The sequence below is a fragment of the Saccoglossus kowalevskii genome, chromosome 6 (genome assembly GCF_978046115.1).
Source record: "Saccoglossus kowalevskii chromosome 6, keSacKowa6.1, whole genome shotgun sequence".
Lineage (NCBI taxonomy): Eukaryota > Metazoa > Hemichordata > Enteropneusta > Harrimaniidae > Saccoglossus > Saccoglossus kowalevskii.
Genome location: NC_140646.1, coordinates 3,826,336 through 3,898,424, shown reverse-complemented (window position 1 = coordinate 3,898,424; position 72,089 = coordinate 3,826,336). Strand labels below are relative to the sequence as shown.

At 39.6% G+C, this 72,089-nt stretch overlaps 1 protein-coding gene across 7 annotated transcripts; it reads right to left on the bottom strand.

Moving 5' to 3' along the window:
* Positions 1–37,546: 37,546 nt before the first annotated feature.
* LOC100368283 (calbindin-32) lies at positions 37,547–64,929 on the bottom strand. 7 transcript variants are annotated; one of them, XM_085499969.1, is made up of 13 exons: positions 64,631–64,929; positions 64,366–64,439; positions 46,809–46,898; positions 46,229–46,315; positions 45,763–45,819; positions 45,411–45,488; positions 45,194–45,249; positions 45,041–45,080; positions 44,630–44,647; positions 44,045–44,068; positions 43,617–43,673; positions 40,940–41,011; positions 38,732–39,458 (listed from the first exon to the last, which is right to left on the bottom strand). In XM_085499969.1, the coding sequence occupies exons 1-13, from the start codon at positions 64,737–64,739 to the stop codon at positions 39,321–39,323; spliced, it is 900 nt and encodes a 299-aa protein (XP_085356095.1). In that variant the 5' UTR covers positions 64,740–64,929; the 3' UTR covers positions 38,732–39,320. The 7 variants fall into 7 exon arrangements, with proteins under 7 accessions (XP_002735965.1, XP_085356095.1, XP_085356092.1 ...); XM_085499966.1 differs by having other exon boundaries at positions 44,630–44,651; positions 45,042–45,080; XM_085499967.1 differs by lacking the exon at positions 38,732–39,458 and adding an exon at positions 39,590–39,899 and having other exon boundaries at positions 44,630–44,651; positions 45,042–45,080.
* Positions 64,930–72,089: the final 7,160 nt, after the last annotated feature.

Here is a 72,089-nt window from a genome sequence, read left to right as displayed (position 1 = left end):
CATTATGGAGGTAGACACCACATAACTTGTCGGAATGTTGAACGGATCAAAATCTGCTCACACTGGCACTCATTATGGAGGTAGACACCCACATAGCTTGTCGGAATGTTGAACGGATCAAAATCTGCTCACACTGGCACTCATTATGGAGGTAGACACCACATAGTTTGTCGGAATGTTGAACGGATCAAAATCTGCTCACACTGGCATTCATTATAGAGGTAGACACCACTTAGCTTGTCGGAATGTTGAACGGATCAAAATCGGCTCACACTGGCACTCATTATGGAGGTAGACACCACATAGCTTGTCGGAATGTTGAACGGATCAAAATCTGCTCACACTGGCATTCATTATAGAGGTAGACACCACATAGCTTGTCGGAATGTTGAATGGATCAAAATCTGCTCACACTGGCACTCGTTTTGGAGGTAGACACCACATAGCTTGTCGGAATGTTGAACGGATCAAAATCTGGTAACACTGGCACTCCTTATGGAGGTAGACACCACATAGCTTGTCGGAATGTTGAACGGATTAAAATCTGCTCAAACTGGCACTCATTATGGAGGTAGACACCACATAGCTTGTCGGAATATTGAACGGATCAAAATCTGCTCACACTGGCACTCATTATGGAGGTATACACCACATAGCTTGTCGGAATGTTGAACGGATCAAAATCTGCTCACACTGGCACTCATTATGGAGGTAGACACCACATAGCTTGTCGGAATGTTGAACGGATCAAAATCTGCTCACACTGGCACTCATTATGGAGGTAGACACCACATAGCTTGTCGGAATGTTGAACGGATCAAAATCTGCTCACACTGGCACTCATTATAGAGGTAGACACCACATACCTTGTCGGAATGTTGAATGGATCAAAATCTGCTCACACTGGCACTCGTTTTGGAGGTAGACACCACATAGCTTGTCGGAATGTTGAACGGATCAAAATCTGCTCACATTGGCACTCATTATGGAGGTAGACACCACATAGCTTGTCGGAATGTTGAACGGATCAAAATCTGCTCACACTGGCACTCACTATGGAGGTAGACACCACATCGCTTGTCGGAATGTTGAACGGATCAAAATCTGCTCACACTGGCACTCATTATGGAGGTAGACACCACATAGCTTGTCGGAATGTTGAACGGATCAAAATCTGCTCACACTGGCACTCATTATGGAGGTAGACACCACATAGCATGTCGGAATGTTGAACGTATCAAAATCTGCTCACACTGGCACTCATTATGGAGGTAGACACCACATAGCTTGTCGGAATGTTGAACGGATCAAAATCTGCTCACACTGGCACTCATCATGGAGGTAGACACCACATAGCATGTCGGAATGTTGAACGTATCAAAATCTGCTCACACTGGCACTCATTATGGAGGTAGACACCACATAGCTTGTCGGAATGTTGAACGGATCAAAATCTGCTCACACTGGCACTCCTTATGGAGGTAGACACCACATAGCTTGTCGGAATGTTGAACGGATCAAAATCTGCTCACACTGGCACTCATCATGGAGGTAGACACCACATAGCTTGTCGGAATGTTGAATGGATCAAAATCTGCTCACACTGGCACTCATCATGGAGGTAGACACCACATAGCTTGTCGGAATGTTGAACGGATCAAAATCTGCTCACACTGGCACACATTATGGAGGTAGACACCACATAGCTTGTCGGAATGTTGAACGGAACAAAATCTGCTCACACTGGCACTCATTATCGAGGTAGACACCACATAGCTTGTCGAAATGTTGAACGGATCAAAATCTGCTCACACTGGCACTCATTATGAAGGTAGACACCACATAGCATGTTGGAATGTTGAATGGATCAAAATCTGCTCACACTGGCACTCGTTTTGGAGGTAGACACCACATAGCTTGTCGGAATGTTGAACGGATCAAAATCTGCTAACACTGGCACTCCTTATGGAGGTAGACACCACATAGCTTGTCGGAATGTTGAACGGATCAAAATCTGCTCATACTGGCACTCATTATGGAGGTAGACACCACATAGCTTGTCGGAATATTGAACGGATCAAAATCTTCTCACACTGGCACTCATTATGGAGGTAGATACCACATAACTTGTCGGAATGTTGAATGGATCAAAATCTGCTCACACTGGCACTCATTATGGAGGTAGACACCACATAGCTTGTCGGAATGTTTAACGGATCAAAATCTGCTCACACTGGCACTCATTATGGAGGTAGACACCACATAGCTTGTCGGAATGTTGAACGGATCAAAATCTGCTCACACTGGCATTCATTATAGAGGTAGACACCACTTAGCTTGTCGGAATGTTGAACGGATCAAAATCGGCTCACACTGGCACTCATTATGGAGGTAGACACCACATAGCTTGTCAGAATGTTGAACGGATCAAAATCTGCTCACACTGGCATTCATTATAGAGGTAGACACCACATAGCTTGTCGGAATGTTGAATGGATCAAAATCTGCTCACATTGGCACTCGTTTTGGAGGTAGACACCACATAGTTTGTCGGAATGTTGAACGGATCAAAATCTGGTAACACTGGCACTCCTTATGGAGGTAGACACCACATAGCTTGTCGGAATGTTGAACGGATCAAAATCTGCTCAAACTGGCACTCATTATGGAGGTAGACACCACATAGCTTGTCGGAATATTGAACGGATCAAAATCTGCTCACACTGGCACTCATTATGGAGGTATACACCACATAGCTTGTCGGAATGTTGAACGGATCAAAATCTGCTCACACTGGCACTCATTATGGAGGTAGACACCACATAGCTTGTCGAAATGTTGAACGGATCAAAATCTGCTCACACTGGCACTCATTATGGAGGTAGACACCACATAGCTTGTCGGAATGTTGAACGGATCAAAATCTGCTCACACTGGCACTCATTATAGAGGTAGACACCACATACCTTGTCGGAATGTTGAATGGATCAAAATCTGCTCACACTGGCACTCGTTTTGGAGGTAGACACCACATAGCTTGTCGGAATATTGAACGGATCAAAATCTGCTCACACTGGCACTCCTTATGGAGCTAGACACCACATAGCTTATCTGAATGTTGAACGGATCAAAATCTGCTCACACTGGCACTCATCATGGAGGTAGACACCGCATAGCTTGTCGGAATGTTGAACGGATCAAAATCTGCTCACACTGGCACTCATTATGGAGGTAGACACCACAAAGCTTGTCGGAATGTTGAACGGATCAAAATCTGCTCACACTGGCACTCATTATGGAGGAAGACACCACATAGCATGTCGGAATGTTGAACGGATCAAAATCTGCTCACACTGGCACTCATCATGGAGGTAGACACCGCATAGCTTGTCGGAATGTTGAACGGATCAAAATCTGCTCACACTGGCACTCATTATGGAGGTAGACACCACAAAGCTTGTCGGAATGTTGAACGGATCAAAATCTGCTCACACTGGCACTCATTATGGAGGAAGACACCACATAGCATGTCGGAATGTTGAACGGATCAAAATCTGCTCACACTGGCACTCATTATGGAGGTAGACACCACATAGCTTGTCGGAATGTTGAACGGATCAAAATCTGCTCACACTGGCACTCATCATGGAGGTAGACACCACATAGCTTGTCGGAATGTTGAACGGATCAAAATCTGCTCACATTGGCACTCATTATGGAGGTAGACACCACATAGCTTGTCGGAATGTTGAACGGATCAAAATCTGCTCACACTGGCACTCACTATGGAGGTAGACACCACATAGCTTGTCGGAATGTTGAACGGATCAAAATCTGCACACACTTTCACTCATTATGGAGGTAGACACCACATAGCTTGTCGGAATGTTGAACGGATCAAAATCTGCTCACACTGGCACTCATCATGGAGGTAGACACCACATAGCTTGTCGGAATGTTGAACGGATCAAAATCTGCTCACACTGGCACTCATTATGGAGGTAGACACCACATAGCATGTCGGAATGTTGAACGGATCAAAATCTGCTCACACTGGCACTCATTATGGAGGTAGACACCACATAGCTTGTCGGAATGTTGAACGGATCAAAATCTGCTCACACTGGCACTCATCATGGAGGTAGACACCACATAGATTGTCGGAATGTTGAACGGATCAAAATCTGCTCACATCGGCACTCATTATGGAGGTAGACACCACATAGCTTGTCGGAATGTTGAACGGATCAAAATCTGCTCACACTGGCACTCATTATGGAGGTGGACACCACATAGATTGTCGGAATGTTGAACGGATCAAAATCTGCTCACACTGGCACTCCTTATGGAGGTAGACACCACATAGCTTGTCGGAATGTTGAACGGATCAAAATCTGCTCACACTGGCACTCATCATGGAGGTAGACACCACATAGCTTGTCGGAATGTTGAATGGATCAAAATCTGCTCACACTGGCACTCATCATGGAGGTAGACACCACATAGCTTGTCGGAATGTTGAACGGATCAAAATCTGCTCACACTGGCACACATTATGGAGGTAGACACCACATAGCTTGTCGGAATGTTGAACGGAACAAAATCTGCTCACACTGGCACTCATTATCGAGGTAGACACCACATAGCTTGTCGAAATGTTGAACGGATCAAAATCTGCTCACACTGGCACTCATTATGAAGGTAGACACCACATAGCATGTTGGAATGTTGAATGGATCAAAATCTGCTCACACTGGCACTCGATTTGGAGGTAGACACCACATAGCTTGTCGGAATGTTGAACGGATCAAAATCTGCTCACACTGGCACTCATTATGGAGGTAGACACCACATAGCTTGTCGGAATGTTGAACGGATCAAAATCTGCTCACACTGGCACTCATCATGGAGGTAGACACCACATAGCTTGTCGGAATGTTGAATGGATCAAAATCTGCTCACACTGGCACTCATCATGGAGGTAGACACCACATAGCTTGTCGGAATGTTGAACGGATCAAAATCTGCTCACACTGGCACACATTATGGAGGTAGACACCACATAGCTTGTCGGAATGTTGAACGGAACAAAATCTGCTCACACTGGCACTCATTATCGAGGTAGACACCACATAGCTTGTCGAAATATTGAACGGATCAAAATCTGCTCACACTGGCACTCATTATGAAGGTAGACACCACATAGCATGTTGGAATGTTGAATGGATCAAAATCTGCTCACACTGGCACTCGTTTTGGAGGTACACACCACATAGCTTGTCGGAATGTTGAACGGATCAAAATCTGATAACACTGGCACTCCTTATGGAGGTAGACACCACATAGCTTGTCGGAATGTTGAACGGATCAAAATCTGCTCACATTGGCACTCATTATGGAGGTAGACACCACATAGCTTGTCGGAATGTTGAACGGATCAAAATCTGCTCACACTGGCACTCATTATGGAGGTAGACACCACATAGCTTGTCGGAATGTTGAACGGATCAAAATCTGCTCACACTGGCACTCATTATGGAGGTAGACACCACATAGCTTGTTGGAATGTTGAACGGATCAAAATCTGCTCACACTGGCACTCATTATGGAGGTAGACACCATATAGCTTGTCGGAATGTTGAACGGATCAAAATCCGCTCACACTGGCACTCTTTATGGAGGTAGACACCACATAGCTTGTCGAAATGTTGAACGGACAAAATCTGCTCACACTCGCATTCATTATAGAGGTAGACACCACATAGCTTGTCGGAATGTTGAACGGATCAAAATCGGCTCACACTGGCACTCATTATAGAGGTAGACACCACATACCTTGTCGGAATGTTGAATGGATCAAAATCTGCTTACACTGGCACTCATTATGGAGGTAGACACCACATAGCTTGTCGGAATGTTGAACGGATCAAAATCTGCTCACACTGGCACTCATTATAGAGGTAGACACCACATAACTTGTCGGAATGTTGAACGGATCAAAATCTGCTCACACTGGCACTCTTTATGGAGGTAGACACCACATAGATTGTCGGAATGTTGAACGGATCAAAATCTGCTCACACTGGCACTCATTATGGAGGTAGACACCACATAGCTTGTCGGAATGTTGAACGGATCAAAATCTGCTCACACTGGCACACATTATGGAGGTAGACACCACATAGCTTGTCGGAAAGTTGAACGGAACAAAATCTGCTCACACTGGCACTCATTATCGAGGTAGACACCACATAGCTTGTCGAAATGTTGAACGGATCAAAATCTGCTCACACTGGCACTCATTATGAAGGTAGACACCACATAGCATGTTGGAATGTTGAATGGATCAAAATCTGCTCACACTGGCACTCGTTTTGGAGGTAGACACCACATAGCTTGTCGGAATGTTGAACGGATCAAAATCGGCTCACACTGGCACTCATTATAGAGGTAGACACCACATACCTTGTCGGAATGTTGAATGGATCAAAATCTGCTCACACTGGCACTCGTTTTGGAGGTAGACACCACATAGCTTGTCGGAATGTTGAACGGATCAAAATCTGCTCACACTGGCACTCCTTATGGAGGTAGACACCACATAGCTTGTCTGAATGTTGAACGGATCAAAATCTGCTCACACTGGCACTCATTATGGAGGTAGACACCACATAGCATGTCGGAATGTTGAACGGATCAAAATCTGCTCACACTGGCACTCATTATGGAGGTAGACACCACATAGCTTGTCCGAATGTTGAACGGATCAAAATCTGCTCACACTGGCACTCATTATGGAGGTAGACACCACATAGCTTGTCGGAATGTTGAATGGATCAAAATCTGCTCACACTGGCACTCATTATGGAGGTAGACACCACATAGCTTGTCGGAATGTTGAACGGATCAAAATCTGCTCACACTGGCACTCATTATGGAGGTAGACACCACAAAGATTGTTGGAATGTTGAACGGATCAACATCTGCTCACACTGGCACTCATTATGGAGGTAGACACCACATAGAATGTCGGAATGATGAACGGATCAAAATCTGCTCACACTGGCACTCATTATGGAGGTAGACACCACATAGCTTGTCGGAATGCTGAACGGATCAAAATCTGCTCACACTGGCACTCATCATGGAGGTAGACACCACATAGCTTGTCGGAATGTTGAACGGATCAAAATCTGCTCACATTGGCACTCATTATGGAGGTAGACACCACATAGCTTGTCGGAATGTTGAACGGATCAAAATCTGCTCACACTGGCACTCATTATGGAGGTAGACACCACATAGCTTGTCGGAATGTTGAACGGATCAAAATCTGCTCACACTGGCACTCATTATGGAGGTAGACACCATATAGCTTGTCGGAATGTTGAACGGATCAAAATCTGCTCACACTGGCACTCATTATGGAGGTAGACACCACATAGCTTGTCGGAATGTTGAACGGATCAAAATCTGCTCACACTGGCACTCATTATGGAGGTAGACACCATATAGCTTATCGGAATGTTGAACGGATCAAAATCCGCTCACACTGGCACTCATTATGGAGGCAGACACCACATAGCTTGTCGAAATGTTGAACGGACAAAATCTGCTCACACTGGCACTCATTATGGAGGTAGACACCACATAGCTTGTCGGAATGTTGAACGGATCAAAATCTGCTCACACTGGCACTCATTATGGAGGTAGACACCATATAGCTTGTCGGAATGTTGAACGGATCAAAATCTGCTCACACTGGCACTCATTATGGAGGTAGACACCACATAGCTTGTCGGAATGTTGAACGGATCAAAATCTGCTCACACTGGCACTCATTATGGAGGTAGACACCATATAGCTTGTCGGAATGTTGAACGGATCAAAATCCGCTCACACTGGCACTCATTATGGAGGTAGACACCACATAGCTTGTCGAAATGTTGAACGGACAAAATCTGCTCACACTGGCATTCATTATAGAGGTAGACACCACATAGCTTGTCGGAATGTTGAACGGATCAAAATCTGGTCACACTGGCACTCATTATAGAGGTAGACACCACATACCTTGTCGGAATGTTGAATGGATCAAAATCTGCTTACACTGGCACTCATTATGGAGGTAGACACCACATAGCTTGTCCGAATGTTGAACGGATCAAAATCTTCTCACACTGGCACTCATTATAGAGGTAGACACCACATAACTTGTCGGAATGTTGAACGGATCAAAATCTGCTCACACTGGCACTCTTTATGGAGGTAGACACCACATAGATTGTCGGAATGTTGAACGGATCAAAATCTGCTCACACTGGCACTCATTATGGAGGTAGACACCACATAGCTTGTCGGAATGTTGAACGGATCAAAATCTGCTCACACTGGCACTCATTATGGAGGTAGACACCACATAGCTTGTCGGAATGTTGAACGGATCAAAATCTGCTCACACTGGCACTCATCATAGAGGTAGACACCACATAGATTGTCGGAATGTTGAACGGATCAACATTTGCTCACATCGGCACTCATTATGGAGGTAGACACCACATAGCTTGTCGGAATGTTGAACGGATCAAAATCTGCTCACACTGGCACTCATTATGGAGGTAGACACCACTTAGCTTCTCGGAATGTTGAACGGATCAAAATCTGCTCACACTGGCACTCCTTATGGAGGTAGACACCACATAGCTTGTCGGAATGTTGAACGGATCAAAATCTGCTCACACTGGCACTCATCATGGAGGTAGACACCACATAGCTTGTCGGAATGTTGAATGGATCAAAATCTGCTCACACTGGCACTCATCATGGAGGTATACACCACATAGCTTGTCGGAATGTTGAACGGATCAAAATCTGCTCACACTGGCACACATTATGGAGGTAGACACCACATAGCTTGTCGGAATGTTGAACGGAACAAAATCTGCTCACACTGGCACTCATTATCGAGGTAGACACCACATAGCTTGTCGAAATGTTGAACGGATCAAAATCTGCTCACACTGGCACTCATTATGAAGGTAGACACCACATAGCATGTTGGAATGTTGAATGGATCAAAATCTGCTCACACTGGCACTCATCATGGAGGTAGACACCACATAGCTTGTCGGAATGTTGAACGGATCAAAATCTGCTCACACTGGCACACATTATGGAGGTAGACACCACATAGCTTGTCGGAATGTTGAACGGAACAAAATCTGCTAACACTGGCACTCCTTATGGAGGTAGACACCACATAGCTTGTGGGAATGTTGAACGGATCAAAATCTGCTCACACTGGCACTCATTATGGAGGTAGACACCACATAGCTTGTCGGAATATTGAACGGATCAAAATCTGCTCACACTGGCACTCATTATGGAGGTAGACACCACATAGCTTGTCGGAATGTTGAACGGATCAAAATCTGCTCACACTGGCACTCATTATGGAGGAAGACACCATATAGCTTGTCGGAATGTTGAACGGATCAAAATCCGCTCACACTGGCACTCATTATGGAGGTAGACACCACATAGCTTGTCGGAATGTTGAACGTATCAAAATCTGCTCACACTGGCACTCTTTATGGAGGTAGACACCACATAGCTTGTCGAAATGTTGAACGGATCAAAATCTGCTCACACTGGCATTCATTATAGAGGTAGACACCACATAGCTTGTCGGAATGTTGAACGGATCAAAATCGGCTCACACTGGCACTCATTATAGAGGTAGACACCACATACCTTGTCGGAATGTTGAATGGATCAAAATCTGCTTACACTGGCACTCATCATGGAGGTAGACACCACATAGCTTGTCCGAATGTTGAACGAATCAAAATCTTCTCACACTGGCACTCATTATAGAGGTAGACACCACATAACTTGTCGGAATGTTGAACGGATCAAAATCTGCTCACACTGGCACTCATTATGGAGGTAGACACCACATAGATTGTCGGAATGTTGAACGGATCAAAATCTGCTCACACTGGCACTCATTATGGAGGTAGACACCACATAGCTTGTCGGAATGTTGAACGGATCAAAATCTGCTCACACTGGCACTCCTTATGGAGGTAGACACCACATAGCTTGTCGGAATGTTGAACGGATCAAAATCTGCTCACACTGGCACTCATTATGAAGGTAGACACCACATAGCATGTTGGAATGTTGAATGGATCAAAATCTGCTCACACTGGCACTCGTTTTGGAGGTAGACACCACATAGCTTGTCGGAATGTTGAACGGATCAAAATCTGCTCACACTGGCACTCATTATGGAGGTAGACACCACATAGCTTGTCGGAATGTTGAACGGATCAAAATCTGCTCACACTGGCACTCATTATGGAGGTAGACACCATATAGCTTGTCGGAATGTTGAATGGATCAAAATCCGCTCACACTGGCACTCATTATGGAGGTAGACACCACATAGCTTGTCGAAATGTTGAACGGACAAAATCTGCTCACACTGGCATTCATTATAGAGGTAGACACCACATAGCTTGTCGGAATGTTGAACGGATCAAAATCTGGTCACACTGGCACTCATTATAGAGGTAGACACCACATACCTTGTCGGAATGTTGAATGGATCAAAATCTGCTTACACTGGCACTCATTATGGAGGTAGACACCACATAGCTTGTCCGAATGTTGAACGGATCAAAATCTTCTCACACTGGCACTCATTATAGAGGTAGACACCACATAACTTGTCGGAATGTTGAACGGATCAAAATCTGCTCACACTGGCACTCTTTATGGAGGTAGACACCACATAGATTGTCGGAATGTTGAACGGATCAAAATCTGCTCACACTGGCACTCATTATGGAGGTAGACACCACATAGCTTGTCGGAATGTTGAACGGATCAAAATCTGCTCACACTGGCACTCATTATGGAGGTAGACACCACATAGCTTGTCGGAATGTTGAACGGATCAAAATCTGCTCACACTGGCACTCATCATGGAGGTAGACACCACATAGATTGTCGGAATGTTGAACGGATCAACATCTGCTCACATCGGCACTCATTATGGAGGTAGACACCACATAGCTTGTCGGAATGTTGAATGGATCAAAATCTGCTCACACTGGCACTCATCATGGAGGTAGACACCACATAGCTTGTCGGAATGTTGAACGGATCAAAATCTGCTCACACTGGCACACATTATGGAGGTAGACACCACATAGCTTGTCGGAATGTTGAACGGAAAAAAATCTGCTCACACTGGCACTCATTATCGAGGTAGACACCACATAGCTTGTCGAAATGTTGAACGGATCAAAATCTGCTCACACTGGCACTCATTATGAAGGTAGACACCACATAGCATGTTGGAATGTTGAATGGATCAAAATCTGCTCACACTGGCACTCATCATGGAGGTAGACACCACATAGCTTGTCGGAATGTTGAACGGATCAAAATCTGCTCACACTGGCACACATTATGGAGGTAGACACCACATAGCTTGTCGGAATGTTGAACGGAACAAAATCTGCTAACACTGGCACTCCTTATGGAGGTAGACACCACATAGCTTGTGGGAATGTTGAACGGATCAAAATCTGCTCACACTGGCACTCATTATGGAGGTAGACACCACATAGCTTGTCGGAATATTGAACGGATCAAAATCTGCTCACACTGGCACTCATTATGGAGGTAGACACCACATAGCTTGTCGGAATGTTGAACGGATCAAAATCTGCTCACACTGGCACTCATTATGGAGGAAGACACCATATAGCTTGTCGGAATGTTGAACGGATCAAAATCCGCTCACACTGGCACTCATTATGGAGGTAGACACCACATAGCTTGTCGGAATGTTGAACGTATCAAAATCTGCTCACACTGGCACTCTTTATGGAGGTAGACACCACATAGCTTGTCGAAATGTTGAACGGATCAAAATCTGCTCACACTGGCATTCATTATAGAGGTAGACACCACATAGCTTGTCGGAATGTTGAACGGATCAAAATCGGCTCACACTGGCACTCATTATAGAGGTAGACACCACATACCTTGTCGGAATGTTGAATGGATCAAAATCTGCTTACACTGGCACTCATCATGGAGGTAGACACCACATAGCTTGTCCGAATGTTGAACGAATCAAAATCTTCTCACACTGGCACTCATTATAGAGGTAGACACCACATAACTTGTCGGAATGTTGAACGGATCAAAATCTGCTCACACTGGCACTCATTATGGAGGTAGACACCACATAGATTGTCGGAATGTTGAACGGATCAAAATCTGCTCACACTGGCACTCCTTATGGAGGTAGACACCACATAGCTTGTCGGAATGTTGAACGGATCAAAATCTGCTCACACTGGCACTCCTTATGGAGGTAGACACCACATAGCTTGTCGGAATGTTGAACGGATCAAAATCTGCTCACACTGGCACTCATTATGAAGGTAGACACCACATAGCATGTTGGAATGTTGAATGGATCAAAATCTGCTCACACTGGCACTCGTTTTGGAGGTAGACACCACATAGCTTGTCGGAATGTTGAACGGATCAAAATCTGCTCACACTGGCACTCCTTATGGAGGTAGACACCACATAGCTTGTCGGAATGTTGAACGGATCAAAATCTGCTCACACTGGCACTCGTTTTGGAGGTAGACACCACATAGCTTGTCGGAATGTTGAACGGATCAAAATCTGCTAACACTGGCACTCCTTATGGAGGTAGACACCACATAGCTTGTCGGAATGTTGAACGGATCAAAATCTGCTCACACTGGCACTCATTATGGAGGTAGACACCACATAGCTTGTCGGAATATTGAACGGATCAAAATCTGTTCACACTGGCACTCATTATGGAGGTAGACACCACATAGCTTGTCGGAATGTTGAACGGATCAAAATCTGCTCACACTGGCACTCATTATGGAGGTAGACACCATATAGCTTGTCGGAATGTTGAACGGATCAAAATCCGCTCACACTGGCACTCTTTATGGAGGTAGACACCACATAGCTTGTCGAAATGTTGAACGGATCAAAATCTGCTCACACTGGCATTCATTATAGAGGTAGACACCACATAGCTTGTCGGAATGTTGAACGGATCAAAATCGGCTCACACTGGCACTCATTATAGAGGTAGACACCACATACCTTGTCGGAATGTTGAATGGATCAAAATCTGCTTACACTGGCACTCATCATGGAGGTAGACACCACATAGCTTGTCCGAATGTTGAACGGATCAAAATCTTCTCACACTGGCACTCATTATAGAGGTAGACACCACATAACTTGTCGGAATGTTGAACGGATCAAAATCTGCTCACACTGGCACTCTTTATGGAGGTAGACACCACATAGCTTGTCGGAATGTTGAACGGATCAAAATCTGCTCACACTGGCACTCATCATGGAGGTAGACACCACATAGATTGTCGGAATATTGAACGGATCAAAATCTGCTCACATTGGCACTCATTATGGAGGTAGACACCACATAGCTTGTCGGAATGTTGAACGGATCAAAATCTGCTCACACTGGCACTCCTTATGGAGGTAGACACCACATAGCTTGTCGGAATGTTGAACGGATCAAAATCTGCTCACACTGGCACTCATCATGGAGGTAGACACCACATAGCTTGTCGGAATGTTGAATGGATCAAAATCTGCTCACACTGGCACTCATCATGGAGGTAGACACCACATAGCTTGTCGGAATGTTGAACGGATCAAAATCTGCTCACACTGGCACACATTATGGAGGTAGACACCACATAGCTTGTCGGAATGTTGAACGGAACAAAATCTGCTCACACTGGCACTCATTATCGAGGTAGACACCACATAGCTTGTCGAAAATTTGAACGGATCAAAATCTGCTCACACTGGCACTCATTGTGAAGGTAGACACCACATAGCATGTTGGAATGTTGAATGGATCAAAATCTGCTCACACTGGCACTCGTTTTGGAGGTAGACACCACATAGCTTGTCGGAATGTTGAACGGATCAAAATCTGCTAACACTGGCACTCCTTATGGAGGTAGACACCACATAGCTTGTCGGAATGTTGAACGGATCAAAATCTGCTCACACTGGCACTCTTTATGGAGGTAGACACCACATAGCTTGTCGGAATATTGAACGGATCAAAATCTGCTCACACTGGCACTCATTATGGAGGTAGACACCACATAGCTTGTCGGAATGTTGAACGGATCAAAATCTGCTCACACTGGCACTCATTATGGAGGTAGACACCATATAGCTTGTCGGAATGTTGAACGGATCAAAATCCGCTCACACTGGCACTCTTTATGGAGGTAGACACCACATAGCTTGTCGAAATGTTGAACGGATCAAAATCTGCTCACACTGGCATTCATTATAGAGGTAGACACCACATAGCTTGTCGGAATGTTGAACGGATCAAAATCGGCTCACACTGGCACTCATTATAGAGGTAGACACCACATACCTTGTCGGAATGTTGAATAGATCAAAATCTGCTTACACTGGCACTCATCATGGAGGTAGACACCACATAGATTGTCGGAATGTTGAACGGATCAAAATCTGCTCACATCGGCACTCATTATGGAGGTAGACACCACATAGCTTGTCGGAATGTTGAACGGATCAAAATCTGCTCACACTGGCACTCCTTATGGAGGTAGACACCACATAGCTTGTCGGAATGTTGAACGGATCAAAATCTGCTCACACTGGCACTCATCATGGAGGTAGACACCACATAGCTTGTCGGAATGTTGAATGGATCAAAATCTGCTCACACTGGCACTCATCATGGAGGTAGACACCACATAGCTTGTCGGAATGTTGAACGGATCAAAATCTGCTCACACTGGCACACATTATGGAGGTAGACACCACATAGCTTGTCGGAATGTTGAACGGAACAAAATCTGCTCACACTGGCACTCATTATCGAGGTAGACACCACATAGCTTGTCGAAATGTTGAACGGATCAAAATCTGCTCACACTGGCACTCATTATGAAGGTAGACACCACATAGCATGTTGGAATGTTGAATGGATCAAAATCTGCTCACACTGGCACTCGTTTTGGAGGTAGACACCACATAGCTTGTCGGAATGTTGAACGGATCAAAATCTGCTAACACTGGCACTCCTTATGGAGGTAGACACCACATAGCTTGTCGGAATGTTGAACGGATCAAAATCTGCTCACACTGGCACTCATTATGGAGGTAGACACCACATAGCTTGTCGGAATATTGAACGGATCAAAATCTGCTCACACTGGCACTCATTATGGAGGTAGACACCACATAGCTTGTCGGAATGTTGAACGGATCAAAATCTGCTCACACTGGCACTCATTATGGAGGTAGACACCATATAGCTTGTCGGAATGTTGAACGGATCAAAATCCGCTCACACTGGCACTCTTTATGGAGGTAGACACCACATAGCTTGTCGAAATGTTGAACGGATCAAAATCTGCTCACACTGGCATTCATTATAGAGGTAGACACCACATAGCTTGTCGGAATGTTGAACGGATCAAAATCGGCTCACACTGGCACTCATTATAGAGGTAGACACCACATACCTTGTCGGAATGTTGAATAGATCAAAATCTGCTTACACTGGCACTCATCATGGAGGTAGACACCACATAGCTTGTCCGAATGTTGAACGGATCAAAATCTTCTCACACTGGCACTCATTATAGAGGTAGACACCACATAACTTGTCGGAATGTTGAACGGATCAAAATCTGCTCACACTGGCACTCTTTATGGAGGTAGACACCACATAGATTGTCGGAATGTTGAACGGATCAAAATCTGCTCACACTGGCACTCATTATGGAGGTAGACACCACATAGCTTGTCGGAATGTTGAACGGATCAAAATCTGCTCACACTGGCACTCATTATGGAGGTAGACACCACATAGCTTGTCAGAATGTTGAACGGATCAAAGTCTGCTCACACTGGCACTCGTTACGGAGGTAGACACCACATAGCTTGTCGGAATGTTGAACGGATCAAAATCTGCTCACACTAGCACTCATTATGGAGGTAGACACCACATAGCTTGTCGGAATGTTGAACGGATCAAAATCTGCTCACACTGGCACTCACTATGGAGGTAGACACCACATAGCTTGTCAGAATGTTGAACGGATCAAAATCTGCTCACACTGGCACTTATTATGGAGGTAGACACCACATAGCTTGTCGGAATGTTGAACGGATCAAAATCTGCTCACACTGGCACTCCTTATGGAGGTAGACACCACATAGCTTGTCAGAATGTTGAACGGATCAAAATCTGCTCACACTGTCACTCATTATGGACGTAGACACCACATAGCTTGTCGGAATGTTGAACGGATCAAAATCTGCTCGCACTGGCACTCATTATGCAGGTACACACCACATAGCTTGTCGGAATGTTGAACGGATCAAAATCTGCTCACACTGGCACTCATTATGGAGTTAGACACCACATAGCTTGTCGGAATGTTGAACGGATCAAAATCTGCTCACACTGGCACTCATTATGGAGGTAGACACCACATAGCTTGTCGGAATGTTGAACGGATCAAAATCTGCTCAAACTGGCAATCGTTATGGAGGTAGACACCACATAGCTTGTTGGAATGTTGAACGGATCAAAATCTGCACACACTGTCACTCATTATCGAGGTACACACCACATAGCTTGTTGGAATGTTGAACGGATCAAAATCTGCTCACACTGGCACTCATCATGGAGGTAGACACCACATAGCTTGTCGGAATGTTGAACGGATCAAAATCTGCTCACTCCGGCACTCATTGTGGATGTAGACACCACATAGCTTGTCGGAATGTTGAACGGAACAAAATCTGCTCACACTGGCACTCATTATCGAGGTAGACACCACATAGCTTGTCGAAATGTTGAACGGATCAAAATCTGCTCACACTGGCACTCATTATGAAGGTAGACACCACATAGCATGTTGGAATGTTGAATGGATCAAAATCTGCTCACACTGGCACTCGTTTTGGAGGTAGACACCACATAGCTTGTCGGAATGTTGAACGGATCAAAATCTGCTCACACTGGCACTCCTTATGGAGGTAGACACCACATAGCTTGTCGGAATGTTGAACGGATCAAAATCTGCTCACACTGGCACTCGTTTTGGAGGTAGACACCACATAGCTTGTCGGAATGTTGAACGGATCAAAATCTGCTAACACTGGCACTCCTTATGGAGGTAGACACCACATAGCTTGTCGGAATGTTGAACGGATCAAAATCTGCTCACACTGGCACTCATTATGGAGGTAGACACCACATAGCTTGTCGGAATATTGAACGGATCAAAATCTGCTCACACTGGCACTCATTATGGAGGTAGACACCACACAGCTTGTCGGAATGTTGAACGGATCAAAATCTGCTCACACTGGCACTCATTATGGAGGTAGACACCATATAGCTTGTCGAAATGTTGAACGGATCAAAATCCGCTCACACTGGCACTCTTTATGGAGGTAGACACCACATAGCTTGTCGAAATGTTGAACGGATCAAAATCTGCTCACACTGGCATTCATTATAGAGGTAGACACCACATAGCTTGTCGGAATGTTGAACGGATCAAAATCGGCTCACACTGGCACTCATTATAGAGGTAGACACCACATACCTTGTCGGAATGTTGAATGGATCAAAATCTGCTTACACTGGCACTCATCATGGAGGTAGACACCACATAGCTTGTCCGAATGTTGAACGGATCAAAATCTTCTCACACTGGCACTCATTATAGAGGTAGACACCACATAACTTGTCGGAATGTTGAACGGATCAAAATCTGCTCACACTGGCACTTCTTTATGGAGGTAGACACCACATAGCTTGTCGGAATGTTGAACGGATCAAAATCTGCTCACACTGGCACTCATTATGGAGGTAGACACCATATAGCTTATCGGAATGTTGAACGGATCAAAATCTGCTCACACTGGCACTCATCATGGAGGTAGACACCACATAGATTGTCGGAATGTTGAACGGATCAAAATCTGCTCACATCGGCACTCATTATGGAGGTAGACACCACATAGCTTGTCGGAATGTTGAACGGATCAAAATCTGCACACACTGTCACTCATTATCGAGGTACACACCACATAGCTTGTTGGAATGTTGAACGGATCAAAATCTGCTCACACTGGCACTCATCATGGAGGTAGACACCACATAGCTTGTCGGAATGTTGAACGGATCAAAATCTGCTCACTCCGGCACTCATTGTGGATGTAGACACCACATAGCTTGTCGGAATGTTGAACGGAACAAAATCTGCTCACACTGGCACTCATTATCGAGGTAGACACCACATAGCTTGTCGAAATGTTGAACGGATCAAAATCTGCTCACACTGGCACTCATTATGAAGGTAGACACCACATAGCATGTTGGAATGTTGAATGGATCAAAATCTGCTCACACTGGCACTCGTTTTGGAGGTAGACACCACATAGCTTGTCGGAATGTTGAACGGATCAAAATCTGCTCACACTGGCATGCCTTATGGAGGTAGACACCACATAGCTTGTCGGAATGTTGAACGGATCAAAATCTGCTCACACTGGCACTCGTTTTGGAGGTAGACACCACATAGCTTGTCGGAATGTTGAACGGATCAAAATCTGCTAACACTGGCACTCCTTATGGAGGTAGACACCACATAGCTTGTCGGAATGTTGAACGGATCAAAATCTGCTCACACTGGCACTCATTATGGAGGTAGACACCACATAGCTTGTCGGAATATTGAACGGATCAAAATCTGCTCACACTGGCACTCATTATGGAGGTAGACACCACATAGCTTGTCGGAATGTTGAACGGATCAAAATCTGCTCACACTGGCACTCATTATGGAGGTAGACACCATATAGCTTGTCGGAATGTTGAACGGATCAAAATCCGCTCACACTGGCACTCTTTATGGAGGTAGACACCACATAGCTTGTCGAAATGTTGAACGGATCAAAATCTGCTCACACTGGCATTCATTATAGAGGTAGACACCACATAGCTTGTCGGAATGTTGAACGGATCAAAATCGGCTCACACTGGCACTCATTATAGAGGTAGACACCACATACCTTGTCGGAATGTTGAATGGATCAAAATCTGCTTACACTGGCACTCATCATGGAGGTAGACACCACATAGCTTGTCCCAATGTTGAACGGATCAAAATCTTCTCACACTGGCACTCATTATAGAGGTAGACACCACATAACTTGTCGGAATGTTGAACGGATCAAAATCTGCTCACACTGGCACTTCTTTATGGAGGTAGACACCACATAGCTTGTCGGAATGTTGAACGGATCAAAATCTGCTCACACTGGCACTCATTATGGAGGTAGACACCACATAGCTTATCGGAATGTTGAACGGATCAAAATCTGCTCACACTGGCACTCATCATGGAGGTAGACACCACATAGATTGTCGGAATGTTGAACGGATCAAAATCTGCTCACATCGGCACTCATTATGGAGGTAGACACCACATAGCTTGTCGGAATGTTGAACGGATCAAAATCTGCTCACACTGGCACTCATTATGGAGGTAGACACCACATAGCTTATCGGAATGTTGAACGGATCAAAATCTGCTCACACTGGCACTCCTTATGGAGGTAGACACCACATAGCTTGTCGGAATGTTGAACAGATCAAAATCTGCTCACACTGGCACTCATCATGGAGGTAGACACCACATAGCTTGTCGGAATGTTGAATGGATCAAAATCTGCTCACACTGGCACTCATCATGGAGGTAGACACCACATAGCTTGTCGGAATGTTGAACGGATCAAAATCTGCTCACACTGGCACACATTATGGAGGTAGACACCACATAGCTTGTCGGAATGTTGAACGGAACAAAATCTGCTCACACTGGCACTCATTATCGAGGTAGACACCACATAGCTTGTCGAAATGTTGAACGGATCAAAATCTGCTCACACTGGCACTCATTATGAAGGTAGACACCACATAGCATGTTGGAATGTTGAATGGATCAAAATCTGCTCACACTGGCACTCGTTTTGGAGGTAGACACCACATAGCTTGTCGGAATGTTGAACGGATCAAAATCTGCTCACACTGGCACTCATTATGGAGGTAGACACCACATAGCTTGTCGGAATATTGAACGGATCAAAATCTGCTCACACTGGCACTCATTATGGAGGTAGACACCACATAGCTTGTCGGAATGTTGAACGGATCAAAATCTGCTCACACTGGCACTCATTATGGAGGTAGACACCATATAGCTTGTCGGAATGTTGAACGGATCAAAATCCGCTCACACTGGCACTCTTTATGGAGGTAGACACCACATAGCTTGTCGAAATGTTGAACGGATCAAAATCTGCTCACACTGGCATTCATTATAGAGGTAGACACCACATAGCTTGTCGGAATGTTGAACGGATCAAAATCTGCTCACACTGGCACTCATTATGGAGGTAGACACCACATAGCTTGTCGGAATGTTGAACGGATCAAAATCTGCTCACACTGGCACTCCTTATGGAGGTAGACACCACATAGCTTGTCAGAATGTTGAACGGATCAAAATCTGCTCACACTGTCACTCATTATGGACGTAGACACCACATAGCTTGTCGGAATGTTGAACGGATCAAAATCTGCTCACACTGGCACTCATTATGGAGGTAGACACCACATAGTTTGTCGGAATGTTGAACGGATCAAAATCTGCTCACACTGGCACACATTATGGAGGTAGACACCACATAGCTTGTCGGAATGTTGAACGGAACAAAATCTGCACACACTGGCACTCATTATCGAGGTAGACACCACATAGCCTGTCGAAATGTTGAACGGATCAAAATCTGCTCACACTGGCACTCATTATGAAGGTAGACACCACATAGCATGTTGGAATGTTGAACGGATCAAAATCTGCTCACACTGGCACTCATTATGGAGGTAGACACCACATAGCTTGTCGGAATGTTGAACGGATCAAAATCTGCTCACACTGGCAATCGTTATGGAGGTAGACACCACATAGCTTGTCGGAATGTTGAACGGATCAAAATCTGCTCACACTGGCACTCATTATGGAGGTAGACACCACATAGCTTGTCGAAATGTTGAACGGATCAAAATCTGCTCACACTGGCACTCATTATGGAGGTAGACACCACATAGCATGTTGGAATGTTGAACGGATCAAAATCTGCTCACACTGGCACTCATTATGGAGGTAGACACCACATAGCTTGTCGGAATATTGAACGGATCAACATCTGCTCACACTGGCACTCATTATGGAGGTAGACACCACATAGCTTGTCGGAATGTTGAACGGATCAAAATCTGCTCACACTGGCACTCATTATGGAGGTAGACACCACATAGCTTGTCGGAATGTTGAACGGATCAAAATCTGCTCACACTGGCACTCATTATGGAGTTAGACACCACATAGCTTGTCGGAATGTTGAACGGATCAAAATCTGCTCACACTGGCACTCATTATGGAGGTAGACACCACATAGCTTGTCGGAATGTTGAACGGATCAAAATCTGCTCACAGTGGCACTCATTATCGAGGTAGACACCACATAGCTTGTCGAAATGTTGAACGGATCAAAATCTGCTCACACTGGCACTCATTATGGAGGTAGACACCACATAGCTTGTCGGAATGTTGAACGGATCAAAATCTGCTCACACTGGCACTCATTATGGAGGTAGACACCACATAGCTTGTCGGAATGTTGAAGGGATCAAAATCTTCTCACACTGGCACTCATTATGGAGGTAGACACCACGTAGCTTGTCGGAATGTTGAACGGATCAAAATCTGCTCACACTGGCACTCATTATGGAGGTAGACACCACATAGCTTGTCGGAATGTTGAACGGATCAAAATCTGCTCACACTGGCACTCATTATGGAGGTAGACACCACATAGCTTGTCGGAATGTTGAACGGATCAAAATCTTCTCACACTGGCACTCATTATGGAGGAAGACACCACGTAGCTTGTCGGAATGTTGAACGGATCAAAATCTGCTCACACTGGCACTCATTATGGAGGTAGACACCACATAGCTTGTCGGAATGTTGAACGGATCAAAATCTGCTCACACTGGCACTCATTATGGAGGTAGACACCACATAGCTTGTCGGAATGTTGAACGGATCAAAATCTGCTCACACTGGCACTCATTATGGAGGTAGACACCACATAGCTTGTCGGAATGTTGAACGGATCAAAATCTGCTCACACTGGCACTCATTATGGAGGTAGACACCACATAGCTTGTCGGAATGTTGAACGGATCAAAATCTGCTCACACTGGCACTCATTATGGAGGTAGACACCACATAGCATGTCGGAATGTTGAACGGATCAAAATCTGCTCACACTGGCACTCATTATGGAGGTAGACACCACATAGCTTGTCGGAATGTTGAACGGATCAAAATCTGCTCACACTGGCACTCATTATGGAGGTAGACACCACATAGCTTGTCGGTGTCACAAGGCTTGTTTTCAGTTAATTAATAATGGTAGCCAAATGAGGACCAAAAGACCTTGCCTTGTGTTGTGGGTTCTTTACCCATTATTGGGGTGACCAGGTTTGGAAATATACACGAATTCGACACACACGCTTGCAATGACAACACGAAGATGTATAAACTTTCAACTCAATATTTAATAACACAACTATAAATAAAGGGGGAATAATACAAAGCGGGCATATACGGAACAACTGATATATACACGCGGCTTCAAGCTCCAGTCACGAGTGACAAGTGACTGGAGTATGTGGAGCCAAAAGTAAGAAAAATATGTAAAATTTAACAAAACTATTTGGTGTTTCAACTAAGTGAACCGTTCATACCACAGTTGGCAAAAGTATGAAACCCAACAAAGCATTGAACAAAATAACACACTACGACTCTAAAATAATTCTAAAATAATCATTATGCATACCATGTCGACAGTACAGTTCATGTGGAAGCGTTGACCTGCTGTGCACGCTGTCGAAGTGGAGATGGACACGCCCTATTCCAGCTGGCAACGGAGCATTGAACCGGTTACACCCGACGAACCAAAGGCTTCTTGGCAATGTGGTTTAGAGTAATGCGTCAGTTCCTAGGAAATGTACTCAGCTCGCAGAACCATTGGCGACATCCACTAGAAGACTGCATCCATGGCGATTTCTTAAAAAAGGATAATAGAGCCCGGTCTTCCGACGCAAGAATGATGTGCATACTCAGCAACTGCGTGGCAGGAAAGACGTTGACAATAGATTTTCCATTCATTAAATACCATGCATGAATTAGCATAACAGACAATTAGCATGTAGATCCTTTTCAGTAAGCAATTAGTTGGTTCGTTGACATTGGTGGCGTCCTTATTACTCCATTTAAAATTAGCAGACGTACGTGCATTTCACCTTGAGTGGGGAATCGACGTCCCACGTACTCAACACAATTCGTTGCTGGGATTATTCTGCCCAGGTTATATTTATCATTGCAAATTTGCATGCTTCATGGAATTAATTTTATAATAATTACATTACTATGATCTGAAATTACATATGTATTTTGGAACTTTGTGACATACCTCCCATTCCTAAGACAAAATCCACCCGTTTCATATCACAACTACTTGGAGTAGATTTGTCTTCAAATATCAGTAAAATACACCAATTTTCATGTCACAACTACTAGGTGGTGATTTTGTCTATCCACAATACAAGCGACAAAATACATTAATTATATTACCAAATATTGCACAAAATATTTTAAATATCAGTTTCTTGGACAGTGCTTCGGCTAAGATAATCTGCTCCTACATTTTGGGAGCCTTTAATCGCCACGATTCTATACCTGAATGACTGTAGGTATAAGGCCCACCTGGTCAGTCTTCCATTTGCCATTCTAGCACGATTCAAGTAAATCAACGGCTGGTGATCAGTTTCAATAACAAATTCTCGACCATACAAGTATTGCTGGAATTTACGTAGACCCCAAATTAGTGCTAGACATTCCTTCTCAATGACTGAATATTTAGCTTCTTGTACAGAGAGCTTTCTACTCGCAAAAGCTACAGGAAAATGATGGTCATCGTGAATTTGCATTAAAACCGCGCCCAGACCGGTATCAGAAGCGTCACTACGTAAAATAAATGGTATATTGAAATCTGGAAGTTTCAAAATGGGTGGATTACTGAGGGCGCTTTTTAGCCCTTCAAATGCTTTTTGATGTGGTTCTTCCCAATTAACTTTCTTTGGTTGGCCTTTCCTGGTTAGGTCATGTAGGGGTGCGGCAATTGCCGCGAAATTCGGAACAAACTTTCGATAATAACTCGCAACACCAATGAACGAGCGAACCTGCGTGGTTGTATGTGGCCGCTCTGTATCGAGTAATGCCTTAATTTTCCCAGGCATTGTTTGAAGCGTACCTTGACCCACCCGATGACCTACGAACTCTAATTCCCTGAACCCCACGTAGCATTTACTCGGTTTAGCAGTCAAACCTGCTGCTTGAAGTCTAGTCAAAACGTCTGAAAATGTGCGCAGGTGATTTTCCCATGACTCTGTATAGATAAGAATGTCATCCACCAAGTTTACCACCCTTCCTTCCATACCACGGAGGACTATTCGCATTATTCTTGAAAATGTGGCTGAACTATTGACCAATCCAAAGGGCATATATCTATATTGGTACAGGCCCAATGGAGTTAAAAAAGCAGTTTTTGCTTTTGACTCGGCAGTTAAGGGTATTTGCCAAAACCCTTTGGTTAAATCCAATTTTGTGAAATACCGTCCGCCAGTTAATTGTGTGAATAATTCTTCCGGGTTGGGCATCGGTTCAGCATCAAACACGGTAATTTGGTTCAATTTCCGAAAATCTGTGCAGAACCTGATTGTGCCATCCTTCTTTTTTATTAATACTATGGGGGAGGCATATGGCGAATCTGATGGTTCTATAACCCCCATATCTGACATAGTTTTAACCTCTTTGATGATTGATTCTCGAGTGGAAAAAATAGTTGGGTAAGACTTCAGTCTTACCGGCTGCTCAGATACCAGTTTAATATCATGACTTCATACCATTGACCTGCCCGGGATATCCGTTAAAGTAGTACTATATTTTCTCAAAATACGTTTAACTGCATTAATCTGATCAATATCTAAATCAGGACAAATATGTACATCCTCAATAGTTTCCTCCCCTTCAATAGGGACTACCTCAACTAACCCTGTAGGGGGAGAGTCAGAGTTATCTATCATGGAGTCCATATCCTGACTTTCAATTAGCCCCGTGGCTACATACTGAAGTATTCCCAATTGCTCTACCTTCTCTTTTGCACGAACTTCCTGACCTCTCACCTCGTACTTTTTGAGCATGTTAGCATGATAAAGTTTCAACCTCCCCTCTTTTTCAACTCTATAGTCTACCGACCCCACACGTTCTTTGATAATATATGATCCCTGCCATTGCATTTTTAATTTGTCATTAGATGTAGGCAAAAGTAAAAGTACGTGATCCCCCTCTTCAAACTTTCTATGCCTGGCTTTCTTATCAAAGTGATGTTTGTATTTACACTGGGATTCAACAATTCTTTTCGTGCCATTTCGCATGTGTCGTCTAACCTTTCCCTTAAATCCACTACATACTGATAAGTGGATTTAATTTCGGGTTTTACAGTTTCCGATGTCCACACCTCCCTCAATATAGCCATAGGGCCTCTCGCGGTCCTACCATATAAAAGTTCGAATGGGGAAAATCCAAGACTTTCTTGGGGAGCCTCCCGATATGCAAATAATAATGGGCTGATATACCTATCCCAATCTTTGGGCCGTTCTCTACACATACGTTTTAGCATAGCCTTCAATGTCGCATTAAACCTCTCCACAAGCCCATTGCATTGTGGGTGGTATGGAGTAGTGGTCAATTGTTTGATGGACAACAAGCGACTTACCTCTTTCATTAATTGTGCCAGGAACTGTGTACCCATGTCTGACAACACTTGCTCGGGGACACCCATCCTACTATAAATATTAACTAATGCTTCTGCAACCACCTCTGTGGTAATGCGTTTAAGAGGGACTGCTTCCGGATAACGGGTCGCATAGTCTACTAATGTTAAGATGTAGCGATTACCTCGGTCAGTTATGGGGTTAATAGGTCCCACAAGGTCAACAGCCACACGTTTAAAGGGAACATCGATTAAGGGCATAGTGCCCAGGGGCATCTTACCCACTTTTCCCTTAGGGGACGTACGTTGGCATGCATCACATGACTGACAATAACGTTTGATGTCATTGTGCATGCCAGGCCAATAAAACTGAGTTAGTATTTTATCTACAGTTTTACGAGTGCCAAGGTGACCTGCCGAGACGGAATCGTGACCTAATCTCATTACTTGTAAACGAAATTCTGAAGGTACTACCAACTGAGTAAATTCTCGACCTAATTCTATTTTAGGGGACCTATATTTCCTTATGAAATAGGCTACATTGTTTTTACCTGTGGTTTTCTGCTTACCAGACTCAGCCAAGTTACGAACAGATTTTAAACTAGGATCCCCGACTTGTGCTGCTTTAAGCACCACTACTGTAACTTTGTTCGTATCATCTTTAAATTTGGGAACAGTCATGGGATGGATTAGTCTTTTCTTGGACTCAATTTGGGCTCTAGTTTCTACTGTCTGTACTAACTCGATCCTATCTTGAACCGTATTTTTAGTGGGGTTTATGCTACTATCAATACTATCCTCATCTTTAGTGGGGGTGGCTACGTTGCCATCGCTATCTCTAGTCGGGGTGGTTATACCCTCACCTCTACACTGGGCAAGTTCACCTCCACCTCTATTCTGGGTGGTTACTCGCTCACCTCTACACTGGGCGAGTCCACCTCCACCTCTGCTTTGGGTGGTTACACCCTCACCTCTACGCTGGGCGAGTTCACCTCCACCTCTGCTCTGGGTGGTTACACCCTCACCTCTATGCTGGGCAAGTTCACCTCCACCTCTGCTCTGGGTGGTATCAGGGTCACCAGGCTCTCTGGCCCCGGGAATATTTCCAATTATCAAGTCAAAAACTGGCGCCTTCATGCATACAGCTTTCACTTGGCCTACATAATAGGGCGTTTCAATATCTAATGCTGCTACAGCAGCTTTTCTGTACGACCCATCCATTAATATGCAAGTACGTACCTCACCTGTAAGTTGGCTGGGTTTAACTAAATCAGTTTTAATCAGAACCCCGCTACAACCCGAGTCTCGAAGGACTCTAACGACCTTGTCGTTAACCACGCCCTCAACGACCGGCATTTCCGGTTCTACATTACTTAGGTGATTAACACTAGACATGCTAATTACCGGGACTATGCGCCCACACTTCAGTTCCAATTTGTTATTTTGTTCATGGATACATTGTTCTTTGGGCAAACAAATACATGTAGCCACTGTCTGTTTTTCCGAAGCAGACATAGGCTGAGGTTCAGATATTTCTAACATGGAAGCCGTATTGATTATGGGTTGGCCGGAGGCCGTGAATCTAGACCTACACTCGTGTTTAAAATGCCCTGGTTTGCCACGTCTGTGACACAACCTTTGCTTATTATTCCTACCTACTGTTCCCACCGCCTGTGGGGTACTACCTGACTGAGGAAGATTCTTAGGCACATTCTGTTTGGGAGGGGGGTTATACGATTTATTTGACACGTACTGTCTAGCTTCTCTATGTTTATCGGCCAATTCGGCCACTTCACGCAGAAACACTGCCAAATCCGAATTGCAAGTGGTATAGTACTGTTCACGCAAAATTAAATCTGCAAACCCCTCAACTGTATTATCAACCCCTGACAACTCAACCCAACGTGTTAAATAGTTCTTCAAACGCACTACAAACTGCTTGGCAGATTCTAACTTGCCGGGTCGTTCTTGTCTGAATTTCTTTCGAAAGCCCTCCTCAGTCAAATCATAAGCCAATAAAAGAGTTTGTTTAATAATTTGCCACTTCTGGGCATCCTCTTTTGACAAAGTATTATAAATTGTCAACGCTTTACCAGTAAGTAGGGCACAGAAATTAACTCCCCAACCCTCTTTTGGCCATTGATTTACAGTTGCAAATGTTTCAAACCTATTTATAAAGGCATCCATATCTTCCCCATCTTTATACTCGGGTAACCTAGGGTATTTAATGTTAACAGTGGTTCCAAGCTTGGGTTTCACATTCCCTCCTGGGTTAACCTGCATATTGTGTTGTCTCTCTCGTTCTCTCTCCTCCATTGCTAATTTCTCAAGTTCAATTTGATGTTCATATGCCAATTTCTTTTCGGCCTGGGCTGCTTTCAGTTCTCTTTGTGCCTTCTCCTCTGCCCTCTTTTCTAACCTTTCTTCCCGCTCCCTAGCCTGTGTTGCACTTATTCTGTCCCTAACATATTTAACAATCTCAGGTTCATCATGATAACCTAACTCTTTTGCTATTTCCCTCAACTTCCTAACTTCCGCCAATTCTAATTCATGGGCCATATTCGAGCCAAACTGGGAATAATACCTGTGGGACAAAGACCAACACCTCCGAGGCCAGAAATAAACAGGATATTTGGACTAGGAGTCAACTAAACCGTAACAAATTGAACTAACCTAAACTGCATATAAGGGTTAGGAACCAACAGAGCCGCCGTACCGTTAGTCACTGCTCGTGTAGTGCCAATTCGTGATACTCAATACGAAAAGTGGTCAACCTCAATATTTTAAGTATGTTTTTCCAAATATTGTTGATAGACTGCACATTTGCCACTTTTGATGCAAATTGTATGCCAATCTATCCCACCGCTGCCACCAAATGTCACAAGGCTTGTTTTCAGTTAATTAATAATGGTAGCCAAATGAGGACCAAAAGACCTTGCCTTGTGTTGTGGGTTCTTTACCCATTATTGGGGTGACCAGGTTTGGAAATGTACACGAATTCGACACACACGCTTGCAATGACAACACGAAGATGTATAAACTTTCAACTCAATATTTAATAACACAACTATAAATAAAGGGGGAATAATACAAAGCGGGCATATACGGAACAACTGATATATACACGCGGCTTCAAGCTCCAGTCATGAGTGACAAGTGACTGGAGTATGTGGAGCCAAAAGTAAGAAAAATATGTAAAATTTAACAAAACTATTTGGTGTTTCAACTAAGTGAACCGTTCATACCACAGTTGGCAAAAGTATGAAACCCAACAAAGCATTGAACAAAATAACACACTACGACTCTAAAATAATTCTAAAATAATCATTATGCATACCATGTCGACAGTACAGTTCATGTGGAAGCGTTGACCTGCTGTGCACGCTGTCGAAGTGGAGATGGACACGCCCTATTCCAGCTGGCAACGGAGCATTGAACCGGTTACACCCGACGAACCAAAGGCTTCTTGGCAATGTGGTTTAGAGTAATGCGTCAGTTCCTAGGAAATGTACTCAGCTCGCAGAACCATTGGCGACATCCACTAGAAGACTGCATCCATGGCGATTTCTTAAAAAAGGATAATAGAGCCGGGTCTTCCGACGCACGAATGATGTGCATACTCAGCAACTGCGTGGCAGGAAAGACGTTGACAATAGATTTTCCATTCATTAAATACCATGCATGAATTAGCATAACAGACAATTAGCATGTAGATCCTTTTCAGTAAGCAATTAGTTGGTTCGTTGACATTGGTGGCGTCCTTATTACTCTATTTAAAATTAGCAGACGTACGTGCATTTCACCTTGAGTGGGGAATCGACGTCCAACGTACTCAACACAATTCGTTGCTGGGATTATTCTGCCCAGGTTATATTTATCATTGAAAATTTGCATGCTTCATGGAATTAATTTTATTATAATTACATTACTATGATCTGAAATTACATATGTATTTTGGAACTTTGTGACAGTCGGAATGTTGAACGGATCAAAATCTGCTCACACTGGCACTCATTATGGAGGTAGACACCGCATAGCTTGTCGGAATGTTGAACGGAACAAAATCTGCTCACACTGGCACTCATTATGGAGGTAGACACCACATAGCTTGTCGGAATGTTGAACGGAACAAAATCTGCTCACACTGGCACTCATCATGGAGGTAGACACCACATAGCTTGTCGGAATGTTGAACGGATCAAAATCTGCTCACACTGGCATTCATTATGGAGGTAGACACCACATAGCTTGTCGGAATGTTGAACGGATCAAAATCTGCTCACACTGGCATTCATTATAGAGGTAGACACCACATAGCTTGTCGGAATGTTGAACGGATCAAAATCGGCTCACACTGGCACTCATGATGGAGGTAGACACCACATAGCTTGTCGGAATGTTGAACGGATCAAAATCTGCTCACACTGGCACTCATTATGGAGGTAGACACCACATAGCTTGTCGGAATGTTGAACGGATCAAAATCTGCTCACACTGGCACTCCTTATGGAGGTAGACACCACATAGCTTGTCGGAATGTTGAACGGATCAAAATCTGCTCACACTGCCACTCATTATGGAGGTAGACACCACATAGCTTGTCGGAATGTTGAACGGATCAAAATCTGCTCACACTGCCACTCATTATGGAGGTAGACACCACATAGCTTGTCGGAATGTTGAACGGATCAAAATCTGCTCACACTGGCACTCATTATGGAGGTAGATACCACATAGCTTGTCGGAATGTTGAACGGATCAAAATCTGCTCACACTGGCACTCATTATGGAGGTAGACACCACATAGCTTGTCGGAATGTTGAACGGATCAAAATCTGCTCACACTGGCACTCCTTATGGAGGTAGACACCACATAGCTTGTCGGAATGTTGAACGGATCAAAATCTGCTCACACTGCCACTCATTATGGAGGTAGACACCACATAGCTTGTCGGAATGTTGAACGGATCAAAATCTGCTCACACTGCCACTCATTATGGAGGTAGACACCACATAGCTTGTCGGAATGTTGAACGGATCAAAATCTGCTCACACTGGCACTCATTATGGAGGTAGATACCACATAGCTTGTCGGAATGTTGAACGGATCAAAATCTGCTCACACTGGCACACATTATGGAGGTAGACACCACATAGCTTGTCGGAATGTTGAATGGATCAAAATCTGCTCACACTGGCACTCATTATGGAGGTAGACACCACATAGCTTGTCGGAATGTTGAACGGATCAAAATCTGCTCACACTGGCACTCATTATGGAGGTAGACACCACATAGCTTGTCGGAATGTTGAGCGGATCAAAATCTGCTCACACTGGCACTCATTATGGAGGTAGACACCACATAGCTTGTCGGAATGTTGATTGGATCAAAATCTTCTCACACTGGCACTCATTATGGAGGTAGACACCACATAGCTTGTCGGAATGTTGAACGGATCAAAATCTGCTCACACTGGCACTCATTATGGAGGTAGACACCACATAGCTTGACGGAATGTTGAACGGATCAAAATCTGCTCACACTGGCATTCATTTTGGAGGTAGACACCACATAGCTTGTCGGAATGTTGAACGGATCAAAATCTGCTCACACTGGCACTCATTATGGAGGTAGACACCACATAGCTTGTCGGAATGTTGAACGGATCAAAATCTGCTCACACTGGCATTCATTATGGAGGTAGACACCACATAGCTTGTCGGAATGTTGAACGGATCAAAATCTGCTCACACTGGCATTCATTATAGAGGTAGACACCACATAGCTTGTCGGAATGTTGAACGGATCAAAATCGGCTCACACTGGCACTCATGATGGAGGTAGACACCACATAGCTTGTCGGAATGTTGAACGGATCAAAATCTGCTCACACTGGCACTCATTATGGAGGTAGACACCACATAGCTTGTCGGAATGTTGAACGGATCAAAATCTGCTCACACTGGCACTCCTTATGGAGGTAGACACCACATAGCTTGTCGGAATGTTGAACGGATCAAAATCTGCTCACACTGCCACTCATTATGGAGGTAGACACCACATAGCTTGTCGGAATGTTGAACGGATCAAAATCTGCTCACACTGCCACTCATTATGGAGGTAGACACCACATAGCTTGTCGGAATGTTGAACGGATCAAAATCTGCTCACACTGCCACTCATTATGGAGGTAGATACCACATAGCTTGTCGGAATGTTGAACGGATCAAAATCTGCTCACACTGGCACACATTATGGAGGTAGACACCACATAGCTTGTCGGAATGTTGAACGGATCAAAATCTGCTCACACTGGCACTCATTATGGAGGTAGACACCACATAGCTTGTCGGAATGTTGAACGGATCAAAATCTGCTCACACTGGCACTCATTATGGAGGTAGACACCACATAGCTTGTCGGAATGTTGAGCGGATCAAAATCTGCTCACACTGCCACTCATTATGGAGGTAGACACCACATAGCTTGTCGGAATGTTGATTGGATCAAAATCTTCTCACACTGGCACTCATTATGGAGGTAGACACCACATAGCTTGTCGGAATGTTGAACGGATCAAAATCTGCTCACACTGGCACTCATTATGGAGGTAGACACCACATAGCTTGACGGAATGTTGAACGGATCAAAATCTGCTCACACTGGCATTCATTATGGAGGTAGACACCACATAGCTTGTCGGAATGTTGAACGGATCAAAATCTGCTCACACTGGCACTCATTATGGAGGTAGACACCACATAGCTTGTCGAAATGTTGAACGGATCAAAATCTGCTCACACTGGCACTCATTATGGAGGTAGACACCACATAGCTTGTCGGAATGTTGAACGGATCAAAATCTGCTCACACTGGCACTCATTATGGAGGTAGTTACCACATAGCTTGTCAGAATGTTGAACGGATCAAAATCTGCTCACACAGGCACTCATTATGGAGGTAGACACCACATAGCTTGTCGGAATGTTGAACGGATCAAAATCTGCTCACACTGGCACTCATTATGGAGGTAGACACCACATAGCTTGTCGGAATGTTGAACGGATCAAAATCTGCTCACACTGGCACTCATTATGGAGGTAGACACCACATAGCTTGTCGGAATGTTGAAGGGATCAAAATCTGCTCACACTGGCACTCATTATGGAGGTAGACACCACATAGCTTGTCGGAATGTTGAACGGATCAAAATCTGCTCACACTGGCACTCATTATGGAGGTAGACACCACATAGCTTGTCGGAATGTTGAACGGATCAAAATCTGCTCACACTGGCACTCATTATGGAGGTAGACACCACGTAGCTTGTCGGAATGTTGAGCGGATCAAAATCTGCTCACACTGGCACTCATTATGGAGGTGGGCACCACATACACTTCAACGATATAACTAAACTTGTCCATCAATAAATCTTAAGTCAGTTTTGTGAAAATGGTGGACATATTGACAGTGTGTATACACCGCCATCGTAGTATTTTATAACATACCTTTATTAAATATACTGGTGGAAACTGGCCAGAAACCTGTTGCCCGTGGCGACCATTTTGGATTTGTGCAAATTTACAGTGTTTTCTCACATCTCGGCCTTTTTCAGAATAATCATATTACTTAATAAGAAACCTTGATCGACTAGCAGTAATTGCATTTTGTGGCTGCAGCACTAGAGCCGAGTAATTGGGCTACAATAACCCTGAAAGTTCTTTCAAATATTTGGCAAGTCTTATCCTGAATTCGTTTCATACAATCACAGCTGTTTGGTGAAAACACATTTGTGGTTATAGGGATGGTTATGCATATGAGATAAAGTCATACATCAGCTCTGCTATGGAAGTATGTGGTCATAACCTTTGCTTATTTTAAATAACTCAATCAGGTCTAAGAACTTAACTGTGGAACTTTATAATGATAGATCGTATATATTTATTAATGAAATATGACTTTTACATCTTGAATTTATGCCAATTAGGGGGTTTATCTATCAGGTACGACGCAGACTGATGTATTCATCAGTCTCATATTACTTTAACAACTTTCAAAACTTGGTTACAGAAAAATATCATGGACAAATTACCTCCAAGTCATAATAATAGATTTCCAAAAAAAGTATTTTTAGCATTTGCCTTCCTGACCACCCTCTGGCTCTTCAATAAGCCGGCATGTAGATATACCTGAAAACAATGTTAATTTATCAGGGGTTTACTATGCTTATTTGTTTATTTTGTATTACATCATCATATAAGACTGTCTAAACTGGAGAGCGTATTTTTATGTGGAGTGATATACTTGATTTATCTATTTTAAAGGATTTGTTCAAACATGTCTACCCTCTGTGTATACACGGTTACGTAACATGTCCACCCGCTGTGTATACACGGTTACGTAACATGTTCACCCGCTGTGTATACACGGTTACGTAACATGTCCACCCGCTGTGTATACACGGTTACGTAACATGTCCACCCGCTGTGTATACACGGTTACGTAACATGTCCACCCGCTGTGTATACACGGTTACGTAACATGTCCACCCGCTGTGTATACATGGTTACATAACATGTCCACCCGCTGTGTATACACGGTTACGTAACATGTCCACCCGCTGTGTGTACACGGTTACGTAACATGTCCACCCGCTGTGTATACACGGTTACGTAACATATCCACCCGCTGTGTATACACGGTTACGTAACATGTTAACCCGCTGTGTATACACGGTTACGTAACATGTCCACCCACTCTGTATCCACGGTTATGTAACATGTCCACCCGCTTGTATACACGGTTACGTAACATGTCCACCTGCTGTGTATACGCGGCTATGTAACATGTCCACCCGCTGTGTATACACGGTTACGTTACATTTACTAACCTAGTATTCTAAGTGACGTTGTTTGTATTTTTAATTAAATGAGCCTGTTAGCATCCTTTATTCTGTGTTTTTGTCATATTACCTCAAACCTTGCATATAGATATGTGCATGGAATTATGGGGAGAAACGGCGTGCATTGCCGTGTGATAACTGTCATAAAGGTGATTGACAGGTACTTCTTTTCAACTCTGGAAGGGCAGTTGGAATCTACCAGGTGTGATGTTATTTGAATAACAAAAGATGTTTATGGTCGACTGACTTACCTATGTGAGACAGGTGCTAGCAAAACAACATTCTGATTGGCTCATGTGAAACCTCAGGTGGTGTCCCTGATTCTGGACCATTTAGGATTATAAACAGGCAACACTGAGGATAGTTGGGGTCCATTATTTCTACTGTGTATTCTGTGTGTAGCCACTGCGATATTGTGAGACAAGTGATACAGGCTTCAACGATCATTATGTTAGACTTGTATGAACTGCTCTGCGATCTCCTGCTTTCAGTGGTTTCTTCCAGCGTTTTTCTGCAAGCAAGACTCCTGTATTTCTTCGTTGTCGTGTTGCACAAGTCATTTACTGACATCCATTTCTACATCCTGGAACTGTGAGTTATTACCAATGCACACTTCCCTAAGCAATCCCCTATTTTAGTGAATTTATTCATTGTATTTGTCTGTGCTTTGTTTCGTGTAATTATTTTGAGAGATATTAAAGCCAGGAGCTTTAACTCTTTAACTATTGTCTTGTCTACCCAATACTAGCAGTGAAAGAACCCTCTGTCCAGTGTGAGTTCTGTGGGGCCCTCTCAAGCAGGCCTCACACTGTGACAGAGCCGAAATAAGTAGTGTCTAACCATAACACACACTGACTCAAAGAAAGTCAGATAATTATTTTACATATGGTTGAAATCGATTACCATAATTGCAAAACGTCACACTAGTTATCGCCCACGGGTCGCCATCCATTTGACGACGTGTATAATTTATTATATCAACTGTGTGTTTAATAGGCTTTCACTTATTGTCGTTAAATCTGTTGATCATGTTGAACTGTCGAGAAGAACCCATGTAGGAAATGCATTGTAAAAACGACCTTTTAGCATTTAATAGGTAACCGCAGTTGGTTGTTAATTTAGTGGATAACCAACATATAATATGGGCATATATGATCAACTCAAAGATAGCGCTGGAAATTGAAACACTGAGAATCTTTGAAGATAAACTAATCATCTATTCAACAACGGTTAAAGATGTTAATTTGGCACCATGTACATTCTACAACGCGCTGTACTTGTTCTGTCTTACAGTCTTACACTGAATTAATACTTCAGACCAAGATATTTATTCTAGGAAACTTTTACATTGTAGTAATTATTCACATCATTCACTACCAGTGTAGTTGAAATATATGCCGTGCTTATTGAGATGTTTTTTTGTTTGAAAGCCAGAAAATGTATAAGAAAAATGCCTCGTCTGAGATAACAATAAATTCTGTGTCACGTGACCTTTAAGACATTAAATGTCACAGTTGTGTCTTCTGATTTGTGTATGTGCAGATTATAGCCAAGAGTATGGACATGCACAACATTTTGCCATAGAAACCAATATTCACATTTAAGACTACGGTTGGAGGGCTGCTGCTGTCTTCTTTCTATAATTATAATTATTGACATTATCTGTAGGTTAATGAATGAGTGGAGAGCAATCGTTCATATAATGAAAATTCATAAAATAAAATATTTCAGCGATGCACGACACGAGTGTATTACATGTGCAATACGTCAACAACATATTGAGTTTGTAATGGCAAATCACCGTGACGTTCAAATGGTAAAAATATGTTTCGAGCTTTATTTCCATTGCTCACTTACAATTACCATAAATACATCATAGTTAGACGACTCCACACTGCATAATCAACTAATGAATATATATATGACTACATTTTGAACTGAGGAACGCTGACCTGTGACATCGAATTCCTAGTACATCAAAGAACAAGATGATCTGAACAGACTTACTTCGAGTACGAGCCCAATCTGGGACAAAGCATCAAACTTTGGTATTTTCTATAAATATATAAAGGCAAGACTAGACAGGCAAGATCACTAAACTTGGCACAAGTGTTGACTTTATATTTAGATGGCTGGCACTGTCCGAGTGAAGTCTCGTGGGAAGGGCGTTGTTTAGGTAATATCACGGGTGAGTTTTTCCTAGCATTCATTTGGGAGTATTCATGGAGACTTTCAGCAGGCTATGTGTTCAACAAAGGTTCTCTTTGTTAGTGAAAGATTCTCTATCAATAAATTTAGTCTTGCAATTGAGTTTGTTGAACACGAACCGAACGTAGTGTCTACCGGCTTTGGTTCTTACTGAACCCCAAGTAGAACTTGAACTCGGCGCAGTCAAGCTCAAGCGACAACGTCGAATAACGTGTTTGCGTGTGCACAGAATCATTGACAATTACCTTACGATATCGTTGATCAATTTTGAAAAGCGACTCACATGCAACATATTTACTTTCATTTATCACTATTCCACATACAATAAAAAAGATTTTTTTTTGTTTCTTAAATTTTAATAGAGTGAGAATTGCATGTAATCAGAATTCCAAAAAGCATACATTGCATGAAGTTAAAATTGGTTAGCAAAATTGTAGAAATATTGAAAAAAAAACTCTTAGTTAAATAGAGTACATATAAATAGCCAATAATTCAACAGTGAAGATTGAGTTAGTAGCTCAAGCAATAGATTTAAAAAGATTTACTATTTGTGACCCGAATGGGCAGTATAAGTCATCTATCACGGCGACATGTGAAACAGTTTTTGCGTTATGTGGGCATTATTGTTGACGAAAAATACCACTGCTCATTTAACACATTTTGAACCCTGCCTATATGGTAGCATAACTAAAATGAACACGTACAAGTAAAAAACATCAAATATCACCTTGATATTTTGACTAAAATAGAAAAAAATATGAACTTGAAAAATCATTAAATATGAACTTGAAAATTAATAAATATGTAAATAAAAGCGAAACAAGTATTATAAATTTCGCTCGATTGTTTGAGAAAAAGACAAATGATTCCATAAAACTGTGTTACTTTCTGTCATAATATTACCCCCATTTATTTTAATCATTGCCGCTATTATACAGGTACATTGTTTTGTTCTAAATACACGTTAACATTGTAATTTTAATCTCTCAATTTATTCGGCATTTTTATATTTGAATATTACAATAATGGATTTTGCACAACTTGATTTGATTATTGAGACGCTCACATCAATCAACTTCAAATGCAGATTCCCATTTATCCTATTAATGTTAACCTAATTTGTTCAAACATAGGTCACAGTAAAAGTCATTTTTCGATGATGGAGGTATCTTTACAAGCGAGTTGAATGTCTATAAACAATTGCCTTATATACAATCGATCGGTTGATCTGCTACCGTTAGTGTTAACATGTACATATAAAAAATACAATAGAATAATCGGATATTTGAAATGTTGTGGCCAAAAGAAGTGCAGATATGTGTTTCAAGAATCTGAACCAAATGCTGCGTACACATATTCATAATAAAAGGAACGTGAGATAGTTGTTAAATCATTGAACGTTTGACGACCTACACCTAAAATTCAATATAAGTAGTAAATATGAAAAAAATGTTTCCCTCGTTACACTAACCTCGTTACTCCTTAAAAATGTAGTAAATGTTTGAAATTCCCTCCACTATTTTGATTAATGATAGAAAGACAGTTAAATTTATGTATCCTGCTGTAAACCACAAATAATAATGTGACGTGAATTGTGTTTGTGCCAATTGATTGGGGTTAGTAGTTTTAAAAAAATCCCTTCTGATTAAATCTCCTACTTTTAAATATATTTTCGTTTCAAATGACACTACTTGTAACTGGCTATCTTAACAATGCTTATCTTATCTTATCTTATAAACATACTTAAATTGTATGTTCAAACTAATTTGCATATTTGTGAAGGGTTGCGTCGAAAGACTTACTGCCGAGGTCACCGGTATTCATCAAACATGGCAGCAAATTGGTCACTTGATCATTGTGTGATTTGTTATCATCTTTCAGTCCAAAGAACTGGCGGGAAAAGATTACAAGTTGTAGAATCATCGCCTGTCGAAATGACAGCATAAGTTTTGAATATATGCAATACACATTTCAACCAAGTATACACTAATTTTCTAACCAGTTTGTGACTTGGACAGACCTCAGCAAGTAAAACAGTTCAACTCTACATATAGTATTAATACTACACTTCGACATTTCAAACCGATTAATAATTATTATGCAACCCTTCAACTGTCCTGCGATTCGTCCAATGCCGGACACAACACCATTTTAAGTTCGGATTTGTCTAACTGTCCATCGCCGTCCATGTCACATAACTTGAGTAAGTTGTCTTTTAAATCATCCAGACCTGACTCGGTGATTTCCTATAAAGAGAAGATATAGCAAAAAAAAAGCGAACAGGTGATAGTGTTATAATCACTGGCACATCAGTACGTACTAGTACTCTCATAAATAGTGTAAAAATCGCTGAAAAAAAGAGTCTCACACATTCGTCTAAAACTCATAATAATGATTTTTACTTCCCCGCCAGATGTAGAGAAAAAGTATTAAAGTGAAAAACAATTTCAGCATGGAATTGCGGGTAACGAGGGTTAGTAGGGCGCCGTTTCCGGCGATTCACGCAGACGATGGTAACGTTGTTGTAGCCATATAGTTCACCATTTTCCATTTCATTCGTCGTCTCTAAGGTCACCGGCGCACAACACCATTCTCAACTCATCTTTCTGCAATGTACCATCCTTGTTCACATCACAAATTTCTAGCAAGGCTGTGACGTTGTCTTCAAGGTTCTGAAGATCTAGGTCCTGGAATGGGAGGGGAAATTGCGGAGGGATACGATTTAGATTGGTTAATGCAACCCGGATGGGTAAACAGTCAATTAACGGCGGTAGACATGTTATTAAATATGATTGTTAATTTGGCATAGGCAGGATATTAATGGACCATGATGCATTGTGAAAATAATGAAGGAACCTTTAGGGGGAAAAATAATATTGCTGTGAATTTATGCATGCGATCAGGAGTGCAATACATACCATTATTTTTTTTAAATAATAGGATAAGCAGTTTGCAAGCACACACAAATAAACGGGAGTGTGATTGGATGCCATGTGGACACCTAACTGAGAACCGCTTACACTCCCGCGATGATGACGTGGAATAGGAGGGTGGGTGAACCCAGGGTCAAACTGAAACATCATAGCGTGCATACGCAAACCTTTCTTTCTGTCAATCGAACGGCTCAGTAGTAATAAAAAAGTTTGACTGAATCAAGTCAAATTAGAGAAAAATTGCATCTTGGTTAAAGAACATACTCGAATTATTTGACACTGAACTACGCAGACATGGCTGACGGACCGCCATAGAATGATTGAACCCTCCACGCACTGTCTGGCATCAGACGTTGAACACAGGTATTTGGCGCCAATCTGAAGGAAGTAGGATACTATAATAACACGTGATTCGGCCAGTCAATCACTAGTCACTACATTTGCCCATCATGCGCATTTAAGATCAAGCAGAGTACAACACACCGTTTCAAAAAAGAATATCAACTGTGCAACATGGCGACTTTTTTCAGGACAAGACAACATAAATGTCGCGACTATTGTCCGTTGTTTGTTCAAGTCACGTGACTGAATCAGTCGTCGTCACAAGATAATAATGAACCCACAACGATAACATAGAAAAACATTACTTAATCAAATTGTATGATTTGCGTTCAAAAACATTAATTATACGCAATGTTATAACTTAAATTTTTTAACGAATTTCCACAAATATTGATAACAAACCATAGAATTTAATAGTAAATGCATAGCGGAGATAAGATAACAGCGTTTACCTCTTCCTCGTGTTCCATCAAGTCTTTCAAGAATCCCGCCAATTCAGCGCCCTCTATTTTCCCATTCTTGTCCTAAAAGAACAGAAAGTGTATCTAAATATATCATATAGCTTTTTGGAAATCATAATCGATTGAGATTAGTAATGCGATGTGATTGGTGCATACATATGCTGTAGTGCGATGTGATTGGTGCATACATATGCTGTAGTGCGATGTGATTGGTGCATACATATGCTGTAGTGCGATGTGATTGGTGCATACATATGCTGTAGTGCGATGTGATTGGTGCATACATATGCTGTAGTGCGATGTGATTGGTGCATACATATGCTGTAGTGCGATGTGATTGGTGCATACATATGCTGTAGTGCGATATGATTGGTGCATACATATGCTGTAGTGCGATATGATTGGTGCATACATGTGCTGAAGTGCGGTATGATTGGTGCATACATATGCTGTAGTGCGATATGATTGGTGCATACATGTGCTGAAGTGCGGTATGATTGGTGCATACATATGCTGTAGTGCGATATGATTGGTGCATACATATGCTGTAGTGCGATATGATTGGTACATACATATGCTGTAGTGCGATATGATTGGTGCATACATATGCTGTAGTGCGATATGATTGGTGCTTACATATGCTGTAGTGCGATATGATTGGTGCATACATATGCTGTAGTGCGATATGATTGGTGCATACATATGCTGTAGTGCGATATGATTGGTGCATACATATGCTGTAGTGCGATATGATTGGTACATACATATGCTGTAGTGCGATATGATTGGTACATACATATGCTGTAGTGCGATATGATTGATGCATACATATGCTGTAGTGCGATATGATTGGTGCATACATATGCTGAAGTGCGGTATGATTGGTGCTTACATATGCTGTAGTGCGATATGATTGGTGCATACATATGCTGTAGTGCGATGTGATTGGTGCATACATGTGATGAAGTGCGGTATGATTGGTGCATACATGTGCTGTAGTGCGATATGATTGGTGCATACATATGCTGTAGTGCGATATGATTGGTACATACATATGCTCTAGTGCGATATGATTGGTACATACATATGCTGTAGTGCGATATGATTGGTGCATACATATGCTGTAGTGCGATATCAATGGTGCATGCATGTGCTGTAGTGCGATATGATTGGTGCATACATATGCTGTAGTGCGATATGATTGGTGCATACATATGCTGTAGTGCGATATGATTGGTGCATACATATGATGTAGTGCAATATGATTGGTGCATACATATGCTGTAGTGCGGTATGATTGGTGCATACATATGCTGTAGTGCGATATGATTGGTGCATACATATGCTGAAGTGCGATATGATTGTGCATACATGTGCTGTAGTGCGATATGATTGGTGCATACATATGCTGTAGTGCGATATGATTGGTGCATACATATGCTGTAGTGCGATATGATTGGTGCATACATATGCTGTAGTGCGATATGATTGGTGCATACACATGCTGTAGTGCGATATGATTGGTGCATACATATGCTGTAGTGTGGTATGATTGGTGCATACATGTGCTGTAGTGCGGTATGATTGGTGCATACATATGCTGTAGTGCGATGTGATTGGTGCATACATATGCTGTAGTGCAATGTGATTGGTGCATACATATGCTGTAGTGCGATGTTATTGGTGCATACATATGCTGTAGTGCGATGTTATTGGTGCATACATATGCTGTAGTGCGATATGATTGGTGCATACATATGCTGTAGTGCGATATGATTGGTGCATAGATATGCTGTAGTGCGATATGATTGGTGCATACCTATGCTGTAGTGCGATATGATTGGTGCATACCTATGCTGTAGTGCGATGTTATTGGTGCATACATATGCTGTAGTGCGATGTGATTGGTGCATACATATGCTGTAGTGCGATGTGATTGGTGCATACATATGCTGTAGTGCGATGTTATTGGTGCATACATATGCTGTAGTGCGATATGATTGGTGCATAGATATGCTGTTGTGCGATATGATTGGTGCATAGATATCCTGTTGTGCGATATGATTGGTACATAGATATGCTGTAGTGCGATATGATTGGTGCATAGATATGCTGTAGTGCGATGTGATTGGTGCATACATGTACTGTAGTGCAATATGATTGGTGCATACATGTGATGTAGTGCGATGTGATTGGTGCATACATGTGCTGTAGTGCGATGTGATTGGTGCATACATATGCTGTAGTGCGATGTGATTGATGCATGCATGTGCTGTAGTGCGATGTGATTGGTGCATACATATGCTGTAGTGCGATGTGATTGGTGCATGCATGTGCTGTAGTGCGATGTGATTGGTGCATGCATATGCTGTAGTGCGATGTGATTGGTGCATACATATGCTCTAGTGCGATGTGATTGGTGCATACATATGCTCTAGTGCGATGTGATTGGTGCATACATATGCTCTAGTGCGATGTGATTGGTGCATACATATGCTCTAGTGCGATGTGAGTGGTGCATACATGTGCTGTAGTGCGATGTGATTGGTACATACATATGCTGTAGTGCGATATGATTGGTGCATACATATGCTGTAGTGCGATGTGATTGGCGCATACATATGCTGTAGTGGGATGTGATTGGTGCAACGTCGTCGTCGTTACGTACCTTATCGTAGTGGTCGAATACTCTATCGAAGTCCTTCTTCGTCAGAATGGTTTTGCCCTAATGAAAATCAGAGATACCAATCAAAGATGGTGTCACCACAATGCGTCGTTCGTTACGACTACTCTGACATTGGAAGTCCAATCCCAGAAAATTTAATTAGAGAAGTGTCAACGTTAACTCGTGAGTGGGGACATCACGTCAGATCAGTGAGTGACAGAAAGAAGAAAAGATGAAATGAGAGTGTAAAAGAAACGGAAGAAATGTGAAGACGTCGGAACAAAGCAAACACAACTCAGTAATGGAAGCCAAGTTAAATAGACACAGAAAGCCACATAAATGTAGACGCATGCGTACAACAGACATACAAAATTATTAGTAAAATGGCGTAGATATTATTGTATGGATTATTACATATTGAGCATACTCACTGCTTTTCCAGGCTTCAGTGAACCCTGTGTGTAATTTTGAATAGGTCATTTTCAATAGTCAAACTATTTAAACCATGCAATTACGTTTAAGAATAAATAAATAAAACGATGACATTCTCTCAAGCTTGAGAAATATGAGGTAAACGTAACTCAAACGATCTGATCATTTTAATCCATTCAGGGAAAAACAATATAACAAGGCCAAGTTGTTACATTCATCCGAGCTATATGAAAACACAGGCAGTAGCCGAGAAGTCAAGAAGAAGTGGACAGTCCAAAGAGATGTGAAAGAAAATGACAGAAACAAACATTTCTATTGTGTTGGTCAACATAGTCCATGCTTGTATTTTTCGGCGTACTACACATGCCTATATACTTTGCAATGCACACCAGAATGGCCAACTAACTACTATGTGCACTACTACACCAATTCTACCATGTGTGTTAGCGCCCTCCTGCAACTAAGACAGTCACACACTACTGACATGTCAAGCCCATGCTATATCTCAATAGGCTGCAGGCGTACATAGTGTGACCCGAGAAGTCAACACTCATCCAGGTTCAATATGAAATACTTGTTCTTACTCGCTTTTGTGCCATGAGCTCCAGTATACAAAAATGAATATTGATACCACATTAACTCAATGAGTATAACAGTCATTCTCCTAGTTTACGTGACGTTCGTAATTTAGTAATGACGTCAGAATTCAATGCTTTAATGAATTTGTCAAACTATAAGTGCATTCGGTATGACGTCACGTGTAAGTTACGGTATTTCCATTATTTGGTTCGTTTGCAAATACTTCACTATATCCGCATTCATTATTAAGATTGATTTCGATTTACAGACTCTGAATCGTTATCTATAATTCCCCAGCCGGAAGTGTTCTTCGATCACTATTATTTCTTATCTATTCTTAGGCATTACTTGTCATCTTCAACAGTCAAGGGAAACATTTTGTTTCTCCACTGATTTTTCGTATTCATATCACTTACCTCAAATCGCATGAGAAAATTCTCTTGAACTGGGAGAAGTCTGTAAAGCAGTGAAAAAAACAATCATCAAAACACGCCATATAAAGTGGACACAATTTGTTGAACCAAACAATGATGTGAAATGTAGTTTAAATTATTAACAATTTCGCTCACCTTGCCATTTCCTTGATTTCCAGTTTACCATCCTTATTGGAATCAAAATGTTCCAACTACGAAAAGATAAAAATTAATAATAATAAAATAATAGTATTTTATATTTTTATTTCTTTTGAAAATACCCCTTACCATGACAAATACCTGTCTCTAATGAATGTTTCTACTGCCTTGTGAACGAGTGAAAGCGTGTGGATGAAAAAAACATGTCACTTACGATAGCCTTAGTATAGTCATCCAATTCTTTGTCTTCAACGTGTGTTTTTTGTTGTGTAAGAAGATCTAACAGAAAATGCTGCAAAATAAATCATTCATTAATTAGTAATACTAGTAGGCCAATTGTCAAGCTCGAAAATATGCCAAGAACGGATTTATTTCTTAATTTTAAATTGTTCCTAGCATGTTCGTAATGCCTCCCTCATTGCCGCCAAAAAATCCTGTCTCGGAGTGTTCATATTAAAATATAGATTATAAGGTTAATGCATGGCACTGCGTGGTGACAGGGATCACTTTACAAAGTGAACTCTATATCGGGTCAACAATATGTACAACTGTACTTGAAAAGTTACCTTGAGCTCAAGTGATTCAATGAAGCCACTTCTGTCGGTGTCGTACTTTCTCCATGCCTTGAACACAAGTGAAAGTGAAATTGTCAAGTTGTTGAATTCACAAAAGACCGTACATTTGGGCTGAAACTTATGTACAAGGCGTAATTTAACACATCGGTCTGATTTGTTTGGTGTTAGAGTTGGATAAAGAATTAGACACTATCCTGTAAAGAGCTACATATTGACTCCAACAAAAGAATAGTTAATCACGTGTAATTACGCAAATTTCTGTCATTGCTCGGGCACCCCAACTACACAATTAAGCAGTTTTCAACAGGTCAATAATCGTGCTTTTTCATCTACTTCCCCTTTGTACTTGTGTACTTTTGCATAATACCGCTGCAGGACTTCATTCATATCCTGTGTTGGTTCATGTTCTACATGCATCTCAGTCAAGTGATGTTTGAGAAAACTTATGAACACCTACCTCCATAAACTCAACGCTTGATCGTAGGGGTTGTTGTGCGCGAAACAGTAGCAAGAAGTTTTCATCGGTTGGCAGGATGTTTGACAACTGAACAAAGTATAAAAGTATAAAAATGAAAAAATAATTCAAAAATACTCTGTTACATATTGTCCAAATTAGTTTTAGTTCAAAAAAGCGTGTCCAGACTGGTTTATGGAATGTGTTCATACACGTAGTTCACATTTGTGGTGGGGATATCTACTACTCAAAATGGCAGAAAGCTCTTGAAGCTTTGATCTCGCGAGAAACCAGTTTGTGAGAAAATCACGCTACACCGGGTAAAGATTCACAATGGAGCATTATTCAGAAAGCATGCGTTTCTGTGCTGTTCGACGTCATAAAAGTAAGAACAGTAATATCCCTATTTTTTAATTTAGTATATTAACACAATTAAGTGAATATATAAGTGTTGAAACGTGTACTCGGCTCTCCGCCATTTTAAAATATGAGTTTTACTTAACAACAAATAATTATGTATGTGATATGGATATATGCAAATACATTGTATATTCATTTGCTTCAATTGACACGTGACACTTACTTCCGTTAAAGAGATTTTTCCATCCTCATTCATGTCATACGCCTCCATAAAACACTTCTTCATCTCTGTTAGCATAGCATCAGAAATTGTCTGGAAAATAAAAAATATATATATATATATATATATATTATATTATATTAATCTAATTTATTTTGATGAAATTCGAAAACCCATTAATAAACAATGCTTATGTATAGTTGCATATTATATACAATTGCTATAGCAACCATGAATTACTGGGGGAAACAATTAGAATACGGACATTCGAACATCTCTCAATTGAATAATCTCGCTACAAAGCAGACACGAACGTGTAATATAATTCTGTTTGTTCATATTTCCTCAGCATGTTTTTTTTTCTATTTAATACTGTCCAGTGCGTATTATACAAACAACGTGTACATATTTCCGGCGTTTTTTTTTTTTTTTCAAGTGATGTGCCTCAAACATTGTCTACATTACCTTACGCATTGTGCGTGAAGGCGTATGGTTTGTGGCATCGACTCACATACGAAAATCGATTTATTTTGAGTGACGTTCGTTTATTAACAATCCATCCAACTCATTAGTGTGAGCACTTGGTTGATTCACAGATCGGGCGGTTTAATATCCCATCGTGTGTAAAGGTTGGGGGGTATCTTTTGTTTGACATATACGTTTAGACGTGCTCTTAAACGAGTCCGTGTTACTGCAACATCAACTATCGAAGACTGCACTACGAAAGAGCAAGAACACTGGTCATATTTCACTAGACACCAACGCCGTGCTACTAAATACGACGATTGAACCAAGAAAAAATAAGTCTAAACAAGAACTAATATGTACAAGATATGTATGTCTGCTTATTTCTGATACATGCCTTCTGTTGATTTTATCTATAATAAGTGTCATCTTGACACAATGATAAGGGCAATTAAAATGCAGAACGGGTTAAGTAAGGGCATGTCAGATTACACTTGGTTGTCAAAATATTTTTATCTATTATGTTAACATCTCCCAATTCATTTATTGTTATTTTGTTGATTTTCATTTCAAAAATCTTTTTTGATTGAAATACAAATACTGCACAGGCTAAGTAGTTGGGTAGTGTTTCAATGACCGAAGTGGACAAATGGGGCGGGGAACTATATGATGCACGTCGTCTGAACATTTGGATGTATATGTTAACGATGTGAGAGGATTGCCCCGGGATGAGGCTGAGCGATAAAGATGATAATACATTTTCTATACCGGGATGCATTGCGATACACGATATAATTGTATAGCTGATCAAATTTCTTTAGGGGATAGAACGGAATGTGAGGGAAATATCATAAAATATATACAAAGTGAAAGAACACAATGTTATTGAAACAGGTGTTTCCTCGAGTTGTTTTCGATAACTATGGGGCGATTCTGCGGCGTCTAAAAATCAATAATTACATGTAGTATACGAATGAAACACGTGTGTATCAGATTATTTTTATCATCGATTCGAGTGAATATGTTCAATGTGTGTCATTGCACCTCGATTTACAAAAAAATAACGCAGGAACGAGTGAATTGGGAAACCTATTATGATATATTGGAAAAATACCTCGCGTGGCGGTGGCCCATGTGATATTAAAGCTTCGATCTCGGTTCACAGATCTATAGGTGTTAAGAAAGCAACAAAACAGGCACCAAAGGAAAAATTATTCCATATTTGGAATTCATGTCTATCGATTTTCACTTGATGGATAAGACACTGCTGAAAACACAAGTAGGCGGCTTATTGGATTGCGGTAGTCGACATCAATCAACAATTTAGACACGCATGCCGGGAGATTTATCGTTCTTAAGGGAACAAGGTGAAAAGAGATACATACATACATATCTATCAGACAGGAATTCTTATGATTTATACAAATAACTTGTTAATTTACCTTCGCTGAACACACCACTTTTATAACGAGAACAGTGAACGCGACTATCTCGTTTGGTTGTCAACATTAATAATATAATACAAAGTGGTAATTTAAAAAAAAAGATATATATATATATATATATATTTACCACAAACACATAAAGTCTAGCAGTCGGCATGTTTTTAATATTATTCCTAACGTTCATTGCATGTTGATATGATAAGAATTGTCAATCGGCAGAAAACTCACATATAGTCACATGTAATATTAAATTCTAGTTAAAATAGTATAATTGCTTTTCAGCGCCTTGATTGTTGTAGTGAATGGGTATTAAAACCATAGCAATAACAATATAGCTTCACCATGAGTATACGAATTTAAATAAGATTCAACAATGAATAAATTAACTTTAAATATTAATGTATTCATCGGCTCACGCAAGAAGTGCTCGATCGAAATACGACTAACATAACACAAATACGGCCTCCCTAAATTATTGTTATTTTTACAGCCCTGGGCTAGCATATTAAAATAACTAATTACAATTAATGCCCTCCCGTATCGATTAATACGCGATGCAAAACCCAGATGTGTATTTGTTGTGAATTGGAATTAATTGGAATTCGAAATGTCAACGAACTAGGCAATGTACTGTGTAATGTATGAGGCGGCCGTTGATCATAACACACGGCTGTTAAAATGTCGTGATCCCCCGAACACACGCCATGGCGGTGAACAAAAGAACGAAGTCTCAACAATGACACGGCAAGCCGTAATTGACTTCGCCATATCTCGCTTTATAACTCGTATATGAGTAGCATTTTATTAGTACCTGTATGATTATGTGAACACGAAATTGAGTTGTCTTTCAATTACATTGTAAACATCAGCATACAACATACGGTTATGTGTGGCGTTTTGTGAATAAGGATTTTATGTTACGACCAAGTGCCGTTCCATTGATCGGTATGACGTAGATACCATTGCACAGGATGTAATGTGAAATTCATATTTAATTTTTTTTAAATAATTTATTTCGAATTTAATTATAAGATTACATGTACGTGTTTATTCTCTCCTCTGCATTGTTATTAGCCAAGAAGTCACATATACGTTGTATCAGTTGATTGTTTTATCAATCCCATAAGCCCTCAGAATATGTAAATTAACCACCATATTGGAATAAATAGATGGCTATTTAATCTGTGTAACTCATGAATATGCAAAACATCAAATTAATTTGCAAGACCATATCTTTAATGTACAGTGAGATACACTTATTAATCAGGGGGCGTTAATGGGTGTTCTTGGTGAAATCACTCTCATCACGTGTGCCGCTGGTTGACTCCAATATGCTCAGTAAACATGCTGAAAATGAATATGTATATATATATTGCCAGTTGTGACAAGTTTTTTTTTCTCTTTTTTTTTAGTGTAAACATTGTTTTTCACTATTACATGATTTGGATCAATTATCGTTTCATTGTTGTCATTTACAATATTTTTGGTACAATTGTTTTTATTTAGGGATTTATAATCACCAGTTGTTTTGCATATCAGTAATAAGTGTCACTGTGCATGTAGGTTACTAATTCATACATAAGGTTTGGTTGGGGTAACCATGGTGATCATACAAAAAGAGACATTTTGAGTATACATTTTGCCCGTTCCACTGACAGTACCGGTAATGAGGCGAAGCAGTGTGTGCGTTTATTTTCTGTTTTCGTGGTATGAGTCGTTAGTCAACTCATAACCGTGCTGTTTCAAGTGTAACAGTCACACCTGAACACCGAGTGACGTTTTCAATATGTGTCCATAGGTGTACTACAACCATATCAACAGGCAAATACCACAATTACTAACCAGGGCTCACATGAGAAAAATCAGCCTCCAATCAACCTGCGAAAATAAACTAAACTGGGTATTTAGCGAGAACGAGAACAGTTATTATCGTCCACATTAGGTAAGACGTCGTTCGTCTGAAGCTAAGACTGTGTTTAATGGCCGAGAATAGACTTCGGTTTATACTATTGATTCGACTGGGAATTGAACCCCCGCCCTGTTGCGAGATGAACACGTACTGTACCACTGTACCACGCCCAGATTAAGTACACGCACACGCCTATTCGTGTTTTAAAAGCGGTCACATATTGTGTTGACCAAATAACGCGGTGTATTGATTCAATGATGCGATGTATCGACACAATATCGTGGTGTATTGACTAAATGTCGTGGTGTATTGATCCAATGATGTGGTGTATCGACACAATATTGTGGTGTATTGACCCAATGATGCGGTGTATCGACGCAATATCGTGGTATATTGACTAAATGTCGTGGTGTATTGACCCAATGATGTGGTGTATCGACACAATATTGTGGTGTATTGACCCAATGATGCGGTGTATCAACACAATATCGTGGTGTATCGTCTTAATATCGTGATGTATTGACTCAATGATGCAGTGTATCGACGCAATATCGTGCTGTATTGACTAAATGTCGTGGTATATTGACTGAATGATGCAGTGTATCGACGCAATATCGTGGTATATTGACTAAATGTCGTGGCGTATTGACTCAATGATGCAGTGTATCGACGCAATATCGTGCTGTATTGACTAAATGTCGTGGTGTATTGACTCAATGATGCAGTGTATCGACGTAATATCGTCGTGTGTTGACTAAATGTCGTGGTGTATTGACCCAATGATGTGGTGTATCGACACAATATTGTGGTGTATTGACCCAATGATGCGGTGTATCGACGCAATATCGTGGTATATTGACTAAATGTCGTGGCGTATTTGCCCAATGATGTGGTGTATCGACATAATGACGCAGTGCATTGACCCAATGAAGCGCTGTGTTGAAAACACCCATAAATAGATAAAAATGGTTAATTCAAAATTCATTAAAGTCAAGTATTTGCTCAAACTGCCTGTAAATTCATTTTAATTTCCGGCACGATTGAGGTTATTGAATTTACGAATGGCGTTTTTTACACCTGTATCTAGTTAGCTGTTATTTCCCGGTTGTGTTAATAAGTTGGCTTTCTTCACAGAACAAAACCATACACAGTTTCAATGATATGAGTTACAACGTTGACACTGACTACGAACACAAGACTGCAATCGCTTTTTTTGAACGGTAATTGTTTTTAGTAACGAGTAACAAATTTCTAGTCATTATTTGTCTCGGAATAAGTCCTCCCTCCTTTTCACTATAATGTCATTACATTTACTGTTAAATAATTAAATATCAGCACTATGTTTTATTGCACCACTGCGGATGAATCCAGCAAAATGTACGATAACAGTGTAGTTAATGTATTTTGCTGAATTTTGATTAGACTGCTTTTTAAATGTACCAGTGACATCAGAAATTTACGTATTTGCTGATCGAATATCGGAAACGACAGCCAGTAAGTATCAACACTCGAATATCTGTTCATACTTCGCATTTTCGTAAAATGACAGGAATATTTGGTAATGGGGATTTTCTCAAAATATTCGCCATCGTGTAGATCATTCTCATCAGTAAAAAATATTAAACACAGCGTGTGTGATTTTAGAGAACACGCTATATTCATTTAAGGCGTACAGTATTGTTTTTTGTAATCACATATTTTACAAACACTGAGTAGTTTTCAAGTATTTTTGCAATAGATTATTTATCATACCCTTTTATGTTACTTTACAAAAACGCATAGCATCTTTTCACATCAGGAGTACAATGTTTGCATTTCGTTTAAGGGCATTACAAAAAACTACATTTCTATTAAAGACCACCTTCCCTACAATGCTTCAATTATCTGAAACGAAAACAGGTTTTGACTTTTGACAGTGGAAATGCAATTATCTGTTGCCATGGGAATGACAGATCTGAAAGCGAATTAAGACTTTAGAAGTTAATGTAGACAAGGTTTATCTCAATCATCGGATGTTAATTTAATTTTTAATCAAGTAGGATCGCCCTTTTCTTATTTATTTATAATTAAGGTGAAGCATTACTTCGTAAACATGTTATCTTGATGTTGACGACATAACAAATGCCTCGAATGTAAATTGAAAATAAATGCCGACAGGCAACAGACAACCGAAAAATAAAAAGAAAGGTTCAAATTTGCAAAAATCGAAGTACACGATCTATTGGATAACAATTGTCCGCTTTGTAATTGGTCACGTGGTTAAAACAAGCACAGGGGGCATACCGCAAATTGGAAGGATTAAAAGAAACAAAACTAGGATTTGGGTGAATCACGCTCGTTACTGAAAGCCGGGGTGGGGGTCGAAGGTAAATGTCTAGCAAAACTGAACAACAGACACGGATGTGATAGTGCTGACGGCACACTAGACTTGAGACATCGGAGAATAGCGGTTATTACAGAGAGTAACCGCGTGAGAAACACGAGTTTCTAATTTCTTACAGATGTGTTGAAATCACGGCAATCGCGAACATCAACTAATAGCATGCTTGAGCCATATTCACCAAAATTGGCTTTCAACAGAATTTCAAGTATGTTTTATACTTCAAACCTTCATAAGTATGTATGAAGACAATAACAATTGGATCTTTTCAGACGCCGAAACCTCTGAATATGACGCATCGAGTCAATGTGTTTATTGAAATATACGGTCTTCAATTTGCTATAATAACTAAAACACACTCTAAGCCTCAGACAATATTACGTATGGATTCACAATTCTAATTTTCGCGTTATCAGCTTACTCTTCTGTATATTAAACATTTTCACTTCTTATACGAGATTGTGGCGATGTTTTTCATTTTAGTTGTGTGACAATCTCCGTTTCGTCCATCATTACATTTTGATCTGCTCACCAACCTCGCACCGAAGACGCGACTTCACTAAGGGGTCCGGGTCATGCTCCCCTTAACATTTTTGAAACGCTATTTCCAGCATTTTGAGTGGCAAATTTTGTTGACACATAGGGTTTCAGGTTGTTTTGGGAGGGGCGACGACCCCCAACATTTTTTTCGATAGCCACCCCTGCCCTACCCTGTGCCGCCGCCACTGTACCCGAAACATTCTTTGACATACTCTAATATGCATCCATAATGCCCGTACTTGCATATTTACATATTCATGATTTACATATTCATGAATATACGATAAGTATAGTCAATCATGGTTTTGTTCAGGGCACAGATCGTCTGCTTTTTTTTCTTACGATGGAAATAAATTGTATTAACTTTTTCCTGTCTTTATTAATTAGAAAGTCACATCATACTAACTACTTCTAACAAATTTACTGAGAAGTTTCGTTTTCGTGTGAAATGTATATAACATCGCATAATTTGTGAAATGTATATAACATCGCATAATTTGTGAAATGTATATAACATCGCATAATTGTGAAATGTATATAACATCGCATAATTTGTGAAATGTATATAACATCGCATAATTTGTGAAATGTATATAACATCGCATAATTTGCAAATATTTTTTTTTCTAAAAATTATAATGTGGTATTTGGTCTTCGATAATATCAGAGTGCGGGCAGGTGGGTTTAAGTAGTCAGTTACAATGACAATGACACACTATAAAATCATCTCCAACCTTCGCTGAATAATAAACAGAGTACGGATGTGACTTGACTGCTTAATCAATGGAACTGACGTTGCACCTGTGGTCGTTTGTCTTTAAAGCCAAAATGAGTCGCTGTCTATATGCTCTTAAAGTATTATTTTTACAAGTTAATGTATGTGACTGTGCTCACTCACTCTCTCACTATAACTTTATTAGCATGCATAGTGTCCTTGCCGAAACATAATTTAAAAATATTCAATTACAGAAATTGCGAAAATTCTGTTTGTATATTTATACATGTATATTGCAATGAGACGAGTTATTTTATGCACAGAAGATAGGAAAGTAAGGCACAGCAGGTAAGAACTGAGATAATGTAAGTTATTTCAAGCTAGTCACAATTATTATCAGATTTTCTTTTCACTGATATAAAAGAAATGTATTTCAGATTTTCAATGAGTAAAGTATAGTCGTTCCACCACAGAGATAAGAAAGAAGCAACCAATTGTAAATGGGACCATTTTATCATTAAATACAATTTCTGCTTTTTATTCTCTGGTTAAACGACCTGCACTGTACAGCTGTGGGCCTAAGTGGGGTTATTAGGAATGCAATGAACACCGCGCAGAACACAGCCGCACTTCAAAAACGTGACTAGAATGCTAAATTATTTCACTGTGTAAACTCTTACTTGATTTGTCGCCTGATATTTATATAAAACAAAATAAAATACACCATTTATGATTAGCTAATATCAAAGTCATTGTTAGTATTTCAGTTTTTTTTTACATTGTCAAATAGAAGACACCTGTTTTCCTATATTTAATGCAATGTTACAGACAGCTTCCTTTCCGGATACACCTGAGGTTTGAATACGCGTGTTTTTCTAACTGTCATTGCCATGTCAGTATGCAGCTTTACAAGGACGGCATATCACACAGTGTGGTTGAGTATACACACCGTGCCGGAATCAACACATCAACTGTATCACCGACAATACGCGGTAGAAAACACAATTTCAACAGTGATATGTCTCTCTTACTAAGATATCTGTCAGAGAGATCAACAAGCGCTACATGTTTCCACAGTACATATCTCTCTACTCCTCATTCACAAGCATAACCTATACGAGATGGAAAATAATTCAGACAAACATTAAAAAAAGATTAATCAATAAGATTGAGAGCATAATTGCCCGACTATACGTATTGAGTGTGTTTATTGTGATATTATGGTATAAAATTGCAACAAGAGAAAATAAGACGATTTACCATAAATATTGCAATTAACTCATACAACCCGATAGCGAGTTTATTTCAAAGAAACAGTACACTTATCCATTAATTATGTATTGTTACCTTAGACTATATAAGTATATGATGAAGCTATGCCCCTAACCATGACTGATTAGCCTAAATACACGTTACATTGTTAAATTTATTGTATTTATTAGAGTGTTTTTTTTACAGCTAGCCTAAATAGTGCTTACACAATAGAACCAAAAAATGTAAATGTCCGTTTTCGTCCTGGCATGTCTGACATTCATACGAGGTGCCAACAATTGTCGACGTAAACCTATTGTGTAAGCATCATATACCGAACGAAAAAAAAAACTACAAGACCATAGAACTATTTGATTAGATAGCTTCACGCTTACTCGCTTACCGACTGAAAACACATATCATATGCACAATTAAGTTGTGACATCACGTGGGTTTTCTGGTATTTGTTAAAATACGTGAACTGAGTTGAGCACTATCAAACATGGCTTACGTTAATGTTGGTTTAACGATTAAATGAAAGGATTCATATTAAATTATATTATATTATATTTTATTATATTTTATTATATTTTATTATATTATATTATATTATAAGTCACTGACCACGCCCATTTCTATATCGATTAAATTACAATAGGTTATTCATAATAAGACTTAACACACTTAGACGTCTCAAGGGATTCTATTGCTAGATAAAGAAATAAAAAATGAAAAATGGAAGACCCAGATTGGCCGACGATGATCACGTGTGACCTTTATTTGTTTGAGAATATATTAAAGAATAAACAAAAAAGAGTAATAACAAAACGCAATGATTTTTTTATGAACCCGTTTCATTCGAGAACTATGGATAGTAGCTAGTAAAATATTCAGAAAAATTGAACCCTGAACAAAAGGAAACTGTAGTTCAGTTTTATGACTCGAGGAGAATGTTTATTGGCTTATCGGACACGTGATGTCGATTATCCTACCCAATTGGTTCACTCGTGTATACAGAGAGACATGCGATTGCCATATAAAGCAAATACATGAACGATCGTGTTCTGCCTGTGTTGTCACGCAATACACAATAGTGTGTACACGAGACATTGCAAAACCTCGTAGCTAGGCATTGTTATGTTCACAGTCCTTACGATGACTTGGTAAATAATATCGTCGGAAAAACATTAATTTTTGGTATATACTTTAGACGATCGAATTCATACCAAACAAATGTACTAGTAATGCGATGTAGCAGTCCTTTTATTGTATTGCGTTCAGGTCGGTCAGTTATATATCCATGGAGGGCCACGATCGACTACACCATCTCTAGACTGTGCTTGTACACCGGTCGTGTATGTTTAATCTTCCATACTGAACCTTGATTAGTGTACTGCGCTTATCCAAGCATAACACCTAATGAGGACCGTGTCTCCCGATGTCGACGTCGTTACATGCGAATTTGGTAAATCATGTGAGGCCATTACTCTCTACAATTACGCGCAAACGTTTTGCAAATATCAACCAACGACTGAGAATTTATACCCAATTAATGAGTTATTAAATTAGAGCATGCGTAATGTGCACATACACAATCCGTTTGATTAGTATACTTCAATATAAAAGATGATACACATATTAAATATAATCAATTATCTCAGTCGCAAAATCTTGGAGGAAATTTGACTGACGAAATGAGATTGATTGTTTGTTTCTTTCACTTTCATTTTCAGGATCAGTTTGCGGAAACTGAGAGTAATTTTAAGTCGCCATGGGAAATTAATGTTTGAGATCACTAAATGTGGATTATTTCCAGCAATGGAAACACGACATCACATTATGCATGCATTCATGATGCCTACAGGGAAGTCCCTAATGAAAGTTTACATCGAATAATATTAATAATAAATAAGTCACCCACTATATCGGATGAAATATAAGAAGTAAATGCTATATAAAATGATGAGAATGTTATAATTACACATGGAAGAAGCTGACTTTCGTGACAGTTCCCACTTTTCCAACACCTACGCATCGAAAGGGAATCACGTGACCTACTCTATTATGGGACTGTATATCACAATCTCGGAATCGATTTTTCTTTCGTATGTCTATTACAATTCTTCAGACTTCAGACACATTGCTACTGGCGTTTATATCTCGACAATTTACTACACATACATACATATGGCGACAATCGATACTGGATTCGTGCCAACGTGATAGTAGCATCATGCCAACCTGGCAAAATCTGAATCTGCACATCATATATTCAAACAGACACGCCCGATTCTCGCAAGAATTCTCACGTGTACGAGTTTTCATCTACTGTAATATTAATATTCGTTCACAACTGTTACTCATAAAGATTGTTTTATTTAAAATACGTCACATTAAGCCCTGAAGTGGTATTCAAAAACAATTATAGTTGTCATGTTGTATATTTTTACCTTTGATAATATCACGTAAAACAGCAATGGAATTTAATAAAAGTTAATACATCATTTATTTGTTCAAGTGTCATATTTTAGAGTATCTGACAACATGTCTCTATCATGGATTAAACAACTAGTACAATGGCTTCAACACTAAACAGTAATGTAGCATTTAGTCTAAATGATCGATTTTATTCACAATTGATAGAGATTAAACCCGGCAGCTGATGACTGTAGTGCAATTGTATGGAAAATTGCTTTGACGGTTAACATGTTCTCAAGTGAAATATTCTATCAGCGATGTTTGTCTGTATTGAAGAAGTAAAATATATTTTAACAGATATCACTTCGATTAATTAGATTGCTAGAGTCCCGTCGTCTTCCTTGTAAAAATGTATCCTTTGAGTAATGTCGTTCGCTGCAGTATTTTGTAATGTTTTTACTGTAGCAAATATGCCCGCTAAAATGCCACTTCACATCAGTATAATCTGTAGAAATGTAGTCTGCTACAAATTGAAGATAACGTATACAAATATTCGTCTGATAAATAAATAGTTAAAATGGTTATATTCAGAAGTAATGTCGTCTGCTCCAATCTGTAATGAAATTGCGACATCCCACATATGCAAACACATAACATCCCTCTTCAAATGTTTCTATTATATGACTTATGTCGTCTGCTACACAATGTACTCATTTGTAGCAGGTTACACTTTTGACAGCTGAATATCTAAATGTTATTTTCAAATGCGTATAATTTGGGAGTACTGTCGTTCACTGCAACGTGTGATAAAATTGAAACCACCAATTTTCTTGATGTATTTTCATTTTGTTAGCAGTGTCGCTTGCTAAGAAAAGATCGTTTGAAAGAAAACGATCTATAACCTGCGAGGGGTTACGTCTGCTGTAGTCTAGTGTTTATATTGTCTACTCACATCCAAATGTTGTTATGTGAGTAACCGGGAGCAGTAAGTATGTCTGGCATTGACAGTTTAACAACCAATATTATAATAACGATAACACGAATGTGCTGCTTTACAGCTGGTTGATATCATGGATCGTGGAATTGCTACTACAGTATGGCCACAGTACCTTTGCATTCTCTCGTCGGTTCCAGCACTACAATCGAACGGAAACTGATCAGTTCTAAACCTATTTTATTACTATTAGTACTAACAATCTCCGTGAATATTAAATACAATGCAAAGATTTGAAACATCGTTTTCCGTGGATACGTATGTTTGTATCAACCAACGTTTAGATTTTGCTGTAGAAGTTCAGATGTATGTCGATAGACTATTACGCACAGAGATTACAACTTGAAAATGTGGTTGTATTTAATTGGCCAATGAGAATAATCGACATGTGAATATAGTCTCGTATCTTTAAAAGGCTTTCAAATCATCTTTGAGCTCAACTCTCCTGAAAATTCCATTTCGACTTCAATTAAGCAATTTTGCTACCTTGATCAGTTATTGAAACTCATTTGTACACTGTCAATGTGTTCTATTATCACAGACTTCTTCAGAAAAACTGTATACAGAGACCCATTGATAAATTGCCATGGTAATCCATTCAGTTTGTGTTTCAATTCTCAGGGTTTTTTTCTGTAATTGTTTAATATCATTAAAGAATTTGTGGGAAAAAAAATCAAGCGAAGTCCACTCAGGCCTTAAATGTTTGTTTCCACATGCTTTCAATAAAGCAAATCAATGATTGAGAGTTAAGTGCGAATGATGGAGCTTAATGCAATCTATAATTTACAAAACACGTGGCAGTAGTGTCATTGTATCGCTCGTGAAACCAATTTCTAGGGTGAATCAATAATTAGGACACGTTCTAATTACCGGCTCCTAATTGAGTCCCAATGTGTACGTGTTGACAAATTCAATACACCGGTATATGTGATTTTTGACTACTACTGAGATATTTGGTCGAGACAATATTTGTATGGAGAGCGAAACTAGTCACGAGAAATTAAATTTAATGCATAGTTACTAAACGCCGTCCACATGGCGTTCTCAGGTAAAATTCAATTTCTCCCACTCATCACACAACGTCCGGCATACAGAGTTCACATTTACGATTTGGTGCTGCCTAGGTTGAATGCAAATATCAGACAGAGCAAACGAACCGGTAGTCGGTTGTACGTATTACATAGTAGTTGATTTAAAAAATAACAATATACTACGTTTCAAAGATTGAGTTGAAAGGAAAAGTGTCACTATTAGACATATTTGTCTTTATTATATTTACTCAAACAAGAATAAAAAATGATCATGCAAAACAATTGTTAGTCTGCAGCATATATTATCTTTACATCATACTGTCAAATATTAAAACAAGGAAAACAACATCAGATTGTAATGAACATCATCACACAATATTAGGGCGAAAAAAATGTACAATCAATTCCACTGCGGTGAGAAGAACTATTTATAGGTAAAATAAAAAAGGTGCTGGTAAGGATTGTACTCTTTTTTTTCTCTGGCATCAAGGCGTTGTATATTTATATTTAAGTAAGCTGTTTAGAGTCGGTTTACTCTAGTTGTAATTTTACAGATATTGTGCGTATGTAATTGAAAGCTTTTAAAAATCCCTTTGTCTAGCACCGATCATTTTATTTTATTATTTTGTCCATAATGAGATGATATAGTGAAATTGCTGATAACAGCATAACCAATTCCGCAAATTAAAAGAAGTTGTCAAACTTATTTAGTTTTTCTCACGATTCTGTGACAAATGTAAGGCAATTTCTTTCAACATGGGGGCTGTATTAAACATTATTGATCAAGTCAGTGAAGGTCGTGGGAATAATCGAAGTTATATCGCTGCAATTCTTAGTGTGATATCATGATTCATTACAACGTCACATATCACTGTCCACATTTCATTACTAATACAATTTACTTATTCCTTGTATAGGCGCACGATATAATTGACACCGGTGAACATCAGTAAAGCGTAAATGAAACCTAACGACCGTCATACCAAACAACGTTATCGGAACATATTTCAGAACGCTTTGACGTGGGTTTTGTCATATAATTATATCCCCGTTTCTATCGATTTTTAATCTCACTAAGTACTCCACTACACTACCCCAGGGAGATGGATCCACGCCTGTGGGTAAGTGTAACAATAACAATGTTGGATAATTTACCCCGGCAAATACTTGTTTTTACACTGATTGTAAACAGTGTAACAGACATCCTAATTTTATGCCAATTGTTGGTTTTAACAACCATGTGATTGATCCCAAGAGCGAAGACACTCCCATAATATATGCATACTTTCATCTCCTTGGGAAATACAGCTACAATGTTACCATAGAGTTGTCCATACTTAATAATTCAATAGCGAGTATAGATTATGAAGTCTCACAATACAATGTGCTCATTAAATATTCATTCATTTATACTCAGCGGCATTGATAATCCCCAAGAAAATAGAGAGATGATTTTTAAGTTTGTCATAATCAGGAATTCGCGGCGGGGGGGGGGGTATTTATCAGAGATCCTTAATTCCGTCTTGAAATCGTTATCAGTATTTTGGTGCAATTGCAGACATAAATATTCAACATCATTGCAAATCTTAATGTTTGAATGTAAGGTTACAACGAGATTAGTTTTATCCGGATAACCTCTGACCTACTAAAAAGAACAATTTCACAAGACCTCAAAAGACATTCTTTATCAAGGAGCCACTTGATTCGTGATTCATGAAATATGTAATGCATACACAATACTATTTGCAGCTAAATTATACTTCCCTTGTGTTATATTCAAACACAAAAGTCAGCGCGCGATGTATTTAAAAACATCCCCGGTCGCTAATATGGTGTGGTATATGGCCTCAGAGTAGATGGTGATAAAATAACCAGATAAGAAGTTAATTTATGACAGGACAGTGAATAATTAATGATGAGATTGAAACATTCCATTTTCAATAAAACCTGATATGAATAATAATTACATGCACTCAATTTGGCACTGTGTCGATACATGACATTAAAAAGTTGGTTTTACAATATGAAACTTGATGCAATAGGAAAACAAAAAAATCGCTAGAACCTATTCTACCTCTGCCTAGACATCAATTGATCGCGTGATTACTTCTGTGCCCAGGCGAGAACATATATATCAAACATTATACATAGTAAAGGAAACACTCAAAAAAAGAAGAAAACGCGTACGTGATTCGTGACTGGCCTTGGCTTTTCGGAAAATTGTCAAAATACAATGATACTACTTCTACTCCCGTTGCCATAACAACGCGTTATCTTCACCCGAACGTTAATATAAATTCTAAACGAGCAACATGTCTCCAGGTATTCTTTTATCTCAGTATATTAGTCTATATAACTTGGCTAAATTCCACGTATCTATTATTAATACTGTACAGAAATGGTGGCATGTATACGTCGTCAATGTTTTGCCCGTGGGGAGTTGCGGACCTCTCTCAAGGCCTCAAACTGTCATGGAATCCATGGAGAATTCATCTAGCATTTTGCTCACACGTTTTATCTGGAATATAGATTACGGGTAGTACTGGATGGTGGGTGGAATAATATATACCCTTGATATATTATGGTGGCGTAAATGATATATACCCGTACTGATAAATAATAGAAGGCAGATAAATTATTTATTTGTTATGACCCTCGGCGAAATTATTGACTTTGGCTGAGCCTCAGTTAAAAATGTCCCTAAGTCATTAAAACTGCAACATTTCTCGTTAGAGAACCCGTATTTACAATGATGTCATTGCCGATTTGCATTATGTGATATATATGTATGGGCAACAAAGGTCTTAGGTGGGTTGCACGCTGGGTTCACCCCTTTAATCCTCCCGGTCAGTGCTCACATAGAAACATGATGAGTATAACAAATAGCCCTCGGACGAGGCTGACTAGATAACCATTCAGGCAGATGAGAAATGACAACCATTACTTTGCTGCGAAAGTCATCGAAAAAGGCAATTTGAACATAGTGGCTACATAATTGTAGGTGATTGTGTTCTCAAGATAATTACGCGAAATAATCCCTTTAGTCCTTAATTTCGTTATTTGAACTTGGCATTTATCTGGCACACGTCAATAAAAAGACGACACAGAGATAAAAGACCATACATTTGTTTGACATAGACGGAATTGTGGCGCATACATGGTTGACAATCGAATAGAGCGATCGTGGTTCACACTAATTGGGTGGGGTTATGCACATGCGCAGTCCTGTAATCTCACGGTATTTTCACTGTGCCATTTGCCGAAACAATGTTATACATTTAATATCACATAACGAATCACGAGGGCGATGATAAGGTATCAGTCTGTGAAAGACGTACGTATGCAGTTTATTGGCTTGATATTATTGCCGCCCTTAAATTGAATCGATATCTACCGCCACGTAGCTTATTAAATACAAACAGAAAATGGAAAAAAATAACAATAGTGTAAAAGACAAACAAAAAACAGCGACTGCTGTGATGCAAAGCGAACTGTGCATGTACAACCATGTAACTAAATTTAATTGTATCGCATTTTAAACACATAAATGTACATTATGTAGATTATGGGCGATTTTTCGGTGAGAGTAGAATGGTAAAATGCTGATATTTAACAGTAACAAGCAATTCGCCATATTAATGGTATATTTACTAGGATTTGCTAACAATGCAACAGATGGTGGCGGCGAATACATGAGTCCGGTACAAACACATTGCCCGCACATTATATTTTGGCGTATTTTGCATTCTTTTTATATTACGGGTTGTCTTTTTTTAAATTAGAAAACTACGTATCGGGGGGGGGGGCAGTGATTACTAACGGCTGTGGTTTAGCGTTACGTTTAGTAATGTAATAGAACTACAATTTCAGGCATACCCTCGGAACGTGGTAATGCCATGTAAAAAAAACATCCCTGGATTTGATTCCAGTTTGGGAAAATATAACAATGCCGTGCTATCATGTAATTAATGCATTGCATCGAACTGAATAATGAATTGGTATTGATTGGTCGATATCTGAACAAAATTAATACTAAAATGAAGTTGTCTGACCTAAAGCGTTGAAATACAGGTTTGTAATTAGACATTTAGGTAGAGTTTTTACATAGATATGAACTATATACGCCTAATAATTTAATTTTTATCAGTATTACATTAAGGTAATTTTTGTTATTTTTGCAAATCAACGTGGGCGTGTGAGTTCAACCTTCTGAAGGCCAGTGGGACTATTAGGTAACCCGAATATCAACTCATGAGGCTTCCATATATACGACGATTTGTTCATTATTCGATTCCCATCTCCCCCAAGCTACATCAAATAGAGGGCTTTTCACGTTCCGATTGTTAGCATTTTACATATATCTACATAAAGGGTGTGAATAAAAAGATGGAGTGATGGGATGTATTGCTTACCTCTGGACCCCCGGATGTCTGTATCAGCTCTCTAAAGAACGCATCTAACTCTCCGTCCTCGATGTAACCATTGCCTAAATTATGTGGAAGAGAAAACGACAATAATACGAGCACAGAATGATAAAGTGATTATCGCTATATCTAAAAATACTATTAATCGTATGCTACTTATCATAACGCACTGTGTACGTTTGTAATGTAAATTACACTAACGTGGCATATAATCATTAAAAAAATGTTAAAAATGAAATGAAAAGCTACTCACCATCCATATCATAGTGATCCCATACCGTCATGAAATCATGAGCAGTCAGTTTTTTCAAGTTGCGGAATTTCGCCATAAAATTTGTGCCGCGTTCTGCTTGCGTTGCCATAATGTCGATTTTGTTTCTGCTGTGTTTATTAAACTCCGACGAAAACAGATTGTCTGGGATGATACACACCGGTGCGTTTGTATGTAGAGAGACAGAGCTAAAATGCGTCCTCGCAGTCGCCGATACAGCAGTCCGTGTACCTTAGCGAGATGGAATATCTCACATTTATGTCATTTGCTTTGGAGCAGAGAGCACAAAGGTGGGCTTGCGCATGCGTGTATCTCCGCCAAAAAAAAAACGATATTCCCCGGATGAGCGGCTGACAGGTGTAAACGCAAACAAAATAGAACACGCGGCATTTGACGATGTAAACTATCAACAAGATTATTTATTTATTTATTTATTTTCATTTATTTTATTGATTGATTTATTTATTTATTTATATATTTATTTATTTATTTATTTATTTATTTATTTATTTATTTATTTATTTATTTATTTATTTATTTATTTATTTATTTATTTATTCCGAATCGCACAAGAAAACCGGAAAAAATAATAATTACTTTAATATATTTTGCGGCGTGGGAACAACATCGGCAAATTTTTTTTAAAGAAAATGATATAAAATATGGTGATCAAAGATGCCGAAATAAAATACATGAAGCGACAACAATAGAAACACAGTTTACTGCTTTCTTAAGTCGTTGAAATAAATTCTCACATATCCCTAATGTATAGTTTATTTCAGGTGTTATTAGCTTGTATTTTATTAATTACATTTTCTCACAGAAGCTACGCCCCTTGATATATTGGCTCGCTATTGTTCAGTCAGTTTACATTCACAGCCTGTTATGACGTCATTCTCTCACTCCATTTTCAATATTGCTGGTTAGGGTTTTTTCACACCCTTTGTTCTAGAATTGTGTATAACATAATTTTGTATTTAAACGTTGGTAGCCGTGACTACGATTTGGCAATATTAAGAAGAATCATGTAAAGTCGAGCACATCACGTGACAAAACCTATTCTATTCATCAGTGTTACACGTCAATATTAATTTTAATACGTATTTAAATAAATATATTATATAGGTTAAACAGCACACATCTGTGAGGTATACCATATGTCCGTTGCCATGGCAAAGCCTATTTATTGGCAGGAAAAGTCGAACGGCGCCAACGTGTCGTCTGCAAAAAAAATCAAAAAAAAAAAAAATCGGCGTTGATATCATTGCTTGGAATTTTGTTTGGAGCCCACTGAACGAATTGCTAGAGGCATACCGAATCAAATCTACTCAGCAATTCAATTATTTATGCAAATTATTCTGGAACTCACACACTTGATTAATGTAAATTTCAATATATAAATATAGATACAGAATCACATAACTAAAACTACCATTCTAATAGGTAATAATACTCACAGAAAAATTATTATGTTGGTCATTCAAATACAAATTAGATCAGAAAGAAATTATTCTATAGGGGTCACATACCAGGAAATGTGCATTGTAATTATGTCCATGTCATTGCATGTGCCAAGTAGATAAGCTCCGTGTACTGGGATTACCTCTATTTTATATCTTATGCAAATATTACCAGCGTATATACCTGGTTAAATTACGTTACATCTGCTCGATGACTATCGTTCTTTCGCGTAATATACAATTTACCATATTTAATACGTGCCATAACCAGGGCTGTCTAATAGTGGTGTAATGCATAAGCAACACTCGTTGCACAGTGTATTTAATTAGCATGCTTAATTAAACAAACTGACATTGTTTACATTACAGCAGGTGATGACGACGAGAGCAGCGGATACCAGATAATGCACTGTACATAATAATTCAAACATTTTTTGTGTAAAATTTTACTAATTCATCACCATTGCGTGCAAGATGTTGCCTCGATTGCTAATGCCAATTAAGAGGACAGAAATATTATAATTTATTGAATAAAAAAAGAAATAAGATGTGCATATAAAATAGTTTCTGGTACAGTGGGCGCTTTGGCATCCTAACGATCGCAGATTAATATTGAACATTTTAATTCCGCCTAAATAATTTAATCCCATTGCAGTTGAATGATACACAATTTAATTTAATTTAAATTAGAAATTGTGTTTTGTAACCTGTTAAAATAATACACGTTCACATTCGCAATTAAAATAAATTTAGATTCATGAAGCAAGACCGCCAATACGGAAGATCCGAATAATATTAAAATTAATTGACTTAAGTTTTTTCGGTCTTATGATAGAATCAACATTATAAAATTCTTCGTCATAAAGTATTTCTGTAATGTAATAGGATCTACATAATAATTAACTGCAACAATGGTTAAATACATACAATATACGCTACTCAACAACTTTTAAGAATGAATTCATTAAAACAAAATATTTGATGAATTTCATTGACGGAGGAAAATGTTCTCTTTGCAATTTAGCAATGGTTTTGAAGTTCAATATGTCTATGTTCACATACAGACAACCCTGTGACACATAGGTACGTGCGATGAATGAATTGTTCCAGTAATATATCAGTTTATAATAAGATAAACTTCGAGCAACTGAGGTCAAAATTAAATGAGACGCTGTTCACATAAATAACTTTCAAGAATGGATTCAAATTTTCTAACGTAGTTTCCATTGTAGCAGTATTTAGTAGTATTTAATTACACCAACAACATGCATACTAAGACACATTCACAGTCCGCTTTGTCTCAGTCGTATTACAGGTTAAGATGTAGTAGAGTTTTTAGGTTCATGGTAAACAAAATGGACGTTTTATCCATAGGTATATCTACTTATTTCAAAGTTCTATTATACATCGAACATACTTAAAACAGGGATCAAAATTGACAACCTGTATTGTTATGCTGACTAAATTTGCATATTTACATGTATTTTAAATAATTAATAAACCACACAGTCATCATTAGATGCTTCCCAATCATCTATATTTTATTGGATGCCAAAACATTGGTCACAAAAGATTTCATTTAAATTATCAATGTATCAACTCTAATATGCAAATTAGTGTATATCTTTGTTTTAATCCTGACAACAAAATGATTAATTAATGCGCACTACTCAGCAAGCACTAATCATCCTGCGTTTTTTCGCAGAATTTGTAGACGTAATACATTTGAACATAATAGTCACAACGATATTAGTTTACGCAGATTTGGATACCTGAATCTAAAAATGATTAGATATAGAAATTTGAAATATATACGCGTCATAGTATTAGATTTGGCGATCATTTTCATCTAACTTCGTACCGGGCTGTGCACAAACAAAATATAACATGGTTCGTGATAATTTGTATTGGCTAGACGCCAAGAACCAGGGGTAAATGGCTGATTGGTGTACTAGGTTTCTCATTTGCATTTGTTTTAATATGCATATTATTTAAATATTATCACTGCAACTCGAATACAAAACATGAACAAGATGATAGCCCTGTCTGCAACGTAATGATGCCCTATTTATAAAAAATACAAATATTTGTATTAGATATGATCCAATGGTTATTGTGTAATAATGATTTTGTAGACGTATATTTTCTATACAAAACAGAATGTTATTTTTTTAAGAGAAAGCACATTCAAGACATTTTTCCAGTTTCTAGGTAGGTGTTATTTATTAGTACTGGTTGTAATCATAGGTTGCTCGTTAGACATCATGCACATTCGTCAATGAACCATGTATGTTTTTTAAATAAGATGTATATATAAATGCGCTAATACATATGATGTCTGGGACTTCCGATCTCTACGATTGTCGATTTGTACTTTAGTCATGCCAAATGATCACTCATTACAATCTTTATACAATATATGTAATATAATTTACACTCAGGTTAGTTGAATATTTGTGAATGCTTCACTGCACTATTAGCAAATGTGGCCGTTAATAACCTGTGACACAAATATAATGAATTAAGCATTCGTTTATTTTTTTTCTTTCGACGCTTGCGAGGATTGATCATATCATACATTAAACTGTGGGTGTTGGTGATCTATATATCACACTTTATTTTACCGCATGTTATTATACTTTTGAAACCATGACAACCCACAGATGAGAGAACAAAAACATCACTAGCACGTTGAAATTGTTGACCTGTGTGACATGAAGACAATCAATCACCGCGATAATCCGTCTCATTTGTAAACGATTTGCAAAGAAAACTGCTTTTGTCCATACTAGTACAACATCAATATAAATCAGTAACCGTTTTGGAGATATAGAGGATCGGTGTCATAGATACAGCTGTAAAGACGGAATCTACATCAAATAAATAATCTCCATAATGCCAAGCAGTAAACTGTGTACGTGACTCTAACGATATGTGACTGATAGTTATCTTCACTCACATTTACTATTGATATTGTGAACACGTCGACCTTTATGACGGAGAATGATATACACGCCAAGAGTTGTTTCATTATAGTCCTGCTAAGTGTGTTTTATTTTGAACACTGAACTTTGCATTGCTGTCTGCTACCGTCTTAAAATTGGTAAACAATAATTTTCTTGGAAAATATCACATAGTTTTTTTTCACACAGTACACTAAACAGTAATAATATTTTGTACTTTGTGACAGTTTCATTGCATGTTACTTTTATTCCACTTGGCATTTCCATGTGCATATTGCAAGTACGGTATATATAAAGCTATCACCAAATCGCGCTATAAAGCGTGACATTACCTACTGCTCAAATAACAATTATTGTTTTATTATGTAACTATAAGATATGCTATTTAAATTCAATCAAGTCCAGTATTGCGTCATAATTTGGTGATATAAAGTATTACATAATGATTAGATTGCCATGGAGATGACTTATTGCACACGCGAACCAGTTGATGTCAACCCCAGAACAATTAGGTTGAACAGCCTCAGGCCACATCTGCGTATCAACCACGTACAGCGTGCAAAGGTTTATAACGCAGCTGGAGTGGATTACTAATATATCCATAGTATTTGAGATATAATTATAACCACTGACATATAATCAAAATATTGTTTTAATGAGGTACAGTCTGTATACCGAATGTATATTCACATACTTATTATATGTCGTCAATACAATGTAATATACAGTGTTAAAGACAATGTGCAAAACGTTAAACGAGACTGCAACATTCTTGATTATTTCGTCAAATACTATGTTCAATGCAAATATAGTGGACACCCACTTTCAATCGCTTTCTCTGATTCACTTTTGGTCCTTAATAATGTGCCATAGTTAATATGTGTGATAACAGACCACTGCTTTATTTGACGTTCAAAGAGTCAGAGAATTGTAAATCAAAGAATACAAATGTTTTGTTTGCAAGACACACAACAGCATTCGTTAGACAGAAAATCAACTAATACGCATGTGCACTGATCACACACACCAAAATAACCAATGTACATGCGCACAAAAATCATTATTTTGTCGACGACGTAATACTCAGATGTAGGATAAACCATTGTTCAATGTATTACAGCTATACAATAAACAACAATGACACAAATTACGTCACGTTCTCGTTCATATTGCATTTTTAAGAACAAGTTTGAAATATCATAAATGTTATAAATATCAAGATTTATTATATACTGTACAGGGGTTGTAATTTGTTTTCAAGGTCGTATACAACACAAGCATATCTGAAAAAAACATACTCTAGCGACCCACTGAACCATTCATTCAGAGATGTTCAGAGGTATAACACTTAGGATGCTATAGAACACCAACCAATGACCAATTTATTGCTTTCAATTGTCTCAGAAATCGGTGCACTTTCGGTCAACAGGCGCCGCTATTTTGTTATTTTACAAATTAAGCGTAACGAAACAGCTCATTCTTGATAAAACATCATTAGACGTTGTTCAATGATAAGGCAAGCGTTTTCTGGCAAGATAATTAAAATAGTTCAGCTTTGAATAGTGTTTCAAGTAATTTTGATCAGCTGGGACACACAAATTATGTGTGGCGCCATCTTGAATCCCGCCCAACTCGCGCGTGAACTAATAACTCGACTTCCGCACCACGCGCTTCGACATTCTATGGTACGTCGATTTTATTTTTAATTAATCAATAAACTACTTGACTGCACTTGCTCGCCGGGCATTACTTGCTACATATCAAATTAAATCAAATAACTCATTCTAGCATTGTGATTTTTGACTTCTCAATAACTAGTCAATGACACCAAATCAACATTACGTACTTTAACTTTAACTTTAACGTTATTGACATTATTCATTTTGAATAGAACATAGTCCAATCTATAACTATATAACAATTCCTAAATACATAAGCAAAAACAAACTAAAACAGTTTAACAAAACGGCTTGGAAAAATCAAGGAATTGATAATTACTGTATCACATTACCATACTTTCTTTTATAAAAATGCCAAGCTGTATTAATGTGAAAGTGTTGCCCATAACGTATTTATGGAAATGGAAATTAACAGTTTTATTTTTAATTGAGTCGAACAATTTTCTACTAATTGTAATATGTGGAGGCTGCCACTTTGACAGTCACCTTATAGGCGAAACTAATATTCAGAGAAGGAATCAAGTCATAAATAAATAAGTAAATGAGAATAATTAAATTTGAAAAAAAGGTACAGAAATTTCACACCGGGTTAATTCCAATATTTTATATGAACAACAAATACCGTTATCATAGTTCACTGACATTATTACACGCCTATTATGACATTATAAACGTAGGCTACCACTAACCAATCAATGGTATTATCATGATTTACTTTGTTACAGAACAGACCAAATAAAAACAACTCCCAGCAACTAATAACGCCTCGATTTCTGATAGGTAACATTACACGGGGCTATGGTACGTTCTAAATAATGTGCATAATCTTTTATCATTACGTTTTTTTAAATACTTGCAACCTTAATCTTTCTGTAATGCAGAAGTTTTCGACAGATTTGAAGTTGCATTCTGTTACATTTCCGTTTATTGTTTATTTATGCACCATGTTTGATGGTATTTAAACAAGGGCGAATGTACACGCATGATTCAAACACATTAGCACATATTAAAAAAATATATTGAATATGGGTAAACTGCTTATAAAGCAATTTGTACATATTAAATACGTGACATAGGACTAGTATAACACACTCACAAATAAAATATCATTTAGACAATGTATTAGTTTGTTTTTATAGTGCTTTAACTGCGGGTACAAATGTGCTTGCATGTGTCGATAAAATATTGTGACTCTCTCTTGATTGGTTATAATTATTGAATTATAAGCGCAGTAGTTTTCACATTATCCCATCAGTGACAATGGATACAATTTGTATTGCTGATTTTGAATATTAATTATTACTTATAATTTCAATAATGACCAATTAATTTTGTTTGT

What these genes read in the sequence shown, in the direction of transcription:
- LOC100368283 (XM_085499966.1), bottom strand. Translation starts at nt 64,739, where the DNA reads ATGGCAACGCAAGCAGAACGCGGCACAAATTTTATGGCGAAATTCCGC. An exon ending in AGACATCCGGGGGTCCAGAG is followed by an intron (nt 46,899 to 64,365) that starts GTAAGCAATACA and finishes TTTATTTTCCAG; the next exon opens with ACAATTTCTGATGCTATGCT. An exon ending in AGCTCATGGCACAAAAGCGA is followed by an intron (nt 44,069 to 44,629) that starts GTAAGAACAAGT and finishes AATTACACACAG; the next exon opens with GGTTCACTGAAGCCTGGAAA.